This window comes from Sturnira hondurensis, unplaced genomic scaffold (genome assembly GCF_014824575.4).
Source record: "Sturnira hondurensis isolate 20B ecotype Veracruz unplaced genomic scaffold, ASM1482457v3 Scaffold0008640, whole genome shotgun sequence".
NCBI lineage: Eukaryota > Metazoa > Chordata > Mammalia > Chiroptera > Phyllostomidae > Sturnira > Sturnira hondurensis.
The window spans coordinates 16,315,071-16,387,159 of record NW_028081271.1 but is presented as its reverse complement, the minus strand read 5'-3'; positions in this window follow the sequence as shown (position 1 = coordinate 16,387,159).

The window sequence follows — 72,089 nt, the reverse complement described above, 5'->3', positions numbered from 1 at the left end:
GTTAGTGTCCCCATCACATCGACAAGAAAGCTAAGGCTTAGAGAAAAAATAAGGCTTAGTGTACTTTTGAAATACACTGCTAATTGCCAATAACAAAACTAGTGCTTTTGTTTGGTTTTCACAGTCTGTTTGTTTGAATCGGGATCTGAATGAGTCTCCTCCTTTCAAATTGGTTAATATGTCTCTTGGCGCTTCGGTCTTTTTGAGTTTATAAGTGCCCTTCTTTCTTTCTTCCTTTTTCCTGGTAACTTCTTTGTTTAGGGAACCAGATCATTTGTCTTTTACAACTTCCAATCATCTGAATTCCGCTAATTACGTCTCCACAGTGTTGTGGATGGCAGGTCTTCTTTAATTACATTACTTTAATTATATAAGTCAGTCCTCAGCGCCGAAACTTTCTAAGATTGGTGAAATTTCACCTGTTTAAAAAAAGATCAACCCGTGCAAAAATGCTGAGATCCGAAAAAGCTGTTGAGACTTCCCCCAGCAAAGAGTGAGCCTCCATTCTCTCTTCCTTCTCAGTGCAGTTTGACTTCTAAACGCATCTAATGGTTTCAAGGACCTCACACCTCCCCTTCCATCTCTTTGTTCTGTTAAGAGTAAAGCAGCATGTTTTTTAATTTATTAAGCAGTGTCTTGCTGTTTGGAACCGCTCGGCACTCCCGCAGAAGTGGGTGGGAGATCCTGCTGTTCAGCATTTCCACGGATGTTTGGTAGAGAGAGAGGGCCCCACTCTTGCCAACGTGGTAGATATGCAATGAAGTCTCATTGTGGTTTCAGTTTGCATTTCACTGAACGCTAATGAGGTTGAGCATCTTTTCTTGTGTTTATGGATTATATATAGGTTTCCTCTACTCGGATTTATATTCACGTCCTTTGCCCATTTTTAAATTGTCTGTTTTTCCTTTTGCTTAGTGATTCATAGAGGGTCTTTATGAGATCAGGATACTGAATCTTTGTCAGTTATATTTGTTGCAAATATCTAAACATCTCTTCTCAGTTTATGTTTTGTCTCTTTTGGGCATTGATGAACAGAATTCTTATTTTTAATGTAGTTAAATTTATCGATTTTTCTTTAGGTTTGTGCTTTTTAAAGTTTTTTTATTGATTTTTACAGGGGTAGGGAGAGAGAGAGAGAGAGACTTGTTGTCCTACTTACTTATGTATTCATTGCTTGATCCTCATATGTGCCCTCTCCTGAGATCGAACCTTGATGTATAGGGACAATGCTCTCTCCAGCCGAGATATATTTGTCTTTTTTATTAATCTTAAGAAAGAAATCATTCACAACCACAACTGACATATTCTTTTATTATTTCTTCTCAATGTTTTATAGTTTTGACTTTCTTAATTTTCATACTTGTGTTTAATTCAATAGGTATGTATTATAGTGCATAAGCTTGAAGTAGGGATCCAGTTCCATTTTTGTCCATACGGATGACGGTTTGCAACGTGGTTCGGTTTTCTTCCCCGTGGCCTGCAGTGCAGTTTCTGTCATGTACCCAGTTCCCACGTGACCACGGGTCTGTCTCCGGCCTGTCTGTCCTACCGGTCTACTTGTCAGTTTCTGCACCAGGGCCACATTGCCTGATCCGTCTAGCTTTATAACAAATGTTGATGCCTGTTATGGGACGGCTCCCATCGCCTACACACATCCTTTTTTCCACTTTTTCAGAAGTCTTGCCTATTTTGGGCCCTTTGCTATTCTGTGTAAATTTGAGAATCATATTTTCAAATTCCATGGAAATACTTACTGGGACTTTTATTCATTAAATCTATATAAATTTAGTACAATCTGCACATCAAATTTAATTCAACCTGGGAATAACTAATATCTTTATAATACTTGACATTCCCATTCAAGAACATTATTTTATACAATTCAGAAAACACTAAATAATACCTTGTTTACTACCTAGTCATAGATATGTACTAATTAAAAGTATAAAGAAAAGTCATTGAAAGTAGAAAGAATAGCCAGGGATGATTCAATCAATATCCAGCGTTACCTGTTGGGGGAAGAAGGGGTGTGGATGTGTCTACAGGGAAAGAACTAAGAGACCTCTGAGGCGACAGTTTATTTTGTAACCTTGATGATGGGTATATGGGTGTTTATTCTACTGTAACTTTTTTAACTGGGCATATATACTTTACAGATCATTTTGTACACATGGCATGTTTCACAATAAAGGAGATGTTTGCATGTTTGCCAAACCAACCAATTTAGGACAAAAGGATTAAATTTTTTATTTTTTTTCTTCACTTTATATTAACCTGCATGTAATGAATTGTAAGTTCAACATTTCTGGGGATAGCTATGCCCCTCTCTGTACCATAGGCATCGCTGTTTTTATAAAATTATTTTTGACATAATTTTTTTGTGTTTCTGACATGTGAATTTAACTACCAGAATTTTAGAGTGTACTATGTCCTTATGAATTTGACTCACTCCTCTTGTTATGCACGCAATCTAGTACAGTTCAAATTGAGTCGGTATTCATTTACGCATTCATTCATTCATTTGCAAAATTTATGCATAATTCATTGTGCTAGAGGGCTGGAAACACAAAAATATATATACTAATATTTCTGCACACAGAAAGAATAAATGAAGTAAAATGAAATAAGACAAGTGCTCGAATAACTGTAGCGTCTGATTGAAGAAGTGGAAGTGATAATAATAAGCACAAAATTGCAAGATTTCAAAGAAGGGCGAATTGACAGCTATCTGATTGAAGGCAATAAGGCCGGGAAATAGTCACAAATCATTAATTCTTGGTTTAAAAACAGGCAAAAGGGTGCATATGTTTCAGCTTTTTTACTCATATTCCAGTTTTATGTCTTGTTAAAAGAGGTCAACCAACATGCGGGTTTGTGATCACTGGGCCCATTCATTCTCTTCTGGCTCCAAATTGGTTGGGCTGGGGTTTTCAAATAAGAAGGAATTTCATCTCCATTCTAACCCTACCATACAGAAAACTACACATCCGTAGGAATTGCAAATGTAGCACAGTTTGAGAGGGCTAAGAGACTGGTTTTTTTGAGAAGGTGTTACCTGCCCAAAAGCCTGTAGCCAACCCTGCGTAATTTATATGTACCTCTGAGAAGCCTGAAACGAAGCCAGTGCCAATTGACTGAATTGACCATGTCAGCTGGCTGCGTTGGTTTCATAGAAACCTGCTCACACATTCAGTACATTCACTGGGGGAACAAATGAAAAAATTGATGATCTGATACTGTGTTGCCTATTCCCTGCTGCCCACTGCCTCCCCACCTCCCCTGCCTGGACTCTTCTAAATGGTTAGCTAAATTTTTCTGTTCTCAATCAGTTTCACTGGTTCTCTGTTTACAAAACCTGTTAATATCCGTAGTCAGTAGAGAGGGTGTTTAATTGCCAGAGGAGCTTAAAATATTTCTGACACAGACATGATGGCAGAAAAAACATGCACGCCACACAGGGGGGCCTACAAAATTAATGTCATTTTTCTCACTTCATACCCCAGAGCCAAAGCCTTCCATGGGACGCACGCAGCAACCACTGACATTTCCAAAGTGGCAACACTAGTGATATGAAGAGCCCTTCCCTTCTGAAAGTGCTGCCAATTTTTGAGCCTAGGCAGAGATTGAAGACTATTCTTGTCCTGGTGGAGCTTCATTTTCACTTATTAATACAAGAGTTTGTAGTAATTAAATTCATGATCAGTAGCAACTGCTGTCCTGAGAAACTTGTCTCCCAAATGTGTACAAAGGGAGAGTCAAATTGCCCATTGAAAGGATTAGTAGAGTCATATACTATCCTGGATCCTGGGCACTGTTTCAGCCTTCCCCGAGTTATGAGAATCTATAATAAGGAATGGTCTGAGATGCTGGCAGAGTAGGTATGAGCTGGGAAAGCCAGAGCAGATGGAAATTTATCCCGCCTCTTTGAAACAATGCTTTCTTTAGGATATTTTTAAGACCACAATTTACGGGATCACATCACCTCACTGTCCACCAAGGACAGCTTTGAGAAAATTATTATGTAGGGATTTAAATGTGGACTATCGAGTAGACACATGGAGCTATGCCTCTAGGAAGCCCTGGTGATGGTTAATTTCACGTGTCAACTTGACTGAGCCACAGAGTTCCCAGATATTTGGTGAAACATTATTCTGGGCATCTGTGAGGTTATTTCTGGATGAGCAATAGTGCATATTGCCCTCCATAATGTGAGTGGGTCTCATCCAATCTGCTAGTGGCCTGAATAGAACAAAGAAGCAGAGGAAGAGAGAAATCTCTTACCTTATCTATCTCCAAGCTGGGACAGTGGTCCTTCCGAACTTTGGCCTCAGAATCATAATGGAACTCACACCTCCATTCTCCTGGTTCTCAGGCCCTCAGACGTAGGCTGGAAAACTGTATTATCTGTTCTTTTGGGCTTCAGGCTTGCTGAATACAGATTTTAAGACTTCTCAGCCTTCATAATTACAGGAGCCACTTCCTTAACAACTCCCCTCTCCTTTCTCCAGCTCCCAAACCGGTTCTTTTTCTCTGAAGAGCCGCAGCCATACAATTTCTGAATGCTTCATCTCCAATAGCTGAGACCTCCACATGTTTGTTCCACAACTGGAGATCATAGCCACTCTATACAACCACTGATTTCTTTTACATTAAGAAGAAATAATATTTTTGCTTTAAAAACTATTGCTGAATAGCATATGTCACCCAAGTACAAAGGTCCTAAAATATAAGCATTCAATGGTTCTGCTTCACAGCATTGTTGGCACAAACAATGTACATAACCCTCAAATTTATGAAATCAAACCCCTCTGATGTTTATTTGATTCTTTCCATTTTTCACTTTTAACTTTCCTATTTAATTTGCACAAGGCTTGACCTTGCCTGGTTCAATACACATCCACAAATCATGAAGCAAATGAAACTTACAGTTGCCAAGAAACGGGGGCTAAGCCTTATCACTGAGCTTACACCAAGGATAGTTTGAACAGTGGTAAATCAACATCCTGATAGATAAGATTATTATGAAACTAAAAAAAAAGAGGATCTTTAAATTCTATACAGAGAAGTCCTGTTTAAATCAAAGTTGACTTGATAGAGTCTGACTTTAAATACATAAAGTGGTATTGCTAACACTTCCCTTTCTCCTCAAATGAAGATATAGGTGCAAACAAGATACGTGTATGAATTTAAAATATGTTTGACCATATAAGCCTTTTAAAAATAAAATCTTCTTACAGCATAGGGAATACAGTCAATAATACTGTAATAACCATGTGTAGTGTCAGGGGGTACAAGACTTGTCAGGGCATCACTTTGTAAGGTGTCTCACCACCATGCTACACACCTGAAACTCACCTGATATTGACCCTCAACTGTAATCTAAAGAACAAATTAAATTTTATGTAAACAAATAAAGAATATAAAACCTTTCTAAACTGATCTGCTTTGGGAAGTGGAGAAGTTTCATTCGTTCTCCACGTGGCCTTGCTCTTCATGCCTCCAGTGCTTCTTGTTGAACCTGAGAGCTGTTTGTCACACTCAGCTGTCATCTCTGGAAGGCACGACCAAAATCACAAGCAACAAAGGAGAAGTATAGATAAGTTAGACTCCAGCCACATAAAGAACTCTTGTGCTGCAAATGATACTATTTGAAATAAATCACACTTTATCATGGGAGAAAATATTTGCAAATGTTCTATGTATGGGGTTGGTATCCAGAATATACAAAGAACTCTTAGAACTCAAGTGTAAACCAAGAAATAACCCTGAAGATTAGTGACGTTGAGCATCTTTTCATATGTCTGTTGACCATCTGTATGCCCAGTGCAGAGAAGTTTCTGTTCAGGTTCTTTGGCCATTTTTTAATTGGATTGATTGTTATTTTGAAGTTGAGGTTTTAAATTCTTTATAAATTTTGGATATTAACCCACCCCTTTTCAGATTATCATCGGTGAATATGGTCTCCCATTCAGTGGGTTGTCGTTTCATTTTGCTGATAGTTTCCTTTTCTGTGCAAAAACTTTTTAGTTTGATGTAGTCACATTTGTTTATTTTTGTTTCCCTTGCCTGCGGAGATACATCAGAAAAAAAAATATTGCTATGAAAAATGTCCAAAATTTATTGCTTACATTTTCTTTTAGAATTTTATGGTTTTGAGTCTAACTTAAATCTTTAATTAGTTTTGGGATTATTCTCATGCACAATGTAAGTTGGTGGTCTAGTTTCATTTTTCTCACGTATTTTCCCAATCTTCCCAGCACCATGTGTTGAATAGACTATCTTTACCCCATTGTATGTTCATGCCTTCCTCTGTTAAATATTAATTGCTGTGAAGATCTGAGTTTATTTCAGGCTCTCTATTCTGTTCCATCGATCTCTATGTCTGTTTTTATGCTAGTACCAAGCTGTTTCAATTATTATGGGATAAGAATACTAATCAATATTGGTGCAGTTACTGTGGAAAGCAGTATGGAGTTTCTTCAAAAAATTAAAAATGGAACTGCCTATGACCCAGCAATTCCACTTCTGGGAATATATCCAAAGAAACCTGAAACACTGATTCCAAAGAATACATCCACCCCTATGTCCACGGTGGTGTTATTAACAACAGCCAAGACTTGGAGCAGCCCAAGCGCACACCAGTAGATGAGTGGGTAAAAAGAGCTGTGGTACATTCCACGGTGGAATACTACTTGGCCATAAAAAGGGAAATCTTACCCTTTCTGACAGCATACATGGACCTGGGGAGTATGATGCTAAGTGAAGTAAACCAGTCAAAGAAAGACAAATACCTTATGATTTCACTTACATGTGGAATCTAATGAACAATATAAACTAACAAACAAAATAGGAACAGAAACCGTGACCAGTATGGCTCAGCTGGGTGGGCATATCCCATAAAACAAAAGGTCACCAGTTAGATTCCTTGTCAGGGCAAATGCCTGGGTTGTGGGTTCAGTCCTCAATCAAGGCGCATATGAGAGGTAACCAATAGATGTTTCTCTCTCACACCAATGTTTCTCTCCTTCTCTTTCTCCCTCCCTGCTCTTCTTTCTAAAAATAAACAAATATTTTTAAAAAATAGAAACATACTCATAGATACGGAGAACAAACCAACAGCTGTCAGAGGGGAGAAGATGGGGGGCTGGCTAAAAAACAGGTAGAAGGATTAAGGGAAAAAAATAAGTCATAGACACAGACAACAGTATGGTGATTACCAGAGGGAAACAGGGGTGAGAGGGTAGGAGCGGGCAATGGGGGGCATAAACAGTGATGGAAAGAGACTTGACTTGGGGTGGTGAACACAACAATACAATGCACAAATAATGTATTCTAGAATTATACACTTGAAACTTATATAATGTTATTAACCAATGTCACCCCAATAAAGTCAATAAAAAATAAATGAAATAAAATATGAGTATAGTTTTTCAAAAAACAAGATAAATAACCCAATTTTACCATGGGGGAGGAAGCAGAACAGACATATGTCCAAAGAAGATATACACATAGCAAATAGCAATATGCGAAGATAGTCAACATCTTTAGTCACTAGAGAAATGTACATCAAAATCATATTAAATATCACCTCATGACTACTAGAATGGCTACACTGTAAAAGACAGATGATAACAAGCATTGGTGAGGATATGGAAAAACTGGAATGTTCATGCATTGCTGGCAAGAATATAAGGACTGCAGCCACTTCGGACAACTTTGGCAGTTCCTCAAACTGTCACGCACAGAGCTACCATGTGACCGACCCAGTAACTCTACTCCTAGGTGCGGACCCAAGGAAAGCAAAAATATACGCCCAGACAAAACAAGCGCACAAATGTTTGTAACAAAATTATCCATAATAGCCCAAAAGGAGAAACAACTCAAGTGTCTACCAACTGATGAGCAAATAAATAAAATGTGGTATGTCCTTAACATGGAACATTATGGCACAAAAAAGAATGAAGTACTGACCCCTTGCTACAGCATGGTGAAACCTAGAAGCCATTATGCAAATTGACGGAAGTCAGTCTCAAAAGACTGTATGCTATTTGATTCCATTTACACGAAATGTCCAGAACAGACAAATTCAGAGACACAAAGTAAATTACCAATTGGCAGGAACTAAGGAGGAACTGCTAATGGATATGGGGTTGGGTTTTTGTTTTTTTTTTTTGAGTGATGAAATGCTCTAAAAGTGATGTTGTAGTTGTTGCTCAACTCTGGGAACATATTCAAAACCACTGAATGTACACTTCACTAGGTGAACCGTATAGTATGTGAATTATATCTGGATAAAACTGTGTTGTTGTTTTTTTTAAGTCAGCTCAGCCGCAAAAGCTCCACCACTCTGCGGGTCCTCATTGGAAGGGTGTTTGGGGAAACGCTGCAAGGTAAGGCGGGAGTGTCTTGATTCAGCATTCGTGGAAATTTGGAAGAGAACGCTTCTAAAGTCTCTTCATAGCTCTGACCAACCTTGCTTCCTCACCGCTCAGAAAATGTTAGACTCACTTATACAATAGCGGACGGAGGAGGCTGCGCGGAAGTACCTGAAAGTTCTGTAATTGAAGATGGATCCAGACCTCGGAAGGAAGACCTCTGCACTAATGCCTGTGAATTCCCTGAGCGCCGCCTGGAATCCACCCACAGCTTTGGAGCGGCGAAGCCACCTGAGAGTCCCCTCTGCTCTCTCAGCATGAAGCTTCGTCCCTGGTGTCTGAAAAGCAACTGTTGATACACTTTCTCCTCCTCAAACCAGACATGTTCAGCGGCTAAGTCTCTGAGAAAATATTACAAGAATGGCTTTTCCAGTGATTTCTTACTTCCAGGTCTCACCCAAAAGTCAGAATTAAAATCTGTCCCCATCACTTGAAGCCAGTCTAAGTTGTACAGTGAGTATTTTAAAATGTGCATTAACCCCAGTGACCTTCCAATGTCAATGCACTTTCCCTGAGGATCAAGAATTACAGGTCTTTCCCAGTTGCCCCACAGACTCAATTTAGTTTTCAGTAGGCATTGCCCCAACCACTTTGTGCTTCAAAAGGATTCCTACTGAGAAAGTAAATTGGCTTATCATCTCAGTTTAGCATGTTGAACTCTCTTGCCATGTGAGTAAAATTATTGCAAGACAAGCCCCATTTAAAAATGTTTCAATGCGGGTGGGAGAGGATTTAATGTTCCTATCTAAGCAGCAACATTTGATTTTCAGAAAATATTTTCATGGTTCCCTCTCTGCTGAAACACAAAGGGGGACCCCCCAAAATGGAATTATCTTCTGGAGAGCAGGCCCCTTGTAGTACAGACTTCCCCCACTAAGTCCGTGTTCTAGGACTCCATCTGTATCAGTGTTCCAGCTGGCATTGCTGTGAGAGGCTGTGTTTGGCTTCAGTGACTTCTATTTTGAAGGGTCTTTCAACGCATTTGCCCATTTCTTGATGGGTGATTTACGAACACACCTGCCCACATCACGCTGAGTGTTCAGCAGGTTTTGACCAAAAATGGCCTGACCCCTGTGCCCCACCCTCCCTATTCATCTAATATCACCCCAAGTGACTCTTTTGGTTTCCCTGAATAAAAAAAGTTCTCAGGGGGAAAAGTTTTTCCAGTGTGGAAGAGGTGAAACAAAAAATGGCAGAAGCACTAAAAGGCATCAAAATTGAGGAGTTCAACAATTGTTTTGAGCAGTGGAAAAATGTCTCAATAGGTGTATTGAGTCAAATGGACAATATGTGGAAGGTAACTGGAATTTAAACATATAAGAATAAATAGACAACTTTTAATAAATAAATTCTGGTTTGGGAGGTCCCCCTCATATTTATACATGATAGATGATATATTCACAAGAAGGAAGCCCTGGCTGGTGTAGCTCAGTGGATTGAGCGCTGTTCTGCGAACCAGAGGATCGAGGTTCGATTCCCAGTCAGGGCACATGCCTGGGTTGCAAGCCGGTTCCCTGCAGGCTAACTCCCAGCAGGGGACGCACGAAAGGCAACCATACATTAATGTTTCTCTCCCTCTCTCCTTCCCCTCTAAAGATAAATAAATAAAATAAAATCTTAAAATAAATAAATAAATACTAAAAGAAGGTTTTTTCTGCACTGTCCCTGCTCCCAGATCTGGGTAAGGAAGGGTTGAAGTAAACCATGCCAGAAAGACTGCTATCTGATGCGGGGGTGCACGCATCCCTCTGAGAGCCAGAGGAAGGCACAGCGGTTTCTGCGGGGTAGACTTTGGGTAAAGCAACTTTCAGAAATGAGATGGTACAGGCAAAAAGAACCAAGGCCAAGGACTAAGGGTCTTGCTGCCTGGCAACAACGGGCTCAAATGAAGGTTAATAAAACAAAGAATATACATCTCCCATTTACATTTATTACACATTAAACTTCCTTGCAAACAGGAGATAACGACAGATGCGAAGCGAATGCTGAATACTGCACGTCTGTGGTGGGGCCTGTGTGAGGTGCCCCAGCCCAGATGAAACTGAGCAGGCACCTGCAGGCAGGGTCAGTGGGACTGGGGGGAGTTGATCCAGGACCTCGGGGGCTGCACTGGAATTGGCATGTTCCTGGACCAGGAAATTGAACCTACTACCACAAATCTGCGGCTGCAGCGGAGAGCGAGACAGCCCTCAGGGATGGAGTGCAAGCCCTTATTTCTAAAATAGGCTTGAGATCCTCCGTGTAGCTTAATTTGGCATTTTATAGACCATTTTCTGCAAAATCTAGGCCAGGTTGTCTTTCAGATGCAAAGTTACTTGAAACCCGAAAAGGGGAGAAGCAGGGCTGGTATTGAGGGGTATGGACCCGTGAGGGTCCACCAAAGGGTTTTCATTCCAAGCAGCCCAGCCTGCTCCCTGAGAGACTGCGTCTTGTCCTCATGACAACTCTCGGGTTCCCACCTGGGACATGCTGTTGCCTGAGTGACTTCTGACAGCTCAGAAGCCCTTCGGCAAACTTCCTCGATTTCTCTTACTGACGTCCCAGCGCCACCTGCTCTGAAGAAACACTGATTTCCACAAAAGGACAAATACAGTCCAGATGCACTTATGATGTTGGGCTAATGGGAGAGTAGAGGCTGTGGAGTTGCCCTGGGTTCTCCCCCTTTTCCCTCCAACTTGAAGCCCTTGTGGTGCTGTCCAAGGTGCCCACTCCCTCACTCAGCTGCCGGAGACAGGCCGGGGCCAGGCTCAGAGGAAAGAAATGTCAAGTCCTCGGGCCAACCTCTCAGCACTCTCTGCAGCTGCCCTGGAAAAGCGCATCTAGGCTGGGATTAGCTCTGGGGGGCCCTGTTAGCTCAGTTCGGCTCAGTCAGAGGCAGGGGTTCCGCTTTCCCGTCCAACTGCTGTCCCCGTGGTGCAGTGACTGCCAGAGTCATGTCGCTGTGGTGCCAGCCACTTCTCTTAGGAGCTTGCTAACGTCTGCACAGCAGGGAGCAGAGCTGTGGCTTCCTCAGCACTGCTGAGGAGAAGCGAAGCTTCCAGGGGCTGGAAGCTAATGAGCACTCCAGCCCTCCCACCCCCATCCTCACCAATCCCACCTCCTTTCCTCTGACGAGTGGAAAATCACCCAGATCCTTCTCTCCCCCCAGGGGCATTTAGGTATTTATTCCCTAATGGAGGTGATGGCATTGCTTCCCTTGATTTTCAGAAGCTCAAATGCACTGGCAGCCAAAAATGAAAGTGTTTGTCTTAATTCTGCCCTCTTGGCATGAACCCTTGCAGAAAATGGCTGGCTGGTTGCTGGTTGCCTCGGCTGCCTCTGCGAGGCTGTTGTGGTGGCAAAGATAAACAGCCCATCAGCGCGGAGCTGAAAAGAAATATAGAAAAGGGGATGGGAGTAGTTTAATTACTTTGAATGGCTTTTTGTGTTCTGTGTGATTGCTTCCTATGATACAGTAGTTTCTCATTCTCCATGCAAGCAACGTGTTTCTATTCATAAGAATAAGATTGAAGCAGGAAATTGGCTTTCAAGAGTAGGAGAGAGAGAAAGGGCTGAGAGGTTAGCTGTTTCCATCCGAGTGTTCTTACAATGGCTGAACTCCGCCAGGAGCTGGGCCAACTCAGAGACATTTGTGTCCGCTTCCTTGTCCTGCCCTGGAGAATGGGGACAAGTTGGTCCCAGGGAAAGCCGCCCACTGGGGCAAAGATAAAGTCTCACAGGGATCAGGAGAAGTCAGTGGAGGGTTGAGGAAAGTCCACAAGCAAACCCAGGATCATTCTGAGACTGCAGGTCAATGTCATGTCCTTTTTATACCTATAAAAGTGGGGATTCTGTGTCCGCATGTGTGTATGCCTGGGCCTCCAATTCCCTTTGAAGTTATCTACCACAGGAGAGATTATCAGCTCCAGACTGAAGCCACACTCCTCCCCACTATGCTGCCTGCCCTTACTTGCTTTCCATTTCCATACACTGAGGGCTTGTGGTTCATAATAATGACAAATTGAGTCACCTTCATGTATGGCATAACTCTACGATCAAAGAGATGCCATCAGGCCATTAGTCACTGACTAAGATCAAATGCTCCTACCTATGCAATCAATATGACCCTTGGTCAAATACGTCCATTTTTTTCTGTGTAAATTAAATTGCCTTATAAGAGCAGAACAACTTGAATACACTAAAGGAGTTTGCTATTTGAGGAAGTCCTATGATAAATCCTTTTGTAATACAAATGATATGTTTCTGTAGATTCTGGTTTTATGTATTGCATTTTCTTACATGATAGTAAATCTGTACTAGGGACATTTAAGGACTGAGATTTGTAAGCCCACCCAGAAACCTAACAGTCCATTGCGTGTAGAGCATTTTTCTACAAGGGGGTGTCCTCTGGAAAAGAGAAATCAATGGCACCTCCACTCATGAGTTTACAATCACAAGGATAAAACTGCCAGGTACTTGGAACTTGGACACAGGCAGGCAGGTCGAGCAGCTCCACGAGGCAAGCCCTGCAGACACACCTTGCGATCTTCAGAGCAACACAGAGGAAACCATCTACCATGGTTTTCACAGGGTACTCTTAATTGTGGAGATATGAACTTGGGGGAATAAATTTGTACAGGCTCAAATGCTCCTGATGGAAATAGTGGAAACACCAATACCATTGTAGCGTAGACGGCAAATGCAGGACTAAGTGTAGCCTTCAAATTCAGAATCCCAAACAGCACAGGCAAATACAAAGAACATCTAGAGCCAGCAGAAGCAAGTGGAGGACTGGGGAGAGCTCACCCGAGGAATCTTCTCTGGGACAACGTAACACAGGAAAATTTGCTCGGGTCAAGAAGAAATGTGCCTAAAAAGACATTGGTGCAAGTAGAAAGGAAGAAACATTAAAAAACTACAAAACAAAACAAAATGGGAAAGAATTGAACTGGAAACTGTGGGAGGAGCGATGTAATAAAAAATGAACAGTAGGCTACGCTGTGGTAACAGGAAAACCTGCCTCCAGTGGCCCTTTTCTCCTCTCAAGCCTCCGCACGCCCTTCCCTTGAGTGCCCTTGCCTTTAAATGCCCCTCCCGATGCCCTCCTGCTGTGCTTAGTTGAGTTCTTTGCCTAGTCACAACAGTCATTTTCAACCACCATGCATCCCTCTGGGAAGAAAGCACTTAAGGAAGGAAGGAGATCAAAATGACAGAGCTAATGACTCTGAAGCTGAGTTCAGAGTCATATGTGAAGGGTCAGCTGCAGCCCAGGCCAGTGCCTACAAGCAATAGATAGCAGAAGACCTCTCTGCCCCAGATCATCCTCCCCATCGGGTGGCCATGCTTGCTGAAGCTCCACAATATTCATTCTTTGTGTAACTGCAATAAAAGAAAGGGAGTGGTTAAAGAAACACAAATTCAGGGGCCCAAGGATCTCAGCTAGAAATGGTGTATCCAAGTACAATGCTATTCTCAGGTCCCAAGACCATACAATGGTACCAGATTGAGAAGTCTTGATGCAGGGCCCACATAGCAAACTGGGGAGAGGAGTAAGCGGCAGAAAAGGTCAGATGGGGGCCGTAAGCAGTGCATAAGGTCACGTGAGTGTGTGTGGTGGCCCAAGGTAGATAGGAAGTAGTATCGAGACACTGGACGTTTGTCAAATGTGACTAGGAACAACTTCATCACAATGGGAGACATGGTAGAGAATGAAGAAGCACTAAGGACAAAAATAGCCTACTTTATCATTTTATCCTTGATGCTTCTGACCATGAACTCTTGACCACATGTGGAGAATAGCAACAATCAAAAAACCCCAAAAGTACCCTGGCTGGTGTAGCTCAGTGGATTGAGCGCGGGCCTGTGAACCACACGATCGCGGTTCGATTCCCAGTCAGGGCACATGCCTGGGTTGCAGGCCAGTTCCCAGCAGGGGACTCACGAGAAGCAACCATACATTGATATTTCTCTCCTTCTCTCCTTCCCTTCCCCTCTGAAGATAAATAAATAAAATATTTTAAAAACTTAAAAAAAAAAAACCCAAAAGTTGTCCATTTGACCTTAAGCAAGACCCTGGAAAGAATATCAATCTGAGATCCTAATCCAGGCCCCTCTTTAACTAATAATGTGATCTTGGCCGAGTCACCTTACTTCTCTAGGCCAGACTTTCTTCATCGTACAGTGAGAGGAAACTCTAGCATTCTCTGATCCCACAATCATTTTCATCCTTCAGTTTGTTCTAGGTTAGCTGAGTCTAGTCTAGGTAGAGGAAACAAACTTACAGAGCAAAAACCTGATTGAACACATAATGAACCCAGACCAATATTGCTCTACTAACGGGCTGGCCCGAAGAGAAGGTTTCACCAACCAACTGAAGGGCCGAGGTCTTGGGGTATAATTTCCCTGGAAAGGTGAAGACTAGAAAGAGAGGGATGTCTTAAACTATGAAAACTTCAATAGCATAAATAATGTGAAAACAGATTTATTTGCCAAATCTCAAAATACCTCTCAAAGGGTGAGCGAGGGCAGCCTTTGAAACTCCGCAGAGGAAGTTGTTTACCCAAAGAGTTACAAAGTTACCAAACGCATCGCACCAGCAGGTGGCACAGGGAGGAAGTAAGCGCATAAATAAATGGCTTCAAACTGTGGTTTGGGGAAGTTTTATAAGTGACCGAGTCATTACAGACTAGAACATTACAGGGGACTGGCAACACTGAAGGTTGACATCTGGAACACCATAAAGCTGTCCCTGATCCCTCAGGGCCTTCTAAGTCATATCAGAAAAAATCAGTTCAGTGTTGCTCTGCTGAAAGTAACACAAATGAAAAAGAAAAAACCATCCTAACACGGGAGGGAAGAAAATGCTCTGGATTAAGGAAAAGCAAAGACAGGGCGGAGTCTTGGAACAGCACCAATGTTAGACACTTGGTCCAGCAATGTCATCATGCGCTCGGCTTATGTCTCTGGGGGGGGATCGACATGCTAAATTCCGACTTGGGCATGTCAGTCCAGGTCACCCTAGGTGTTGGCTCTAACGAAGAGATTCTCACAGAAAAATGCTTGTGTTAGTTAAATGATTACATATCTTAGTTATTGAGGTTCAGCCCTGTGAACAACCCCCTAGAGCAGGGGAGTCACAGTCGTTTTCACCGGGGGCCACATCAGCCTTGCGGTGGCCCTCAAAGCTGAATGTAATTTTAGGACTGTCTACATGTAACTACTCCTTAACTAGGGGCAAGGAGCTCCGCACTGCCACCGGGTAGAAACGAGGTGGAAAGCCGGATTCGGCCCGCAGGCCTTGTGTTTGCCACCTGTGCCCTAGAGTTGCTCTTCCTGAATTGGGGTCATCACATCCATGGGGCCACCGTGGCTGTCATCCTGCACCATCACTTAAACACAGGACCTGGATGCAATTCCACATGGTTGGAGAACAGAAAATTCCACCCTCGTTCTCTGAGACACGTGAGCCTCGTTCCAGGTCTGCACAAGGAGCTGTTCTTCTGCTGAAAACATGTTAATGGGTGTTCTGCCTAGGTAAAGATTGTTGGAACGAGCCCTGAGTGCGTTTATTTTTCTCCCTGCATTCGTAAGCAGCCTGTCATTTAGCTATCTGCATTCCGTGTTGGCTGTTTAGGATCATTAGGCAAAACCTCGATATTGCTACATATTAGTCAGTACGTTTGCTCTAATAAGCTTTCGTAAATAAACCCCGAAGAGATGAAAAAGGCCTGCGTCTGATTACGTGCAACCAATTTGATCTCATTAGGTTCGTGTAAGGAGAAAAAGTAAATATCATCTTTATAAATCATACAGCTATAACAAAGATGCTGGCGAAATTCATTAGTTAAGAGTGAAGACCGTTTGAATATGCATAACAGTTTGGTTTGTGAACCTGTTAAGTACTATTCCACCCATTATAAACTTTTACAAAACTCAAAGGTTTAATCAGGCAGAGGAAATTATACATTCCTATATGATTCCCTAAGGCTGAGGCATAATAAATTGCTATTAAAACAATAATAAAAACTGATGCTTGTCTTCAATCTTTCATTCAAAGACCCCTGAGTGACGCATAAAACATTCATTAATTTTCCTAGATACCCAAGGCCTGAATAAAGTTGATTCAACCTATTTTACCGACGGTACCATAGAGGCTCAAACAGATAAAATTTTTTAAAAAACTGCAGAAAAATTGAAAGTGAACAGAGAATACTCCCTAAGATTATTGCCTCCCAAGTCAGTGTAAAGACAGAATTTTGCCCTGAGCACACTGTCTTGATCTGGTTCTTGGCTGGCAAGGACGCCAGATGTCGATCAGTCAGACTCGAATATCGCTTCCCGGCTGAAGTCTGTTCAGGGCAGAACTTGGATTTGGAGTTAGACAACACGGTTTCAGGAACTGACTCTCTCTCTAACTCTGTGACCTTGAGCAAGGTACTGAATGGATTCCATTTCCTCCTAGTGAACTGGGGGAAACCATGCCATGAGGAGGAAGCAAGATTATTGATATCAGAGGAAAATGTTTTGCAAACTCTGCAGTGCTGCCCAAATGTGACCTATTGTTGATGCACCTTCTCCTCGTCTTCATGATAAGCTATGGTATTTTGAGATTGCGTGCACTCTTCCCAAAGTTCCTATCATTTTTTTAAATAAATACCTTTAAGATCACCCTCAAGGTTTTGCCTGGTCAACAGCGTGTCCCATCTCAGCACTGGAGAAATGAGGCAACCTTAACAAGTGAGCTCTTCTTCCCCCCACCTCAACCAAACCACCTTTAACTAGATGTCAGAATGTCATTCTCACACTCGGCCCAAACCTGCCAGCCAGGGAAGAAACAAGTATTGCAGGGGGCCGGAAAGAATAGCATGGGAGAAGCAGTCATCGGCTATTCTCCTCTCCCTTACCGTGCCATCTTCCCCATCGTGTAAGGGTTGTAACACACAGAGCTTCCGCTTTCAGCCCTGACTCCCGAGACTAGCCAGCACCTCTTCAGGGTCCAAGGGGCAGGTGCTACCCCAGCCCTTCCTCCCATAACACTCCCATCACTGCACACATGTCAGCAGCAGCCTGGGAGGAAAAATTGGGAAGCCTGGGGCAAAGGGAGTAGAAAGTGCAGAGGCAGGAACTATCCTGGGCAGTTAAGCTCTCAGAAGACTCACCCCCCACACTTGATAGGTAGGTGCATACGAGAAAGGGAACCAAGAGAATCACCAGTTTTAAATACATTATATGAGGTTAAGCAACATACAGCGTCCATTGGGCAGCATGGAGGAGCTGTACCTAGGTGGAGCAGGTTGTGATGTTAGAAGGTGGGGTGGACGGAAAGGGGGAGTTGTGTGCTTCGTTCTTTCTTCCCCCTCCATCTTAAGTAGCTGTGATGTAGCTAGTCAAAGCGCAGAGCCTCTCACAATAGATACAACAGTGCCACCTAGAGGCCAAAAAGCAATTGTCCTTCCAGCCCCTGAGAGACCAAGACTAAAACTGATTATCCTGTTCCCTGCCATCGTCTTAATGAAGCTTCCTAGGTCAGGCTTGAGGACTGCTTCAGCGGCAGTGCTGAACAAGACTTGGAGGAACTGTTTGCAAAGCCAGGGATACAGGGCTGTCTTTGCTGCCGTCAGGCAGCACCCTCTGTTCCTCTAGTCTGTACTTCCAAAACAGAGAAGGAAGAAGGACCTTTGGAATTACAGCCCCAGAGCCTTCCCTTCTCCCTCATTAAAACGCAATTTCCTTGAGTTTTTCTTTCCTTCGTCCTATTCTTTGAATGTTAAGATAATTCATGCAAATTACATGCATTTCCTTCAGAGACATCTAATTAGACAGATTAGCTTGTTGACTCTGTAACCTTCTATTTTATTCTTCCGAAAAGAAGGTTGTGTCAGTAAGGAACCTCTCCCTCTTCCGGGGCATCAAGAGCAGCAAGTTTCCGAATGGGCAAGAGCTCAGGTCTGTGTGTGTGCACAGTACATAAACAACTACCTTTTGTGTGTATGCCACTGTGTTTGCATTTGAGGCATTTGCACGCCTTTGCATCCGAGGTGCAGCAGAGGTTCATGGGCAGCAGGGCTATCAAAGTACACCTTTCCACACGAAAAGGGAAATAAAAAGTTAGCTCCTAAAGGGCCAAGAAGTATGAACATCTGATTGGCATAACAGATGAACAAAGGGAATGAAAGGGGAAAAACACACCCATTTCCTCCTTTGTTCTGAAAATGGATTTCAATGCTTGTTGGCATGCTGCCAGTCCACATTCCAAAAGAAAAGAAAACTCACTTATCAGGGAAAGAGAAACCAGAGAGGGGATGCTAACAAGCTCTCCAACTGACAAAAGCATTGCAGGTTGCTAGGGAAAGAGGTTTTTATCTCCCGCGTCTAAAAATCCACCAGGTGGGCCAGCCTAGGCTCTAATCAGACAAACACGGTTCCTCATGAGCGGCATCTGGGATGACTTCCTCATACTTTTCCTCCTTTGAAGACCCTGCCAGTTCCCAAGAGCCATCCAGGTGTTCGTTTAAGTCAACGACTATCTAACAAATGCTTGCTGAACCAGACACGGGCTGTCCCAGCATGCAGTAGTCTGTAAGCTTCTAGGGCAGAGGGTGCAAGTTCAAATACCTGCTCATGCCGTTTGACTGTGGCCAGTTAGCAGGGGACAGTGGCAAGCTGAAGAGCTCTATTTGCCTGTCCAAAAAAAAGCAACCAGTACTCAATTCCTGCCAGTTGTCTCCTTGAAGAAATGAAGGCATAGTATTGCTAGATTATTTTCAAAAGAAGCCGCAAACCTGAAATGTGTATGGGAAATCTCCTGATTTTTTAAATGTTGGAAGCAGCTCAAAAAATGTTAAAACCTTGTGCTGAGCCAAACGAAACTTGGCCAAAGGCCTGAATTGACCTGGAAAATGCCAGTGCAACCCCTGCTTTGGGCCATTCACAGCTCTTGAAAATCTGTATTCAAACCACACCCAACTATTCTGCCTCCGCAGCTCATTTAGGGCAGAAACATCCATACTTTCACGTTTACCCTGCTTCACCTGTCTGAGCTGGTCTTTCCTCCAGTCTCTGTTGTCAAAATCCAATATCAAGGGCCAACTCAAATTCAATTTGTTTGTGAAGTGCGCCAGAACTACTGCAGTCAAAATTAATCACTCCAGCAACACTTGCTTTCTGTCTCTGTTCTTGCACTTTGCAGAACCTGCCTCGTAGTGGCGTCAGCAGTGTCGGTGTGAGTCCCACGTGTGAGTCCTGGACACCTGGGAATGTATCCAATACCCATGGCCATCTCTCTGCTCAGTGGCCCGAACAGAGCCTGTGTTGACAGTTGGATTTATTTTGGGTAAGTTACTACATGAGAAGCAATGCATGCAGTTCATTGACTAAAAAGCTCAGGGCCTCTCATGACTGTTAGTTTAATTCCAGCCTTGCATTAAACACAGAATGGGATGGGATGACCATGCCCAGGTACTCCTGAAATCAGGGCCACGTATTGATGGCAGAATCAACAACTATTTGAATAAAGTGCATCTCCTGCCAGACTAACATAAGGATATGTTATTATTTTCAGGCCCTATTATGACTTTCTAGAGAGCAGAGTTCTTGTTTGTTTGTTTGTTTTGTTTTCAGTTTATATACCCACTACAATTTCTGGCACAGTGAAGACATTCAATAAAAGATGTGTGGAGTTGAATGATCTTCAGCAAAACAAGTCAATATTGAGCACCTACTGCATGCACAGAACAACACCCTCTGTGGTAGGATGTGGTGCTGTGCTCCCTGCCAGTTACAATCTGGTTGGGAAGCAAAAGATAGTTTTTTTAAAATGTTGCACCATCAGCACGTGGTAAGTGCCGGAAAGCATTTATCGAGTGCCGCACATGTGGCCTGCCTCTTTCAAAGTGCGGGGGAATCAAAGCGAATAAGAGGCAGTGCCCACCTTCAGGGAGACCTCCCCTGTGTTGGACAGGGGAGTTTGAAATGGAAAAATCATTGTGGGCCGAGCCGTCAGAAAAAAGCATGACTTGAAATCACAGGACGCAGGAACCTGATGAGTTCTAGATGGAAATTGATGGCCTGTTGTTTCAACATTAGGATGTTAATGGAGGGAGAGTGTCAAATAACCTGCGCTGTGGCTGAAGGGAAATTATGCTGAAATGATGCTACTCCCAGATCCCAGCGGCCCTTCCAGGATCGAGGGGGCTCACTGTATCTAGCTGTCAATCTCGGATCACACCATTAGAAGCTCTATAGAAGCTCCCGACAAGTAGTGAGCCAGAAGGGCCTGGGATGACAGAGAGCTCTGCCCACTGCCTGCAGCCGCCCCAGACTCTCAGCACTCTGGACCACAGGTGCCAAAGGGATGCAGCAGAGCTGACCCACCCTCTGTCCTACCCTACTGTCATCACACTCCCACCCATCATGTCACCAAAACACTGCTCCCTACACGTCTTAGTGTATTCAGGAGGCTGTACCAACAGTACCTTAAAACAGGCGGCTTATAAACAACACCAATTCATTTCTCACAGTCTAGACTCTGGGGAGTCCAAAATCAAGGCACCAGCAGATGGGGTGTCTTCCTCGTGGACAGCCATCTTCTCACCAGGCCCTCGTGTGGCAGAAGGCACGAGCTAGCTCTCTGGGGCCTCTGCTTACAAGGCCACTAATCCCGATCAAGAGAGTGCCGCCCTCATGACCTCATCTCTTCCCAAAGGCCTCAGCTCCTCATGCCGTCACGTTGAGGGTTAAGCTTTCAACACACAAATTTGGGAGGAACACAAACGTTCAGACCACAGCCACAGAGAAACTCCCAGTGTTTTCCTGGATCTCCTCTGTCCGAAAACTTCACGATCCTTGTCGTGGGTAGGGACAGGGTAACAGCCATGACCATTGTTCACTTTCACCTTTGCCCGAGGTTAATTGGGTCAAGAGGTCAGGGAAAGCAGTGACAAAAGGAGGAGGAATAGTTCCGGTTTCAGTACAAGTCTTTCTCTTCTAAGTGGGGACCTCAATGTCCTAATATCTAGGTGTGACCCCCTAGCCCCTCAAGCAGGGCAATTCATCCGTGATATGTGAGCGTGCATAGCTGAGAACTACCCTATGCAATGGGAAACCCTAGGGAAGCAATAATCAAAGAGGAAGGAAGGGAGAAAAAAGAGGGAGGGAGGAAGGACATTGGCATGACAGGTAAAAATTGAAGATTTATGGAGTGAATCTACGGTGGACTTGGGTCTCAAGATCAAGAGTCACTGGAAATAAACAGAAGAACACGAGGAAGAGAAAAACAAGAGTTAAACTCAAATCCCTGCTTTGAAAGCTCATGCTCTGCCAATAATTTATTCTTTAAAAAAAGGCAGAAGGAGATGAGATGATGAGAGAAAAATAATCAACACAGAAGTGGAGGTGTAAACCTGAACAGATTGCAAACTGAAACAAAGAATTTATATGATTAGCTGCAACTGCAATTACATGGAGACATACAAACACCTCGGGCAAGAGGTACCAAGCAGGACTCCAGTGCTTCACGGTGCCTTATGCGTAGTTTAGTCTTCTGATACTTATTTCACATTCCGCCAGCAAAATTTTCATCGTATCTGAGGTGTGTGTTGCCAAGGCCTTTATTTGGGATGCTTCCTAATGTAAATATTTTTAGCCGCCGTGTTTTTTTAACCTCAAGGGTATTGTTTCGAAAGCCGTTGTTGTATGCGCATCCAAAAGCAAAATCGAAGCCCAATCTAAATCCATCTGTGATCATTCCATTTGTGAGGGGCACTGCGGAGAAAGGCAGAAAACGAGTCTGGAGTTCTGTTTGATGGAGGGATTTGAGATTCTCTTATAAAACATGGTTAGTGGGTGACCTGTGCTTGACGTCTCCCAATGCGGTTGATTGAAAGGGGCAAATTGCACCTTCATCTCCGCTCATCAGAAACAAGGTCCACTGACGCTTCCCACCCCGAAATCAAGCCTCTTTGCAATCAGCCAGCCTTTTGAGTGGCCTGCAATTTGGACGAGAGGAGTGAGAAGGGGTGACTTTCTAGAAAGAAATGTGATGTTTTGACATATAATTATTTTTCTAAGGAAGCAGTACCATCTCCTGGTTTGGGGTTTGGAGGCTCAGAACTAGGCCCTGGAATAAAAAAGAACTGACCTATCCACACTGACAGAGCTGAGAGCCATCCACAGGTGGGCACCATCCCCCGAAGCCCCCCCACCCCGTGCAGGGGCAGGAGCACATCCACCTGTTTTCTGGAGGAGCAGCTGCTGGTTTCTGGGTGGCCACTCAGCCCCGCAGTCCTCTGCCATATGGAAAAAGACAGGGTCAAGTTCTTCCTGATACAGCAGATGAGACACAACTGTCAGGGAACAGAGAAACAACCCCTAAAGCTGTGGCTGCAGGGACATCGTGATTTTTCAAGCACACACATGGGCACGGGGTTGCTTCTGTCACAAAGTCCTTCATTCCTCAGATAGTTAAGCTGATCCAATAAATCACTGTTCAAAGAGGAAATGGGTGGGACAACCAACGCAGTCATTTCTCCAGCAAACGAATCATGGTCCCCAAGAACAATGCAGCGTCTCTTTCCCAATTGTTCGCAGGAGCGTGTTCATGCCAAGCCATTGCGGCCTGTGTCTGCCAGAGGCAATCTCTGCATCAGGCTGTAAGGAGGCACCTGAACTCTCTTTGCTCGGCCGTGTGCTCTGTGGCCTGGCTCTGTGACAGCTCCCAGACTGCACTTCACTTCCGATCCAGCTCTTTCCTTCTAGAAAGTCCATAGCCAGCGAGGCTACAGTTCTGCAGGCAGGTCTTCAAACCACAGGCAAGGAAAGAGAGGGGGAGTCAACCTAGAAATAAGCTTCTTCGGGGAAAGCCCCTATGCGGGGTAAACAGAAGCTCTGGGAGGGAGGTTCCTCCTGCGGAAACAGCAAGGGAGGGAGATGAACAGGAGAAGCCTGAGGTCCCACCCAGTCCATGCCCGGCCAGCAGGTGTCTGTCTTTCTGCCCCACAGTGTCCCTCAGGCACGGATGAGGGTTAGCTCTCTTAGCATCTCACCCTCTTGCTCAGAATCAGCTCCAATCTCTAGGCCTGGTTCTCAGGAACTGGCACCAGCCAGCCCTTCCCTGCCTTAGCACTTCAGAGTTCCCACGCTGTGTCACACACCTTCTGTCCGCCCCTCTAGATCCACACTTTGCCTGTCTGTCTCCACCAACTCTCATCCTGGGAGCCTGAGTGTGAAAGGTCATTCCGTTCCCAAGGATGGTGGCTTCCTGGTTGGGCTTGGCCAATAGGGAGAGAGAGGTGGAGCGGTCAGGGGGTCCGAGGAGTGGAGCAGAGAGAAGGTGTTAGTTGTCCTGGGTCCTTCCCTGTTGGGTTCCTCTAAGCTAGTTGCACCCCCCACCTGAAGGCGCTGCTCCCAGAGAGGGGCTTCCTGGTTCCAGTGTTCATCTTTTCCCCTCAGTCCTAAAGGTCTGAGGACAATGTTCCCTCCCCTCCCCTCTCCTCACCCCCACTGCTCCAGCTTGCTGCACTATTACTTTTAAATAAACCATCCTCCTCTTACCTACTTAGAGCACTTCACTTGTTTCCTCTCGGGACCCTGATGGAAACTATCTTTCCCTCCTTCTCCCTCCTTATAGACAAGAAAACTGAGCTGCAGCGAGGTTCAGTTGTTAAGTTTCTCAAGTCTTGATGCTAGGAAGTAGTAGAATCAAGACTTGGACCCAAACCCTCTAGCTCCAGAAACTTCTCTCTCGGCCCCTGAGCGACGCGCTGCCTCACTGACACACTAGGCTGGGAGTGCACTCTCACCACTGTGTTCCCTCAAAATGCTACAGATCCCAGAAGGAGGGGGTCGAGCTTCCCCGTCCCCGTGATGCTTCCGGACCCACCCAGCACCATCATTAGCTCAGTTTCCATTAGGGAGACAGTCTGTGTCATCCTCTTGCACAGATACCACATACTGCACTACCGTATCTTTTCAGGACTTACAGACATATTCTTGTTCCTCCAGTGAATGGAAAACCTCTGAGAGGGCAGACATTGTGGCTCCCCTATCGTTCCCATTATCCGCAGCAAATACAGTGGCCTGTATTAGTGAGCCGAATACTGCATGGAATGGGCTTTCTGTGGCTGTTTACATTGTCTGTCAAAATGAATAATTACCCCAGTGATTCATGGGCTCTTCTTAAATTTAAATTTTCTAAAAATGGAGCAGTAGCAGAGAAAGGTGGCAAACTCTTAAATAAGTAACTCTTACCCGGAAGCAATTACATTTCATTTACCAGCAAAGCTTGCTCAAGATTCCTGTAAAAGCCTAATAGTGTACCAAGTGCTGCCGAAGAGCCATGATAGCTCAGTGGCTACAAGAGAAGTTTCTGGGGCTAGACTGCTGGGGTTCGAATCTTAGTCCTGCTGCTTGTTAGGTGTAAGTCTTAGGAAACTTAGCAATTTAGCCTCAGTTATCTCATCTGTAAGATGGGGTTAACAGTAGTACTTACGTACCTCACATTGTAAAGAGTAAATGAATTAATACACATAAGCACCGAACAGAGGCCCTGGTGCATTGTGTTCAAGCTGTGTCTGTTATCATCACTCAATATGCAATAGTCCCGTGATCATCCTGTCCTGTCAGGACTCTTCCCAACCCCTGAAGTTTCCATCAAAGGCAAGGTAATACTCTAGTGTTTCTTTACAAAGATTCTACCTTTAAGCATAAGTAAGCTCTACAGAGTTAATCTCATTCTAGTGAATCACATATTGATGAAGTATTTTCATGGAGGAATTTTGGAGGAATATAGGGAGGGTAGTTAAAATAGTAACTTTTACTATTTTACAGCTGAGAAAACTGAGGCATCAAAGGCATGTACTTAATGTATAAGTACATCTTCACTTGACACCTACAATGTACCCAGTTGTGCTCTCAGTGTGAGAGAGGACACGCATACCCCGTACACCAGCTGTCTAAGGTGACCCAGTACAGCAACGCAGAACCCCAGATTCTGACCCAGTTCATGGCCACAGCACACAGCCCTCCAACACCAAGAAGCAGTTCTGCTTTTTGAGAACCAGGTATCAATCTCTTGTGAGGCAGACAGGTAGGTTTCCGTCCAAAAAAAATTACAACTACAGTGGGAACACGGCAAATTCACTTACTAAGCCATCTTCCCCCCATTTGCTCTTCTCTTCTATTTCTCCCATCCAGCCAGTCACCTCTTATGTGTTGAAATATCAGTGGAATGGGGAGAATACCATGACAGGAGAGCAAATAAAGAGCCTTCTTTCCTTAAGAGGCCTCTTTCTTCTTTATAAGGCTACCTTTTTATTACCTTTATTAAGTATGGCATGCACAGAGGGCCCCCCCCAAAAGAAACTATTTGAGTACTGGTTCAGCAGCAGCCCTCCTTCCCCTGAGAACCAAGCTCATACATATAGTTTATTGCCTTCTTATGCTCCTGAACACTGCTGAAAGCCGTGTAATATCTTCTGGTGGGCAAATGAGGCACAGCTCTCTCTAGTCTGTCAATCAATTCCATTTCCCCTGGACTAAAGGAAGTGAACATCTCACCCCTCTGACAGCTGAGGAAAGCGAGTTTCTTCTTGCTCTCTGTCAGGGGACATTGGGGCAAGAGGAGCGAGGAGATCACGTGTCGTAGCAGTGGCGGAGGTGCCTTGGAAGTTGGAGGAAGGACCTGGGTGCCCTCCCACAACAGCACGAGCTAGGCTTTGGCCGCTGAACAGCAAACTCACTGCAACTAGGGTATTTCATCCAGAGCCAGAGCTTGGCCAAGGCAAGCAATGGTGACGTTCCATGGGAGCCATCAAGACAGGACCCAGAATGCAATGGGCCGAAGAGTGAGGAGAGTGGGAAGATGGGGAGAAAGCAAATGGTGACCTATAGAGGATAAAATGAGTGACCTCCTTTTTTGGGAAAAACCACCCCCCACCCCATGCTGAAAACAATGTTTAGACACCTTTAATTTACATCAAGAAAGGTTGATGAAGCCACTACTATACATAAAGCGTGTGGCTAGACGGCTAGGAGGAAAGGTGCAGAGATGAACAAGAGCACTTGGCGCCTCTCCATGGCAACATCCGGGCCTTACCTCCCTCAGTTCCCTGCTCAGACCTCACCTTCGCCCTGAGGTCCACCCTGGCCACCTTTTTGATGCTGCAACTGCCCCCCCCCCCAGCACTCCTGACCCCTCTTATCCCTACTTCAGCCTTTTTCCAAAGCACATATTTCCTCTTGATAAACCTTATATTTACTGACTTTATCATGGTCATTAGTTATTGTCGGTTTCCGTGCACATCCCACTCCCAGGACAGGTTTCTTTATGAATCTCCATCCCCGATGCACTGTGAGTGCCTCGAACAGTGCCCGGCACACAGTAAACACTCAGTAACCAGTTGCTGAGTGGAAAAGTCGATGTTTTTCCCAGAGTCCACTTACATTCTTTACTAGGTTCTGAAGAAAAATCTTCTGGAATCACTGAGAACTTATTAAAATGGTGACTTCTGCAACGCATGCCCCAGGAGTGAGGGCTGTGAAAGGTTTTGGTGGATGCAGTCTCACCGCTCTTTGATCTCACCATGGGACCAGCTTTCTGCAAACCACTAGCCATGGTTTCTCCCTCACAGGCCACCCTTCAATCAACATGAGCAGGGACGTCCATTAACGGGGCTCAGATGCTTCAACGTTTCTCTGCGTAAGGCAGAGAGTCTCCGCTTTTAGGAAACGTGTTAAGGACGTTTGATCAAACACAGTCTCATATTTCAAAGGTATGTAATAGCCTTCGACATATTACACAGTTTAATCATTACAAGATGCCTGCTGTCTGGCCCCTCATGGTGCTACAAATATCCACCCTTTGTCCAGGACCACCAGCTGGTCCCAAACAAGAGATAGCTCGCACCCCAGCCAAACACACTCATGGACTAGTGCAGCCTCCAAATGGCTCCTATCCAACACTCCTCCCTCAGGCCATTCTATCAGCTGGCACACCTCAGGCCAAAGACAAGTTCTAAAGCATCCCTCCCGAATGTGGCAGGCAGCCAGATATTCAAGTTTTATGATAAATAGTCTGAAGTCCCCAGATATGAAACGATTCACTCAAGGTCACAAAATCGATTCATGGCAGTGAGATTAGATCATGTTTCCTATATTGCTGGATATCAAGTTACCCCACAGCTTGAGGCTGCACTAGCCTTCCATTTGGAATTTTCCCCCCGGGGGTCCTCATGCATTTGTATTGGAATTATCCCCGAGATGGTCAGCCCCAGGGAAGGAAAAAAGTGGCCCTGCTGGCTGATGTTCCTACTCTAACATCTCAAAAAATCAAACTCTATAATCTTTGCTCGCAAAAGAAATTAAACAGTCCCCTTGCTAATATGATCTGCCATGCGTAGGTCCTGAAGCCATAAAGAGATACCTGCTTTGCAGGGATGTGTTCCTATTTCCACCAGAGAAAGAGTACCGGGAGAATTAAAAAGCATTAATTCTCTGCATTGAAGAAGCCTCATCAAAGGCCAGGAATATCTGCTCTGTGGCCCAGCAGTGATAACCTTACCCCTTAGGCTTGACTTCGCTGTTGGAACTGTAATACTTTACACCAGCATCTGCTAAAGCCAACTGAAATCCCTTTCTTTCACTATTCAGCTCCTGCTTTCTCTTTCCTTATCCGTGTACCAGGTAGCTTTGGCCCTGAAACAGACCACTTCAAATCTGTGACTTAAAACAATAGCTGATTGGGTCAACATTCTGCAGATCAGCAATTCAGATCAGTTCTTTCGACCTCAGCTGGGGATACTCATGTGTCGGAAACTAGTGACTCAGCCTCCAAGTACTGGGCTCACTGGCAGCTGGGCAGTGGGGCACCTGGGCCACATCCCTCTTACTGCTGCACACTCACCATGTCTTGCTCACCTGAGGGTCCAGAAGGTTGAGAGCTGTAGAGCTCCATGGTGCAAGCATTTTTCAAGTCCGTGAGTGTTTCCCATCGGTTAGTTTCCAGGGGCCCAAGCAAGTCACAGATGTAGCCCAACAGATGAGAAAGACTCACTTTTTGAAAAAAGCTCCAAAGTCACATGGCAAGGCTATGAGTACAGGGAGGGAAAGAAACTGATTGGTTATTTTTGTGCAATTTTTCCATCGAGATATGCGTGGTGGGAGCTGTGCTACGGGGAGAAGACTGAGGATTTCGTGGTTTCTAAATGATCTAGTCGCCCCTGATCTCCTCAAGAGACTATTGGGTTACAGCATCTCATGCATTCATTCATTTATTTTACAAATATTTATTGAGCATATGCTAAGTGCCAATCCCTAGTCTAGGCCCCGGTGATAGGAACAGACAATGTCCCTGCTCTTCTTAAGCTTACCAGACAGTGTGAAACAGTCAGACAATAAATAAATAATTGCATAATGGATATGACTGTAAGTACCATAAAGAAAAGTAAAAATGATTTTAAAAGATGCCGAGAGTAGCAGGGGTGAGCTGTTATTTTACTTAGGGCTGTGGATGGTCTCACTGATAATATCTTGAAGGAATCCTTGAAGAAAGTGAGGGAGCAATCCATATGGTTGGCTGCAGAGCATTCCAGGCAGAGGAAAGAGTCAACGGGAAGCCCTGAGGCAGAATCATCACGGCTTCTTTGAGTAACACAAGAGGTTAATGTGCCCGTGCTGGAGCCAGCGAGACGGGGAGAGAGAGGGGAAAAGAAAGACGTGTTAGTGGGCCAAACTGTAAGGAGAAGGGTACGCCATGAGAAGAAGTTTAGATTGTATTCCGAGTGAACAGGGAACAGCGATGTGGAATGACCTGACCGCAGTTTTAAAAGAATCACTGTGTGCTTTGTGCCAAACACGCTCTGGGAGGAAACCAGCTGTGATGCTGCAGTTTGGGCTGCAGTAGCTTCCCAGGCTTCCCAGATCACAGCTAATAAATACATCACTCACCTCTGGTTATGATCCCCCGTGTTGGAGCACAGCTGAATTTGGCAAGCCTTCAAGGCCTTGCTTACAAAGGGAAACATGAGTTTCCTTCCGCCCACCTGCAGAACCCAGGGATGAGGAACAGAAGGGGCAGGCGGAACAAGTCCGTCTGGGAGTCCAGCTGGCCAGCCACTTAAGACTCTGCCTCCTTCCTTTCCTGAGTGGCCCGTGGGGAGGATGGTGGCTGATGAACTGGCGTTGGTGACAGGAAAAGGAGGGGCCTGGAAAGGAGTCGCCGCCACCCTGTGAACAATTGGCAAAGCAAGACAGGGAGCTGAACGTCACTGGCATTCATCGTAGAACAGAGGTGGATCCAATCTTCCGGGAACAGGGGCCCTGGAGAGTGAAAAAGGGAGACTCGGCCCCAGGAGAAGCGGCTGCTGAACCAGAGGAGGGACTCGGTAGCTCGATCTCTGTGTGGGAACTGAACCTCCCCAAAAGACATGGGTAAACACCAAAAATTAATGTCTAATTCTTCAAAATCCGAAACTCCCATCCTCTCATTTCCATCTTCCCTCACATTCCAGCACAGTCTGAGCCCCTTCACCTACTAGTGAAAGTCAAGTGAAACTCGGAGGGAAACCGAGGAATTTCCATTCTCCAGTCAGCTGGGTCCAAGAAAGTGGCTTTCTCCCTCCCTGCCTTCTAGACCTCTCACTCTCTACATGACCAACTGTGTTCCTTCCTCTCCTCTGTGGTCTCCATTTCTAACAAAGGGTCCCTGAAGCTGGCTGCAGTTTCCAAATACGCCTCCAACAAGGGCAACGGTGCTGGCCCAGCAACACCAGACCCATCCTTTCCGTTTCACGCCAGGTGAGACCTGCCTGTCCTAGGCAGGAGTGGGTCACTCTGGTTTCAAAGGGGAGACTGGGTTTTTGCAAGATGCAGTAGGACTTACTGGTGGAGAATATGGGCCTGGGAGTCACAGAGTCTAAGCGTGGGCCCTGTCTGGACCCCTTACTAGCAGCATGACCTTGGACAAATGATTTAATCTCACTAAGCCTCAGGATTAGTCATAAAATGGTTATAACACTGCTTATTCCATAGGGTTTACACATGGAGCAAATGGGAAATCATACAGAAAGTTCTTCGGGCAACAGTATCGGGCACATTGTAAGAAAAGGGAGATAATATTATGTTACCATTAATTTTATTTTATCAAGGAGGGAGGCTGGCATCCAGCTCTGTATGCACAGGATGCCAGTAAACAGGTGTTTGTACAGCCTGGGAATACGGGCAGGTGCAAGCAGCGTTCAGAGTGGGTTTGCGGGAAGAAGGTTAGGAAGGAAAGTTTATGTTCCCCACTGTTAAGTTCATGGAAGATTATGCAAAAGCACCTTTGGTGGTGTGGTGGTAAGTATGATCCCAATAACCAGAACCTTTCTCTGACTGTCCTGTAGACAACCGTGTACCCACCACGGGTGAGGGGAGCAGGTGGCAGAGGAAGCCCCCAGAGTACCATAGCGCGGTGATCACGGCCTTCCACCTTCTCTACTTCTCTCCATGTGGGCAGAAAGGTGACTACTCGTTAAAGCCAATGTTTCAAGATCTTCAAAAGAACTGGCTCACAAGGTGGTCCTCCAGGATTTACTTCTGATGATTGACTCAGTGAGTTGGAAGCTTAAACGAAACAGCTGAAAGGACTAAAGAGCAGGAAACTGGAGCAGTCCAGCAGCCACGACACCAAGTTGTGGGACACCTGCCTTCCAGAGGCCTCCCAGACAGTCAGAGAGGACCCTGTAGGAACCACTAGGCTCCCCAGCTCCCAGGGCCCCCACTGTCCCCAAGATGGGGGGTGGCTGTGCACCTCATGTTTTCTCATCTCTAAAAATGAAGACATTTTCTGAGTCAACATGTCTCGGGCTAGACATCTACTTCAGAGTCACCTGGGGAGCCTGTTTGAAAATGCAGGCTGGGGGGCCCCCTCGAGACCATGGAAGTCCAAGAAGATGGATACCAGGAATCTCTGTTTGCCACAGTGCCTTCACTGTCAAGTTCGAGAACCACCAACTACACGAGATCTCTGAGATACACAAGTGCTAGTTCGGACTAGCTCTCAGCTATTCACTCAAGGGAAGGCTCTACAAGATTCGTTTCCCCTCTCAGGCTGCTTGCAGTCTAAACAGGTAGATAGAATGGTGAGCAAAATAATGAACACAGCTGACGTCAGAGACGTCGTTGGCAAGCTGCAACTCTGTACCCCCTGCCGTGCCCTCCCAGCCAGGGCCACACGGGATCACAACGCTGGCTAGCTCTGGCAGCCCCTGTTCTACAGAACTCAAGTCCAGCTCTCAATAAGGGCAAACCATACATGCGTGTGCGTATGCACACACACCACCCACACAAAGCAAAGGCTTAAGCAGTGGTCATGTTGCATCATTCTCTCACACATATATTCCTTTCTTAACCATCAAATCAACCCTTCAAGGTAGGTTCTACTTTGTTCCCACGTTAACCATAGCAACACTGAAGCACCGAGTTTGTTACCATGCCCATCACCACGAGCTAAGACATAGAGAAGCCAGGATCTGGCCCAGGGAATAAGACGCCAGAGCAAATGTTTTTACATTCCCATATATAACTTGATCTCCGGTGGTAGGATTTGAGGCGTCCATACTAAGGGAAAATCTTAAAGGGTCACAAATCCCTACAGTCCGTCTGTGAAATAGGAAGAGTCAAAGTCACGGATCTCCACTATTCTTTCCAACCTGAAAACTCAATTAAGCAACAAAGTGTGGTAAGCCAACTCCGGTCCTTGCCTAGGCCACTGGGAGGACAGCATGCAGGGACATTTAAGGCTGTCACAGTGACTGGGGGCTAATGGCATACAGAACCTGCAGCCACCAAATGGTCTGCAGTTCTCAAGGCAAGTCCGCATGAAGGGGGACCTGCCTCCCCCCATACAATAATGGTAGCCATGGAGAAACTTCCAGAGGCAATGGAGACACTGTGCCCAGTGAACAAGCTCTAATAACGTTCCCCAAGCCAAGGAGGAATACTGAGCAGTCAGTATCCTGGGCCCTCTCTAACCCAGTTTCCACAGTCTGACCATCCTTGTTAAGAAATTCTGTTTTGGAAAACTTTGGCAATTTCAGAGGTTATTTCCATCAGAAGAGGGGTGTCATCCCACCATCCACCTGAACTGGATTGATTGGTTTCCATCCACTGTAGAGCAAATTCAGGCCATCGCAAAGTTTATCCACAACTGTGCGCGCTCTGCGTCAGCAACTGGAGCATGAACGATGGCCGCCGCACAAGCAAAGGCAGGATAAAAATATGCTCCTTCTATGAGTCTGCACCCAGTAATGGCTGTATTAATCACCATTATCATTATAGTTACCCTCCCTGGCATCATCAGAATCAATTCAGCAACTGTTTCTCTTGGTGACATCTCTTTATTACCGCATGGTATTAATTGTATCCAAGTTGATTTTCTGCTCCTACTGCTTAGCAGCTGTGTGGGAGTAAATATCCCTCAGTGAAACGCCAGCTCAGGCTGCCAGGACCCAGGAAATCGATCCAGATGTTGAGCAGCAGGCTCGGCGGGCAGCTGCAGAACAGAGCACGCCAGTGTCTGTGCCAAACTGAGTGATCAGTGGCCAGTGAAAGGGCCTCTGGGGCTTCCTTTTAAATACAGTGAGCCCTCAAAGGGTTAACAGCTTGAGTTTTGCTCTCTGTTGGTTTAATCTAGGTCGGAAACATTCATTCTAAGGAATCTGTGTCTGGCTCCTTCTTTTAAAAGCCAAAACTATGCAGCCACCATCAAGAGAATAGCCACATGGATTCCCTAAACATCTGATTAAAAACGGTAACTACCCCAAAGTTCTATTGTGGATACTGGACGACAAAGCTGTCTCAGCACTTTCTTTTTTTTTTTTTAAGTGCATTTCCAATCACCTCAGTTTGTGTTTACACAAATTGGAGCTCTCACACTTTTGTCCCTAGACGGACTGAGGCAATTAGGTTCCGAAGCAACAGCAGATTCCGCTCCTCCCTGCAGAGCCTCCAACTGGCTGGCAAACTTTTTTGTTGTTGTTTATCAGTCCCATTGCCGCTGGGCATCACAAACTGTGTTTGCTTTATTTTGTTTTGTTTTAGGAATCTAGCCCTGAGTTAAGATTCCAGTCACTTAGCTACACCTCTTAACTGCCGGTTTGTCCATGCAAATCGGTGAGGTTACCTGGGCCACCATCTCTTCATCTATTAAGAAGAGGGAATGGGAGCTGGCCTTCCCACAGCTCACCAGATGAGCAGCAGTGAGTCATAGAAGAGAGACGGTGGGGCCAAAAGCAGCGTCACAAGCCCCGTCAAGTCCTCTTAAGGAGGTGCTTAATGGGGGACAGCTTCCGGGAAGTCATCTGCAGTGCGTGCCAGAGGCCTGGGAATACTCCCTCCAGCCTGGCTCTACTCCTTCCTAAGCAGCTGCCCTAAGTGGAGCCTCAGTGGTGAGAGCACGGGAGTTTGCATATAATTGCAGTTAGCCTTAATACTTACAATAGCGAAGGGTTGCAATCAAAGTATCAAAAATATAAGGTGACGTATATTACCATACATTCATGCAATTAAAGTTAATGTAGCCATTAAATGAAGGCTTTCAAAGATTTAGTAATGCCACTGAAAAAAAATTAAAAATCATTCCATGAAATTTTTTTCATAATTTGAAAAAATTATGGTTACCACACACACAGGTAACCGTTGCGTGTGCATGTGTGTGTATAATATGTGCATGTCTGTCAAAGGAGGAGGGGAAGAAGATTAAATGAAAAAAATACACAAAAATATCAGTATTTATCACTTGATGGTCTTTCATGTGACTTACATATTCTTTGTTTTGAATTTTCCAAATTTTCTAATAGGAATATTTGATACTTTTATAATCAAGAAAAAATGAATATCATTTAAAAAACTACTTCGTGTGTGAAAATACTAAAATTATATTTTAAAACAGATTTACGATGTGGGAAAACACCTGTAATTAAAAAATTAGGATGAATTCTAACTCCACATACTAGTATGCATTTAACTTTCCTTCTCGTATCCAGGGAAGATAAAAGTTTCAGATTACAAATCTCGCCAAAATTATGAATAAAGAGTAAATACATTAAAATACAAATATTTATTATATCTGAATGACAGGATTGGGATGATCCTAACATTTTTCTTAAATTTTGCTGAATTAGAACACAACAAACAAAAAAAATGAGGTTTTTACACCCTCGGCAACCACTGCTGTCCTTCGGGCCCCCTCACCCCCACCCCCTCCAAGCCAAAGTGTGGCCATGCTTTCATCTGCCCACTTAGTTTCCCTCCTTTCCCCTCCCTTTTTGTGCTTCATTTATTAAAATAGTTACCATATAATTGACTTTCATCAACTATAAAAAATCACTAAGTGGTTAAATAGACTGGCAGGCCAATCTTAAATGGGGTGCGAGGGCCTGCGGGTGGGGTGGGGAAAGATGTTTTGTTATAAACAAAATAAATTCATTTCGAATGTGTTTTGGTCTTTTTCGGGGCCTCAAGGGGTGGGCGTTGGGATGTCCCTGCAGATTAGTTCCCGAATGGGGTGTCTGCATGTGTGATATTAATAGGCATGTTTGACTCATGCAAAAAGGCACTCGCAGCTGCCGCAGGTCCTGTTTGGAAACCCACTCACAGTTCCCGGTTGTTGTAAGTGTCTGGGTGGGAGACCTCGGACCCTTATATCTGTGTGTCCTTTTTATGTTCGCCGTGCTGCCTCATGTCTTTTTGGGAAGGGTGAAAAGAGATTCGAAACTAAAATGTTTAAAAATTAAAAAAGAAAAGATGGGGTTTTTTTGAGACTTAAAAAAATACAGAAGTGTCAATATTGGCAAACATGGGTACTATTTTAATTTTTTTAATTTAAAATTTAAAATATTTTTCAAAGCTTTTGTATATCCAGTTCATAAATTCACTGCTTGTAGATATAATACATACATTTTAATACGTGGAGGGGCCAAGCAAAACATGTCTAGAACCCCAGAGGATAACCGGGCCAAGCAGCACCCAACACTCACCAGCCGCCCACAGGTGGGCGCTGCATTCCCACCTGTGCCAGCGCAGCTGAGAGGCAGGTCGAGGTTGACCCGGAAGAAATGGGGTGTTCAGAAGTTTCATCTCAGGACCCAGCATCAATTATTCCAAACCCCGTTTTTAGTGGCCTCCTAGCATTTCCTTGTGCTAATGGTGTGATTCATTAAACCTACGGTTTTGAATGAGACAAACACTTCTTGGCTTTGAGAAGTGTTGCAGAGTGGAAACGCCATTTAAAAAAATACATTTTTTAAAAGATAATTGAGTCTTGAAGACACGTGGGTCATTTCATTTGCCCACACACTATAAAATGTACTAGTCCTTTTAACCCATCACCCACGACACATACACACATTTGTACCTAAATTGCAAGTTTAGATAAATGGGCATAGCTTATTCATCTCTGTCAAATATATATATACAGGAGAAGGAAATCACAAATCTCTATTAATATTATTAAAATTGAATTTTAACTTTAATAGCATTTTTAGCTTTTCCCCCCCTGTACAGATACTATTTTTTAAGTCTTTGTGTTTTTGCTGCTGTCTCGCCTGCAACAAAGGACTCACACTCCCTCACTTCCTGTCTCCTGGCCTCAGCTCAGCCTCTGCCTGGCTCTTGTGGTCTTGGGTCTCCCTCTTCCTGAGCAGGAAGAAAACTGATCACTCCATATGTGACTGGAGTTGCCGTCTACCCAAAGCATATGTGTTTAATCAACTTTAATACCCCTGCAGTCTGGAGGAAGTGAAACGCTCAGGACTGGGAATAATTATCATTTCCATTACATTAGCAAGGTTTGCTGCTGCGCCTAGGGGGAGGGGAGGGGGTGCAGCACTCTCTCCATCACTCCACGAACACTGGCTGGCAGCCTGGGGAAGAGCAGTCGTCGCTGTCCAGTCTGTAACTGAGTGCACACCCACCAGCCCTCCTCCTCCTCGTGCTCAGTCGCCCTCCTTCAGTTTTCCCCCTTCCCTAGAGGTCTCAGAGGTCAGTGTGATTACTGAGTGATGCAGCTGACCTTTATCATTTTCCTCCATGTGTCCTTGATACTACCCTTCATTAGCAGAAGGAAATCAAAATCTGTGGCCTTTCCAAGGCAGTGAAATATTAGGGGGCTACCAGGCAGTCCTAACAAGGTACATCTACAGAGCATCGGGAATCCAGCCCATCAGATGGGCCAGCAGCCGCCAAGCAGACAGGGATCCCCCACACCTCACCGCACCTGCTCTCAGAGCAGGCGAGCTGCAGGCCAGGCTCCCACACAGTCCTCGCAGAGGGAAATACTTGGAGGGTGCCCAAGAGCACTGCAGAAGGCCCAGAGGACTTGTGTCCTTCCCTGAGCTCTCTTGCTAACTATGCAGACTATATGAGCTATTTGACTTTTTTTTTTGAGTTTTGATCTTCTCTTTCATAAAATGAGAAGAAAAATATCTGCCCTTCCTACTCTTGACATTGTTGTGAAGATCAAATATGATATTTGTGAAGGCTCTTTATAAACCATAAAGCAGCAAGGTAATATGTAGGAAGTGGTTGAAGTGGTTAAAGTCTGTAATTTACCCATACATATCAAAAAGTATTCAAAATATGCATACTCTTGGACCTAAGAAGTCCACCACATTGCTCTTATTTAATTTGCAGTCATAGCATGTCGGGGCGACATGTCAATGCGTGGCCTAGGAACTACTGTGGCTAAAACCTCCCTCTGTCCTCCAAACTTAGAAATATTAAACAACCCAAACGCTTGTTAGAGTAATTCTAGTAAATGATGTCTGTATTCCAGTAACTTCACATAAATTATATCACATCATTTTTAATTACTTATGAGTTGTCTTTCACTTGTGATCAATAAAATAATCACATGTAAAGGCAGGCATATGTGTGTATAAAAAGGTCAGAAAGTGTAATAACAAGAGATTAGAGGCTGGATGTGGAAAGTAAAATGGAGGATTAATTTTATAATTTGAACAGCTGTAGCTTCGAATTAGTTGTACAATGAATGCATTTGCCTTTGCATATAAAAAGCCACTTTTGATTTAGAATACCACGTAAATCAGTATGTGATTAATAATCCACATAACACTACCAGTAATTGCCACAAGCAGGTAGGGAAGGGAAACCGACAAGAGAGGGAGCTGGAAGGGCAGGTGTCGGTTAGCAGTCGAAGAGGAAGGGCGGGCTGGCGCAAAGGAGCAGCTGGGGTTCAAATCCAGAGTTAACAAAGAAAATACCGCGTACAGAATACAACCCAAGAAGAATTCTGATGTGGAAGTAACAAATAGTAACATCTGATAGGGAAGATAGAGACAGAACAGAAAATGTTAAATTTTTATCCCTGGCTGGTGTAGCTCAGGGGACTGAGCACAGGCCTGTGAACCAAAGGGTCACAGGTTCGATTCCCAGTCAAAGCTCATGCCTGGGTTGAGAGCCAGGTCCCCAGTTGGGGAGCAACTGAGAGGCAACCACACATTGATGTTTATCTCCCTCTCTTTCCCTTCCCCTCTCTCTAAAAATAAATAAATAAAATCTTTAAAAATAAAAGAGAAAACATTAAATTTTATTCTATCAGCAATGGGAGCCATTGCCCCATGTTGAGTCTGAATGTTCAATTTTGGAATATATATATTTAAGAGAGAGACACATCTATTTGGATATTAAGGTAAGATTTTGAGCAACAAACCTGGGGACTTCTAATTTGGCCGCTTTCTGCCCAGCCACTAGGTCTGTATGGCAAGAGTCCCTCCCCAGTGGCACTGTCACTGGTCACAGCTGCAGCCCCTCCTCTGTGGCTCCAGATGCCACAGGCACGGGCTGTATTACTGTAGGTATTGGTGAAATGAGGAAAAATAGTCATCACAGAATCTCAGCTCTTCAATAAACAAAACAACTGCCATGATCGTTGGCTCTTGGTGGTGTAGAAGGGAAGAGAAAAAGATAACCAGCCCCACCGGGTGCCAGGAGACTTCAAGGAAGTCAGCAGTCTAAAATGTGAGAAATGGTAGCCCATCCCTGAGGCACTTTGCAGTTTCTGTGGGGTCCCCCTCCGAAACTCCAGTTGCCCACAGGTCTGCTTTCGAGCACAATGATCACACAGGTGAAAGCACAAAGACTAACTACTTGCCTTAGACTGGAGTTCAATACCATCATCTGTCAAACAAATATTTTTACTTGCCATCTTTTGAGCAAACATACATTTTTAAGTGAAACAAGAAAGGCTTTTCAAAATATTTACAGCTCACATTTCTGTCATGCCGTGAAGAAACAACGGTCTAATGCAAAGATTGCAAACTGATCTCCTGAAGGCTGGAGTCCTTAGACATGCTTTGTGGGGCCATCACGGGCTTTTTTTTTTTAGATTTTATTTATTTATCTTTAGAAGGGAAGGGAAGGAGAGAAGGAGAGAAATGTCAATGTATGGTTGCTTCTCATGCATCCCCTGCTGGGAACTGGCCTGCAACCCAGGCATGTTCCCTGACTGGGAATCGAACCATGATCGTGTGGTTCACAGGCCCGTGCTCAATCCACTGAGCTACACCAACCAGGGCCCATCACAGGCTTTTTAAAAATTGCACTGATGTCTTTAGAAATCAATCCACAAGATGATCGGGTGCATATTCTGAGAGAACCAAATGTGAGAGTGTCAAGACTAAGGGAGGTTTTACAGCAAAGGAGAAGCTGAGGTCAGCAAAAAGGCAGCAGGGACTAACAGTCAGCAGCCCGGAAGTTAAAAGTCTAGGTTCTAATCTCAGCTCTGCAACTCAGCTAAGAGAGACTCCAGCCAAGTCACTGACTGTGTGCTTTCGAGTCCTCATCTGTGACCCAAAGGAAGGAAGCAAACTGATGCTTTAACGTCTTCTAGATCTAAGATCGGGGTCAGCAAACTACAGCCCTCACATCAAATCCAGCCAGTTGCCACGAAGAAAGGTGTTTATGTTCTTCAATGTTGGGGGGAAAATCAAGTGCAGAATAATATTCATGTTACAGGAAAAGTATATGAAATCCTAATTTCATCAGCCATATATAAAGTTGTATTGGAACACTACCATGCTTATTCATTTATATATTGCCTATCACTGGTTTCATAATATGACAGTAGATTTGAATATTCGTAGCAAAAACTATGACCCATGAAATCCTGAAATATTTACTACCTTTCTTGTAAAGATACAAGAAAATGTGGTGACCCCGGGCTGTGATGTCATTCTAAGCTATTCCATTAAAATCTAAAAACTGTACCAGAACATTTCTCATTTGTCTTTATTTGAAAGTTCCAGGTGATTATTTCAGTAGCATATCTTTTATGTATGACCAAGAGCCAATTCACATAGGTCTTCTTTACATTGAAATAATAATAAAAGCAGCTATCCCTTATTAAACACACACTGTGTCCCAGGAATTTCATACCTGTCAGCTTGTTAGAATGATCTGAAGTCCCTCAGGTAGATTTCATGATACCTCTGCCCCCCATTTTAAGGTAAGAAAACCAAACTTAGGAAATGTAAATAATATTCTCAGGGTAGACAGCTAATAAACAGCCAAGTGAAAATTCAAACTTCAGTCTTTCTGACTCCCAAACTCAACTTCCATAAATATGTTCATTATAAATGCATTCATGAGTTGAACGGCTACCCCCAGGAAGGCTAAGTCTGTAGATAAAACCGGAGTAACATCATTTTTAACATCAGAAAACACATTTTTCTCATCAACCCCACTTCACCCCCAGTTCTGAAACCCTACACAAAATAGATTCCCCTGAGCTGCTTTCCCCCTAATCTCATCTTTCTCTATCAGAAATATTGCCGTGGGAAATGAGGATACCCCGTGTTTCCTGATTTGATGATGGGAGGCTGACCTGTGTTACACTGCCATGACCTTTGAAGTCAGTCATCCCTTTTCATCCCGTGGCTGAAGTCAGCCATTCTCAATGGTGTTCATCTTTACCCTTCGAACTCTCGTTTTCATACTGGCAGCATTTTCTTCACTTTTTTAATTTAAATCAAATGTTCAGCAATGGAAAGAAACTTGTCAAGCAGTACATTTGTGCCTTCAAGCAATAGATAAGCTATAAATAATAGAACAGGGAACTAGAAAGAAGAAGTTGAGGAAGAGCTGTGGTGGAGAGAGCTCGGCTGGCAGGAGTAACAAGTGATGAGAAACGGAGGTCCCAGGGGATGGGAGACAGAGAGATGGATGGAGGGAAGGAAGAAAGGATGAAGGATGGCCAATGCATGAGACATTGAGGCAACTAACCAATGTCACCAAAGAAGAGAGGAATGAAAAAAGAGAGAAGAAATAAAAGAGAGATCATTGTTTTTCCCAGAAGAGAAATAAAATAATCCAACCATCTATTTTCCTAATCCTTTCCCCCCAAGGACCACCTGCAATTGTTCCAATTTGAATCCAAATAATGTCTGAGATTTGGGATTCACTAGTAAACTAGCTCTGATTCCCTAACCCCAGCACCGGATGTTTGGGGGTGTTGGGATTTGGAGTTAATTAATTCAGCCACCTGTAACGGTCCTTCATATGTTCCTACCTTTTCATCTAGTGCAAAGTTATTTGCAAATGCTCAGCAAATTGCTTTCCCTACCCCATACTTCCATGGCTCTGAAAAGCTGTCAGCCTTCCCAGGTAACCTCCTTAGCCCCATGCTCCTTTGTTTCCAAACTAAGACCTTGAACTCTGTAGGGATCCTGGAAAGAATGTATAGTTTTTGTAATCTTTAAACTTGCTATTTGTGACCTCTTTATTGGGCTGGCTACATGTGCATCTTGCTGTGGAAAAAAAGAAAAAAGCCTGTATTGGGTAAAGAGTGCTTGGTTTTAGTTTCTCACGAGTAAATGCTCATAACTTTGTGAGATAAAGCAGATTCCAAATAATTTTGCAAAGGGGATTTGGGGCCAGCCACACTCACTTCCTCGGCTTGCTTTCACGCAGACTTGGGAGCCTGCTGTGCAACAAGGTGAGCTCACTGGATATCTCCTTGGGTTTTGTTGTCATATTTAGGTAGATTGTTTGTAGGTTCTCACCCTGCAAACAGTGATGGTATCGTTAGGGATTTTTAAAATACTAAACTCCTAGCCTCCCAGTATTAACTGAAAGTTTTGAGAGGTACAATGTATAGGGGGCTTGTTTAAAGGAATCAGTTAAAATCATTCCTCAGAATATTGCTTGGCAAATGCCAGGATCTGCTTTGCCCCAGCTAACACATAGGCGTCTTTGAGAGGCAGACCAAGTGTTCTGCCATTCTGATCCCATGTAGTAGCCCCCAAACCCATGGAGTCCCATGTCCTTTACTTGGTTTACAATTAAGAGAACTGAGACTAAAGTCACATGTGTAGAAGGCTCAGAATCAAAACCCATGTCTCTCTGACTTCAAGCCCACGGTTCTTCCCACTATTTCACACTCCTCCTATCTTTAGAAATAAAATAATTTCTTCCAAGAACACCGATGGCCTCTAGTTTGTAAACGTGTTTGTCTGACCAATGAACACTTTAAAAATCTCAAAATATCCCCACCCATCAATGAAAACCAAGGTCGGAAGGCGAGCAATCTGGTCAAACAGCATTGGTCACACCCCCTTCGAAGTTGAAAGATGTTACTAATCGCGGCTGCTAATAAGCATCCCGGGATTGTTAGCTGCATTTTAAAGGATCTCTGGAGAGAAGGGGAAAAGTTGGTCTAGCACAATTATCTTGTATAGCAGCTGAAATTTTTAACTACTCCAATATGTTGATGGTAAGATTTAATCTCAGTGTAAGGAAACCTCTAGCGACCCTGGGATTTACTGTGCACACAAAGCAATTTAGACGCGCGTGGTTCCTGCCTTTAAGGATCTTTCTGAAATGGAATTCCTCTCCATGACTATTCATACGTATGGGTGGAATTTTCTTGCCAAGAAAACAAAGTGTCTTTCCAAGTCCCAGGTTGTTACCAGCTTGTCATATTGGAAAGAGAATACAATTTCAGCTGAATATTCCCTCTCCAGTCAAAAGTTAATGAGATAATGAGCTCAGTTTAATTTCCTGGTAAGGACACTGTTTTGAAATCACAAAGGCCCCTGACAATTCTGGTATTTCTCACTGTCTCCCGCCTTGGTGCCTTCGTTTCTGGTGCCCTTTATTTTCCGAGAACAACATAAAAGGCTCAAGTTCTAGTTTTAGCACAATCCTTGCCCAATTTGAACTTCATCTTAACGTGTATTTTATTCACATATCTGGTCCCATTGTCTATACTGTCCACCCCCTTTATTTACACACACACACACACACACACACATACACACACACAGAGATATCCTACCACAAAAAAGTCGCTGTGCTAGGAACTGAGACTGCATAACTGAATAAGAATAAGAGCCTGTTCTTAGGGCATTCAGCCCAGTGTAGAAAACTGACTGAATACCCGAAATATTCTGTGCTGGGAAAGGGTACAGTGCTGTGGGAATACTGGGGAGGCATTTAATCTCGCTTGGAGAAATCAGAAAAGGCTTCTTAGCAGAGACATACCTGAGCTGAGTTTTCAAGGATAAATAATACCCAAGGTGAAGGCAGGAAGACACAAGTGATCCCTAAATCTTTTATGTTTCAGGGACTTAGGACGTATGACGGGAAAATGAAAGCAGATGAGTGTGTTGTGGCCTGAGGAGGAACTTGAGTCCTATGTAAAGGCTTGGTCCTTTATCCCGATGGTCCCAAACAGTTACCACGAGTGTTTCCGCAAGGGAGCAACAGCTTCAGATCTGTATTGGGGGAAGGAAAGTGGCAGTAGTGGTTAAGGTGGAGTAACAAAAAGGGAAGGCAGAGAAACTTGGCCAGGGAAGATCAAGGACAGGACAGGAGATGAGAACCAAAGCCAGGACGCTGGGAATGGGAAAAATAAAAGGGCAGGCGTATAAAGCACCTTTTTTCTGCCTCACAGTGTAAGCAGAGTCCCTGTGAGCTCTTCCGTTCTCTAACCCTCTTCCCTTGAAACCCCACCGTTTCCCGACTGTCACTCACACTTTGGCTGGGAGCTAAAAACAAGGATCACTGCTTTCATTTGAAGCTCTTTTGATTTTTGAAAATGAAGACTGGCAGATAATAATATCTCATCAGCTCAATCTCCGAAACACCAGCTGGTGGCCCCTTCATGGTGACCTGGAACGAGGAAAGGAGAGCATGGGTGACGGTGTTTGCTGCTGACTCAGTCTCACTCCAGACTCTGCAGGGCCGCCACCGCCAGCTGGAATGCTATTACCTTCCAGCAGAGCCCCCACGTCTGTCTTCATTTGCACTGAAAGACAGAGGCCCCTGCCTTTCATCAGAATAGTGGGCAAAGACGCCCATGGTGATGAAATCTGCAAGCCTTTCTGTGAGAGTATCTCTCCCCAGTCATTGCATCTGGATCAGTTATCCATTGTCTCTCTATCGTGCCAGAGCGGGCTCAGGGACTTGATTCCCTTCCCTCCTGAGGGTTTCTCCCAGTTCAGGGTTTGAATGAAGTTTCTGGGTTTAGTACAGCAAGATGTGCAGGATAGTTTAGGGCAGGGGTCTGCAGGCAAAATGAGGAGAGCTCGTGACCTAGCTGCTTTTCCCACGTACCCCATTTACTTGGTCTCTGCGGAATTTCTCTGGGAAGGAGAGCACAGCCTGATAAATAAACACCTGTTTTGCCCTCTCACACACCACAAACTTACCAATCTCTTTTTGGTCACGGGCTCGTTGAGATGTGATTCACATACCATAAAATTCACCTTTAAACATGTACAATTCAGTGGTCTTTAGTATTTTCACAGAGTCACATAGCTGTCCTCACTATGTCATTTTAGAACATTTCATCACGCCAAAAGGAAAGGCCAGACTCACAGCCGTTACTCCCTAGTACCCGCTTCCTCCAGCCCCTGGTAACCATCAATCTATTTTCTGTTACTTTGGACTTACCCACTCGGAGCATTTGACGTCAATGGAATCATACAATATGTGGCCTTTGGTATCAGGTTTCTTTCACTTTCTTAACATAATGTCCTTGTGGCTCATTCATGTTATAATATATACCAGTATTTCAGTCCTTTATAGTGACAAAAATATTCCATTGCATGGATATATCATATATTATTTATTCATTCATTTGGTGGACTTTGGGGTTATTTTCACTTTTGGGCTATTATGAATAATGGTGTCATGAACAGCTATGTAAATTTTTTTATGAACATACAAGAGGGCACCCAAAAAACAGAATTATCTTCTGGAGGGTGGGCCCCTTTGTAGTAGAGGCTTCCCCAACTAGGTGAGTTTTCTCGGAACCCATCTGTATCAGTATACCAGCTGGCATTATTGTGAGAAGCTGTGTTTGGCTTCAGTGAATTTGTTTTGAAGACTCTTTCAACATGTTTGCCTGTTACATGATGGGTGATTTACAAGCGCACCTGCCCACACAGCACTGAGTGGTCAGCAGTTTTGGACCAATGACAGCATGAGCCCCAAGCCCCCCTCTCCCTGCTCACCCAGTCTCACTCTGAATAATTTCTTTTTGGTTCCCCCGGATGAAAAGAGTCCTCAGAGGGAAATGTTTTTCTGTTGAGGAGGAGCTGAAACAAAAGATGGCAGAAGCACTAAAGGGCATCAAAATCGAGGAGTTCAAAAATTGTGTTGAGCCGTGGAAGAAATCTCTCACTAAGTGTATTACATCAAATGAAGAGTACATTGAAGATGACCAGAGTTTAAACACGTAAGAATAAATACACAGTTTTACTTTAAATAAATTCTGGGTTTTTTGGGGTTCCCCCTCATGTTTTCATTTCTCTTGGATGCATGCTGGGAATACAATTATTGGGTCCTATGGTAACTCTAGATTTAACATTTTGAGGAACTGACAAATTGCTTTCCAAGGTGGCTACACCATTTTACTGTCTCACCTGCGGTGTATGAAGCTTCCAAGTTTCTGTACATCTTCAGCAACACGTTAGGATCTGTCATCTATATTTTAGCAGTCCTGCTGGGTGTGAAGTGGTATTTCATAAGTTTAATTTGCATTTCCCTAATGACTAACAATGCCGAGCATCGTTTCAATTGCTTATGGGTAATTTTTATAACTTCTTTGGAGAAATCTCTATTAAAACACTTTGCCCATTTCTTAATTGGGTTTTTTTTTTATTGTTGAGCAGTAAGAATTACTCATAAATTCTAGATACGAGTTCCTTACCAGATATATGATTTGCAAACATTTTCTCTGGTTCTGTGGGCTAATGTTTTCATTTCCTGATAGTATCATTTGAAGCACAAAAGCTTTCAATTTTAATGAAGTCCAACTTATCTGTTTTCTCTTTTTTTAATTTGTGCTTTTGGTATCATAACTAAGGAACCATGGCTTAATCACAAGGACACAATGAGTCACTCCTACATTTTCTTTGAAGAGCTTTATATAGTTTTAGATTCATTTTGAGCTTTCTTTTGTGTGTGAGATAGAGAACAGCACTATTAATGGGAAAATCTCTTCCCCATCCCCACAGTGCCACTATACACACACATGCACACTCATATTCCATCCATCTATCTAATCTATCTAATTCATCTATCTATATCTCCATCCTTATCTTTATCTGGCCCCTCCACCTTCCCTGAAGTTAGTAGCCTTCCATTGAAATACCAGCCCTCATTTTTTTTAAATTGAGCAAAATACTAGACAATTCTGAGCCTCAGTTTCCTCAGCTATCAAAAGAGAATAAACATACCTGTCTCATAGACTTGCCAGAAGATTAAATGCCAAGGCTCTTTCTATTTTCCACCAAAAATTTCACTGTAGTCCTTCGTCATAGAAACTCTGAGAGCCTGCTCTTCCACAGCAGTGCGTATCAAACTTGACCGTACATCACAACGAGCTGGTGAACTTCTTACGACACAGATTTCAAATCTTCACCCACATCATTTTGCCCCCACCACAGGATCGAGGGTGGGCCTGAACAAGGTGCATTTGTAACAAATGCCTCAGTGATGTTCATGCTGATGATCCAGGGACCACACTGTGAAAATCGTTAGGAATATAAAAGGAGTGTGCATGGTGAAGAGGAAACCACTCCAGAAGTAGGCGAACAGCAAAAGCCCACAACTTTGAGGAATCTTTTTGATGAACCAGAAGGCTGACAGGAGAATTAATAAGAAATCACCTTGTAAATTTGAATTGTATGTTTTATGTCTACCCTGATGGAAGGCACTGGGAGATGGACTATGAAAATCATACTGCACAAATCACTAGATAATATACGTGACTTAATGAATCTATATCTAGTCATTGTAACTAGATGTATGGTGTTCTGGTCATATTATTCTTTAAATACCCAAGACAGAATTACACCTGACCCAGACCAAACCAATGTCATCCCTGTCTCTGCCCACATGATATCCTGGATGGGTGAGGGTCAGCACAGCACTGGGCCCAGTACTGATTAACCCATACCCTAAGGCATCTATCCAACCCAGGGCCTCCCCTCCTTCTTACTTGGTCTATCCTACACTTGCCACAATCTCATCTTTAAATTCTTACCTCGTCTCTAAGATTCTATCACTTTTCCAGCTTCTGACTCTGCAGACTTAAGATTTGTTCCTATCTCCTCGATGTCTGAAACATTTCCATTTCCTGTGGACTTGGACTTGCCTCATCCCTCCAGCACCAAGGATCCCATGCCTCCTCAGTATGGAACACTGAGTGTCATAGTAAGATGTGCATGATAGGCTACAAAGCAGACGGTATAACAATATGTGTAATACAATGCTGTGTTATAAAAATAAGTGTATATATACAAAGAAGTAGGTCTAAAAAGTATATAACATATATGAGGTATTGTCAGAGTAATTTTTTTGGATTTTGGCTGTTTTATTTTTTAAGTATAGTTTATTGATTATGCTATTACAGTTGTCCTATTTTTTCTCCCCTTTATTCTCCTCTGCCCTGCAACCCCCTCCCACCAGCATTTCCCCCATTAGTTCATGTCCATGGGTCATGCATATAAGTTCTTTGGCTTCTCCATTTCCCTATACTATTCTTAACCTCCGCCTGTCTGTTTTCTACCTACCATTTATGCTTCTTATTCCCTGTACCTTTTCCCCCATTCTCCCTCCCCACTGATAACCATCCATGTGATCTCCATTTCTGTGATTCCCTTCTTGTTCTAGTTGTTTGCTTAGTTTGTTTTTGTTTTTGTTTTTATTAGGTTAAGTTGTTGATAGTTGTGAGTTTGTTGTCATTTTGTTGTTCATAGTTTTGGTTTTCTTCTCTTTCTTAGGTAAGTCTCTTTAACATTTCATATAATAAGGGCTTGGTGATGATGAACTCCTTTAACTTGACCTTATCTGAGAAACACTTTATCTTTTCTTCCATTGCAAATGAAAGCTTCACTGGATAGAGTCATCTTGGATGTGGGTCCTTGCTTTTCATGACTTTAAATGCTTCTTTCCAGCCCCTTCTTGGCTGTAAGGTTTCCTCTGAGAAATCAGCTGACAATTTTATGGGCACTCCTTTGTAGGTAACTGTCTCCATTTTTCTTGCTGCTTTTAAGATTCCCTCCTTATCTTTAATCCTGAGTAATGTAATTATGGTGTGCCTGGGTGTGTGCTTCCTTGGGTCCAACTTCTTTGGAACTCTCTGAGGTTCCTGGACTCCCCGGAACTCTATTTCTTTTGCCAAATTGGGAAGTTCTCCTTCATTATGTTTTCAAATATATTTTCAATTCCTTGCTCTTCCTCTTCTCTCTTTGGCAGCCTATGATCCAGATGTTGGAATATTTAAAGCTGTCCTGGAGGTTCCTAAGCCTCTCCTCATTTTTTTGAATTCTTCTTTCTTCATTCTGTTCTGGTTGAATGTTTATTTCTTCTTCCTTCTGCTCCACATCATTGATTTGAGTCCCAGTTTCATTCCCTTCACTGTTGGTTTCCTGTATATTTTGCTGTATTTTGCTTTGCATAGGCTTCACTTTTTCCTCTATTTTGCAACCATATTCAACCATTTCTGTGAGCGTCCTGATTAACAGTGTTTTGAACACTGCATCTGATAGGTTGGCTATCTCCTTGTCTCTTAGCTCTTTTTTTTTTTTGAAGTTTTAATCTGTTCTTTCATTGGGGTCATATTTCTTTGTCTTGGTGCATCTGTAGGGACAGAGCCTTGTGTGGCACTGTATGTGAAGGAGGAGTCAGAGAGGGCGGGAACAATGCCACTTACTCAGCTGTAGGCAGGCTTTCAGTCATTTCCCCCACTACCCACAAGCAAATTGGGTCTTCCTAGTGCTGATTCTTGGGTTGGTGGTTTTGTGTACATTCTAGGACCCTGTGGGTCTCTCCCATGAACTCTCCTGTGAGACTGGGAGTTTCTCCCACTGCCTCAAGCCCCACAGGTTTTTTCAGTCGGGGACTTTGAGACTTTATTTCCCTGGGTTGGAACCCTGGGTTGCACAGTCTGTCTTGCTCCCCAGTTGTTCCTCCTGGTTTATCTGCATCCAAATGTGGGACCACCTTGTCTGCCAGCCACTGCCTCACCTACCCAGTCCTCTGATTGCCACCTTACTGAGCACCGTCTCTGCCCCTCCTACCACTCTGGATGAATGTTTCTTCTTTAACTTCTTGGTTGTTGGACTTCCATACAATTCAACTTTCTGGCAGTTCTGGTTGTTTTCCATTTTTAAATTTGTTGTTGTCCTCCTTTTGGTTGTACGAGGAGGTAAAGTGTATCTACCTACACCTCCATCTTGGCCAGGAGTCCTGTCAGGGTAATTTTTTATTTGGGGCTTTTTTTTTACATTGAATGTGTGTTAGTTGTATAATTAAGATAATTAAAACCATAATAAGTACCTAAATATCAAAGCAACTTTGCCAGCTGAAAATGGCAAAGAACTTTAATAATTCACAGGAAAGAAATACAAATGGACCTGAACATATGGAAATATGCTCACTTTATTCAGCATAAGAAAATTGAAAAATATGCAAAATTTTAACAGTATACTCTATTAGCAGAAGTTCTGAGGAAACACACTTTTATACCATGCTAGAGGAACTATAGATTTTTTCAACCACTGTTAGGGGCAATTAGCAAGAACTATCAAAATAATATATGTGCCCATTCTTTGACCTAGCAACTTCATTATTTCTGGAAAATGGTTCTGGAGATATTTGCATATGCACTAAATGGTGTGTGCACAAGTTTGTTTCCAGCATCGTCTCTAATAATAAGTTGGAAGAACCCAGAGGTCCCTCTACAGAGAACTCTTTAAGTAATTTATGCTACATTTGTCTAATAGAATACTATGTAGCATAACATAGAATGAAGAAGTTCTGTCTACACTGCTGTGAAAAGACTTCCAAAGCACATTGTTGAATTTAAAAGGTACACTACCTTTTGTGAAATGTGGAGTGGGGGCAGATAAAAATGTATGTTTCTATTTGGAGAGGATGGAGACCAGGTAATGGAGGCCTAAGTAAAATCAAGATTTTCAATGTGCACTTTTACTGTTGTTTTAATTTATGCTCCATCTGCATGTATTACTATTAATATTTTTAAATAGGCAGTCAGATAAGGATCATCAACCTTCTCGAGGTAACAAAGAGCCTTAGTCTCCCTTTCCTTTAAGAGAACCCTCTCTTCACAAGATCCTCTTTTTGTCTGCGTAGATTAATGTGTGCATGGAATTCCCTGTACATGGAGAGAAAGCCTTGAAGGAAAAAGCACGAGCTTTCTGTTAAATCTGCTGATGGGATGGAAAACCCCAATGCCATGTGGAATCTCTTGGGCACTTGAAAGAGCTGGGGAGAATATCTGTCAGCCATTCCCAAGGACTGATAGTTTTTTTTATTCTATTGCTTCCCAGTGACTCTTCCAAGTTGATGTGGCTTAAGGAAATGCCTGCTATACCTACTAAACATAATATAGGGAGCCACAGAAAAGAGAGAGATTTGACTTCCTGAGTGCCGTGGGTGGTATGAAAAAGTGATCTGATGTCAGGAAGCCATGACTCACTAGCTCTGTAACCTGCTTACATTTTTGCTTCCAGTTTTTTAAAACAGGAGACACGATAATACTGGCTCCATCCATCTCAGCAGAGCGTTGTCAGGATCAAAGCAATATTGTGTGGCAGCCTCTTATAAACTGTAAAAGGCTACACTAATGATAGGCATGGTGGTTATTTTTTTAAACTACCTCTGATAACTAGACCTTACATGGGTCATAATTTCTCAGAAAACTAAATATCATATCATTTCCTTTGCCCTTTTCCTTGCTGTCATCAAGAAACTGTAGGCTTGGAAAAAGAAAGAAAAGCATAGTATTGGCTGTGTGACATTTGCCACTATTTTATAAACCTTTACATCAAAGGCAGTGCTTTAGAAGCCATTGCAATGAGTTGAATTGTGTCCTACGTAAAAAGATACGTTGACATTCTAACCCCCAGTACCTCAGAACGGGACCTGTTTGGGAATCGTCATTGCAGATGTAATTAAGTAAGACGACATTACACTGGAATAGTGTGGGCCCTTATCCCAGCATGACAGGTGTCCTTAGAAGAAGATGCTGTAAAGATGTAAAGGAAAAGCGCCACAGGGAGATGGAGGCAGAGACTGGAGCTATGCAGCCACAAGCCAGTGAACATCAGGATTGACAAACACCAAAAGCACTCGGATGAGACAATGAAGGACTATTCAGAGCACGGCACAGCTGACACCTTGATTTCCGACTTCTAGCCTCCAGAACTGTGAGAGGATAAATTTACAGGACTTGGTCCTGGCAGTCTGAGTCCAAAGGCCTGAGCACCAGGAGCACCAGGCAGAAAGTGGACGTCTCAGGTCGTGCAGTCAGGTGAAGAGAGAGTTTTCCCTTCCTCTCCTTTTTGCGCTGTCTGGGCCCCAAATGGTATGGATGGTGCCCACACTGAGGAGGCGGTCTACTTTACTGACTCAAATGCTAACGTCACCCGGAACACCCTCGCTGACACACCCTGGGATAGTGTCATATCTGGGCTTCCATGTCCCAGCCAAGCTGACGTGGAAAATTAACCATCACAATTGCCACTTCGGCACATGTCATTATCAGCCTCAACTCCTGTGTTCTGACACAAAGAACAAACACGAACAGGTTACTGATGTCTCCTCCCCTCGCTCCATGCTTCTGAGGGGACTGTGTGTGTGTGTATGAATGTGTGTGTGTCTGTGTTTAATAAACTTAATGATGTCAAATCCTTGGGCCTATTTAAAATAAAAGTATTCTATTACTTGATGATAATATTTTCTCAGATCATCCTGATTCTGCTATTTTCTGATTTGGTTTCAAAGGGCTACAGTTATTTTAAATAATAAATAAAAAATACAATTAAAATATTTCCTGGTAATGTTGAGATTAAAAATCAGGTTAACAATACTAATCAACAATAGTATAAATAATAGTATAAATAATACTATAATCATATCTCTATGTTTAATGATAAGTAGGTTTTTTTCTATGAATAGAGAGATTATAAGAATGCAAAATGATCTAATTACTAAGATTTTAACAATTCTTATCTCTGGAAAAGAATTAATGTTTTATTTTTGTTTGTCCATATTTTCTAAATTATATATAACGAACGTGTTTTATTTTCAAGAATATAAAAGATTTTCTTAAATATAGGAATGTCTTGACTCCTCAAACAATGGAGCCAGAGTATTTTTAATCAGTACCTGCATCTGTTATGAATCTTCAAATTCTACCAAATAACCCACAAATATTTTTAAATATTCTACTCTTAAAAAAATCAGTTATTGTCAGGAAGTTATTTGAGTAAATCTTCCCTGAAATACATGAAAGAAACCAAGAAAGAAGTTGTCTTTTAGTCCGAACAACCCAAAACTTAACCCAGGAGTACAAAAAAGGCAACAGACTGGCCTGAGTTGGCTCCAGAAGACTGACATACGAAATGAGGTGGGGAATGTCACTGAGAAGTGTGTTACAATCTTCAGTTTGAAAACTTTTAAAACGAGGTCTCAAACTGTGAAAGGTGTGGTTACAGAAAAGAATATAAATGTTATAAACACTGACACAGTAAAAATAGTCATTGGGGGGTTGAAAGGAGGGGCCAATGACTTCTGTCGAAAATGGAAGTGGAGAACTATAAAAAACACATGAGGGTTTCAGTTTCTTAATTTTGTCCTAGTCTTTTCTCATAACCTTAAACAGATCTTTTAAAACTGAAACCTCTTGAGGTGAAGAAATATTCATGTAAGTTCAGCAATTCTTTTAAATTCACTTCTTTCTTGCTTTTTTCTATTGACTTCAGATAAAGTTCAAGTTAACATGCTGTGCTGAGAGCAACACAATGGTTTGCTTTCATTTTATGAAGCTATTCCTTTCTACATGCACAGTGTAGATGAATAGACTGATGAACCCTTAATAAAAGCAAGAAAACATCTGGGTGGTAGAATTGAGATGCAAGAATTCTTGTTACGCTTCTATAATTGTATAAAAATCTTCATCCAAAATAAGAAGTACGGATAGATGCAATCAATTTGATTCTTTCAGTCAAGGTTGACTTAAGTAAGAGCATTTGCTGTATAGTCATCACCTCAATAGGAGGGAAGATTTGAGTGGTGTCATCCCCCTCGTTACGGAATCATTCTTTGTACTGAAATAAATTTGCAGTATTGGGCCTTCTTCCTAATATGTTGCATGTCGGTCAGTGGATGCAGAGTAATCAGCCTGCCTGAAGGTGCGGCAGAGGGTCCTTCATCCAACCTAGTTTCAAGTTGCAAAACTGCCAGTTGGTAGGGGCAGCCCCATGGAAATTGATGACTGATTATGTTATGAACTGGAGATTGGCTTAAAAGATGGGAAGAAGAAAAAAGGAGCACTCACAGATACACAAAGGGCAAAGCTTATTAAAGTAATAGAACATTTGAAAATATCTTAAATGTCAGTATAAGTGAGTCTATCATATCCATCAGTATCATGGCACAAAAATGCGTTGTGTTACTGGAACCCAGTGTGACTACTACTGTTTTACCCTTTTACTTTCGGGATGTTCTGTTCTTAAGCTAACAAAAGAGATGCCTATCCTCTTTCTAAAATATTCAGAAGAGGAAATTTTTCTATAAATACCTGACCTTTCCAAATTCTGATGGTCAGGGACTTCCATTAGACAATCAAAATCTAGGTTTTGAATTTCAAGAAAGCCATTTCTGTCTTTCTTCACCCACTTAGAACATTATAAAATGAGTTCTCAGAATTTCCTCCTCTATACCAGCAATTCCTTTCAAGCGCAGGTGGCAAGCACAAGGCCCAGGGGCCAAATCCAGCCCTCCGCCGTGTTTCATCTGGCCTAGCACCTTGTTTCTACTCAGCAGCAGCTCCAAGCTCTCACTCAACAGTTAGGGAGTAATTGCATGTATACAGTCCTAAAATTACATTCGGCCCTTTGAAGACAACCTCGAAGCTGAGGTGGCCCCCGGTGAAACTGAGTTTGACACCCCTGCCTTAAATCCTATTTGTAAAGGTTTTATTTTCCATGTATTTAAACATCCAAGACAGTGAAGAAGCATCAGCCTATAAATGGATATTTAGCAAGCTCACTTTCTAATCTGTCAACTGAATTAAAGCTGGTAGGTGGCTACAGAGCAAATCTGGTATTTGACTACCATCCCCAAATCTACCCCTATGCATAACAAGTGTTAGAATTTCAAAATAGGGACCAAGAGGAGGGCATCGTCCCAAAATGTTTGTTTGAATGCCACCCTTCCAAGTCATGGACTTAAGCATTGCTACTTAAATTCGTTAGTGCTTAATATTCCCATGTGAAATCAAGAGAGTTTCTGTCCCTGGCCTCCCAGAAGAGGATACAGAAGAATGTTAAAAATTCTATGAATGGTTTGTAGGTATTTGGTAAATCAAGGGTCTAAACAGTTAATTATTAAATACCACAGAATCATCACCAAAGGGAAACAGCCTTTGATTCAGACGTCACACAGCCTGGGGTCCTAACTCCCCTTCCGCCAGCATCTGTGCTCTGCTAGCCAAATCGCCTGGTTTCTGAGTCTGCATTTTCAGTGCGCCTTCCAACCCTGATAATAAATTTGATCCAACTAACCCAGGCCAGGAAAGTATATGAAGATATTTCTGATAGAGAGGCAGCCAGAGACAGTGAGAACCCTGGGACAGTGGGTCCAGAGAGAGAACAAATCAGTGACTGCCACTGCTGAGTGTCCCTGTCGGGAAGGAGCTACAGGACACAGTGGGTTCACCAGTCACCGAAGCCACGGCAGGAAACTATATGGGACGTGAAGCCTCTGAATGAAATGAGGGGCCCAGATTAATATTTTTGGTTCAAATTAGCACCCGAAAAAATATTTTCCCACTGGCTTTATCGATAAAACAGTCACCTCAGGGTAAGAGGACGGCTCTGACCTATTGGAAAAGGACTCTGACTTCTTGAGGATAAGTAATGGAATCCTTTCCCAGCTAGAGTCCAGCCCTCAGCTCTCTCTGTTAGAGTTATAGCGAGATGCAGAGAGAAGCATGGACTGCGTCCAAGTTTCAGCAAAACGCAAGACCATAAAAATAATTTTTAATTGTCCTTGCTTGTTTGCAAAAAATGCAATCATTTACTAAAGTGGGCATTTTTTCACCCTGTATCCACCATAACCACGTATTCCTCACCTCTATCCAAAAGCCATTCCCGCTTGTGCAGACACACACACACTCACACGCACACACATACCGCCCCTCTCCTGTCTTGAAGATGGGTATCCACCTTCCCAGAAACCTGTGCCTCAGACCCCACTGTGCACCCCAGAGAAACCCATGTGACTTCCACACAACCACTGCCCTCTCTGCTCTTGGCCTCAGGTCAGTCTGAAGAATGAACAGTGGACACGGAAGTATTGGAATAAAATGGCCTAGCCTAGCCAGTTAACCATGGTTACTCTGCTCACTGACATCTCCAATGAGAGGACACAGGTTGGAACTGGTTAGTTCAAGACGACAAACACCCATGTGCCCCAGCTGTGATACGATCAACAGAACTCTGGCACTCACCTCCCAAGTGTGTACCTGGATGAAGTAGCAAATGAGATAACTAGTGGAAATTTTCCAGAAAAGAAAACTGAAGCCCTCTGCCTTCCTTAGGACTCCAAAGTATTCAGAGTTTACATTAGATCTGTCTTTTAAGACTTCAAAGATAAAATAGCTCAGAATGAAGGAAGTGGAGATGATTCTATTAAACTTCGTGTTAGCCTGAAGCACTCCTTCTGTCTTTATTTTTTATTTATTTATATCTGGCCTCATTCCCCCCCAAAAAAGGATTTGCTGCTGAATGAGGAAATGTACACGGAACCCGTCAATTTCAGATTACATGAGGCTCATGAGGAAACCATCCCGTGCCCCTGGTTCTCTGAGCTGACCTTCGTGTATGAACACTGTGCATACCCTCAGCAGACAGTGAGCCACACACACCAAGGAATCTCTCTTTTTTGGCTCCGAACTCTTTTTTGGCTCCAAACTCCTTTTTAAACTCTTGGATCTACAAATCCAATACACTCCCTCCACTCCTAGGATTTGGTTGTTCCTTATCTCTACAGGGCTGAGATGCTGGCTTTTCTTTCCCTTTCCAATTCTCAGTAGCTAATAATTCTTTAGTTTAAAAGTTCCACCTAACTCTAATTCCACAGAAAACTACACTTAACAGAGTCGTTTGGCTTCTGCCCTCTTTGAGCCCATTCTATTCACATAAAGAAGAGAATATTGAGGCCCAAACTGGGGATGTTGACATCAAAGAGAGATGACATCAAAGAGAGATATTTCTAGTCTCAGCAGGACCCACCTCCAAAATTCACATCTTTCCTCTCTCTCTCTCTCTCTCTCTCTCTCTCTCTCTGTGTGTCTCTGTCTCTCTCTCTCTCTCGTCTAACCTTAGCCCAGGCTTCAGTTTCCTTATCGGAAAAATGAAAATTACAATATTTACTCTTGCCTACATCCAAGCATGTTGTATTTGTCAAATCTCATGAAATGATGAGTATGAATATAAAACCTTAAAAGATAAAACAAGATAAAAGGTACATGAACATAATAAAAATCATCAAACTGGGATTTTATTCTGGTTAATTTTAAATGTGCAACGTTGCATGATAGAAAAAAAACCTTCTCTGTCAAAAAAAAACAAACAAACAAAAACAAAAACCCTGGCTGAATCTCTGTTCTGTCACTGATTTGCTCTGTGGCTTTGGATAAGTTCCTTGACCTCTCTGAACCTCGTTTTCATCACTCATGCTCACTGCTCTTTTCTTCACAAGTAACAGTAGCCATCTTTGATTTGAGCGAAAGCAGGTGTGAAATAAGAGAACACCTGGCTGTCTTCCAGAACCTAAGACAGGAAATGCAGTCAGGCCTCACAAGCCCAGAGGACCAGAAGATACAAAGTCCTCGGGGAACCCCCCCCCCCCCCGCGGNCCCCCCCCCCCCCCCCGGCGGTCTGTCACTCCACCTCTGTTGGACCTCCCGAGGCGTCAGTTACCACGTCTGTATCACCACCAGCTGTCTTTCTGTGGTCAAGATCCCTAGTGGTGAACGTTCTTATTCTGACTTTATAAAGTTAGAATCCGGTACAAAATTGCTGTCCAGAGTCTTGTAATCATTTTACCCCCTCACTCACTGTTTCTGAGCACCATTACCAATCCCAATACTGTTATTCTTTTAAATACTCACTTTGACAAATTAGAGACATGGTATTTCAATCTAATTTACGTTTCTCTTATTACTGATAAGGCTGAGGATTTTTATCCCTTTGTCTTTATTTCCTTTTGTTTACTTTATTTTTATTGAGATATAATTGACATATAATGTATTAGCTTCAGGTGTAGAAAATAATGATTTGATATTTGTATGTATTGCAAAATGATCACCACAATTAATTGAGTTACCATCCATCACCACACATAGTTACATGTATTTTTTTCTTGCAAAGAAAATTTATAAGATCAAATTTCTTAGCAAATTGTAGATACACAAGCAGTGGTATTAGCCACAGCCACCATGCTGTGCAGATTGGCTTTCTCAAGATCTCTGTGCAATTTGCAGAGTCAAAGGACATGGTTTTAATGGGCATCAGAGTGTGCTGTGGTGGATTCTGTGCTCCACCACTCACATCCTCCCAGAACTGACTGACTCACTTCCTCGAGGTCTGTGGGTGCTGCTTGCGCCCCTCTTCAGAAATCGCCCTTGAAGAAAGAGAGCCCCGTGACTTTACCCAAGGCGACCTCCCTTCCCAGAGGCCTCGCACATCCTGCTTGATGGGTCACAGAGGCCCGGGCACCTCTCCCAAGATGGGATCCCTCTGAAAGGCCAACCCAGCTCTGGAACGTCCCATGGGGTTGCAAAGCCTTTGTTGTGACTGCAGACTGCCCAGCTTCTCTCTCTACCCAATGCCTGCTTGCTTCTTTGTTCCAGGGGCATTAAAAACAGGAACTGCCCCAGGTACGTTTTTCACACACTGATCCCCACCTCAGAGCCCCCTTCCTGGAGAAGCCAACCTGCTATGTCATTGCTCCGTGTGTAACACAGAGATGTACATTTTAGGATGGTAAGGACTGCCACGTGGTGTGTGCAGAAAGCACTCAATAAATGTTTGCTTCTTTTACTTCTCTCCACTTTCCAGAGGCGAGTTCACAGCAAACCTGTATTAAACTCTCCAGGATTAGGCACTTTTTCTGGGTGACTCTGATTTGAAGCCAGAATCAGGATCAAGCCCAGGAGCAGCTCATCTTGATTGGTGGCAAGAGCCAAGCAGAGCACCAGCAACTGGGCCAAAAATAGGAGCCAGGAGGTGTTGCCGGTCAGCGACCTTGGGGCTCATTCCTCCCTCAGCTCCCTCTACACTACCCCACCGGGCCTCTGGAGCACAGAAATCCTTATGCACATTGTTTTTGGAAGATTGCATGAGGTTTGCATTTATAAAAATATAAAAGCAACACAAAACACTGTAATGATGGATGAGTGGCCAAGATTGGAACAGGCCATAAATATGGGCATTTAGACAAGGGCAATTTCACTTCTTACTGGGGAGACAAGGGAGTTGTATGGGAAGATACCATCTGGGACTTGAGGAACAAAATGCATCAGTGGATTTAGAGCTATTGATCGCCAGAGAAGATGGAGAGGCGCCCCTGAAGCAAACAGCTATGTTCCCGAAAGGACAAAATCCAGGATGCCTGGTTATTCAGCCCCACATGTCTTAAAACTCCTGGAGCACAATATAGAATGAGACCCCAACATCGTTCAGGCTGCAGCCCAGGACAAAGCATATTCGAGGAAAGGTGAATGGTGGGTGGTGCTAAAGATTTAAATAATCCAATGGCTCCCAGACTCGGACAGGAGGGTGCTGACAAGAAGAGATGCACTTGGCCCTTAGACCGCACTTGAGTCTTCTTCAGGGAGGACCGTGTAGCCCAACACCAGAATTTGAGTTCTGACACTAGAACTATACTAAACCACATCATTTTCCTCCTGCATCTTAGAAAGGAAAGGAACCAAGAAAGCGTAATTGCCCCCTAAACCCTAAAGAACTCACTCAAAAATTGAAACCAGAGAAGACATGTTCAGAAGACCAGATATAATACGTGGTTTGAGCAAGACAGTGGGCTGAGCACCGAGCTATGTGCTTCATAGACCAGGCAGAACAGGGTTCATGTCCATAACAATCTGATGAAATGAACACAGAATCACTCCTTTTCACAGGTGGGGAAATCAAGGCCAAATTCCATGATGTAACTCTCCCATGATCAAGGAGCTAAGTATTGGAGCTCGAGCTCAAAATTGGACAGTCCACCCCCAGGGCCTGTGCTTATAACCTCTTCGTTTTACAGCACCCTTGTTCCTCCTTCAAGAAGAGAGCAGTACCGCCTGAAGCCTAAAAAAGAAGCCTGACACTGTGTGATGCCTTCACATCTGGTGACACTCTTGGATGACCTGACACAAGTTCTACTCCCCACTACATTCCATGGATACAGCCCCTAGTTAAATAACTGTCCCTATCATGGGGACTGGGCACAGTTCCTGCTTTCTCCCAGAGTATCCGGTTTCAGTTCTCCACCAGCCCACAGAATTATTTTAAGAAGCCAATCACTTCCTTCTAGGTCACCGCAACCTCCTGATACTACAAAGTCTGCCTCCACAGCCCCCAGCTGTGTGTACAGCCCCAAGTACAACGGCTCTGTGTCCCTGCGTGTCCCTATTGTTCTCCTCCTCAGAGCAGTGAGTACATATGACAGATACATTGCTGTCAACAGCATCTTTCCAGGGTCAGGTGTCATGTATTTGGCCATCCCCACATCCCTAAGACAGAAATCCCTCCCTCACCAACAGGATCAACGGGAGGCAATTACAACATGCCAGGCCAGAAACGAGAGGCCAGTGGGCAGCGGCCAGTGAAATCCCATAATGAAATGTGGGACAGGAACAAAGGTGAGAGCAAACAGAGGAGACCAAAATGATAACCATGCATCAAGATTTAGAACCGGGGAGAGGGGGGTGGTGTAGAAGCAGGCACATTAGCTCCATAACTTTGTGAAGCTGGAATAAAGAAAAACATTCAAATGAAGCAGGAACAAGTAATTGACGATCATAACTGTGATTATGAGGCATAATTACAATTAGCTGCACAAGAGTGTTAATCATGAAAATAATTACATGTCAGCTTTCCTCCTAAAGAAGAGAGAATGTAATTAAGTGGCCCAAAGGGGGCAAAGAAAATACGTCTCTGGGTGACAGAGGTGTGGGGTGAAGGGCTGGTGTTGAAAGAGTAAAGCTTTCTCAGTTTTTGAAATGAACCAATCAGTTCTTTCCACCAAAATATAGGGAAGTAGGTAAAAACAGAGTGTGGCTTCAGAACTTTCTTCCCAAGAAAACAAACCCAAACTTAAGGTATGAGGCGGAACAATGCCACAACTAAAGCCAGACAGACTTGAACTCAACTCTTTTTTACACGTTGGTTACCTTCTCTGTGACATTAGACAAGTTATTTAACCTTTCTCCAAGCCTCAGTTTCCTCCACAGTAAAATGATCACTATACACGCCTCTCTGAGTTGTGAGTACACAAAGCCCGCGAAACTCTTATGTCAGTGTCCATCTGCTACTATTATAGAACATGAAAATTAAAAGCAAGAAAGATAGGAGTGAGGAAATTCTAACCCTGCCTGGCTGAGTTTTCAACATTGGTGCCTTTCTAAATTCAGTGAGAACCTGGCTCACATCTCTTGTCTTGTACTTCAGGAGTTTCTTATATTTTCTGGCAGATACCCTACTTTTGATTTTCCTGAAGTCCTATGATTTTAAGGAGTGAGACTGAGTGAAGGCTTTTGCCCTGTGTTTTGGGGGCATAGGAGTGACAAGTGACTTAGAGAGGCCACATCAGCCTAAAGCCAGAAGATGTTGCCTCCTGAGATGGTGGCTGTCGGGCTGCCCCATCTTGTTCATTTACTCATCCATTCATGTATTTTCTTCATTCCTTTTGCAACAAAGGCAATGGCATGAGTTGTATGCCGACTCTGTGGATAATCATGTATAAAATATACGTATATATATATATATGGTTATTGTATGTGAATATGAGAATTTTTCCTTTTATGTTTCAGCTGAACCTTGAAGCTGAAATGCCACATTCTTATGTGAATACCTTGCAGAAATTTCAAAGAAAGTGGGATAGATCTCTTTCATCAAGGACCCCAGATTTTCACCTCTTCTCTTACCCAGCCCTGCGCCATGCAGTGCCACCCACTCTGACTCAACGCTTCTGGACCTGGCTATGCAGCTTGCTTCGGTGACTGGAATATTAGCAAACACAACACAATCCTGTCACAGGTGGAGGCTGAAAAGAGCACCTACATGGTTGGACTTGCTCACACTCTTCCTCCCTCTTCTCCCGTCTCCATGAGAACGTGCCTGGGCAAGTCTTCTGAAGGAGGAGGGCTCAGAATAAGCATCCCAGCCAAGCCCATCTCAGATCAAGAAAGGGCCCACGGACCCCCAGACTTGTGGGTAAACTCAGGTCAGTGGAACCCAAGCCGACCACCCCAAGTGCACACGCAATAAAGATGCACATTGTTGTACACCATGGAGGTTTTGTGGTGATTTGTTACACAGAATTATTGTGCCAATGATTTGCTGATAAATTTTGTATTAGTCAGATAACTCTGAAGCCCATCACCCATAACACCAGAATACCAGTGGAGGAAGAATAAAGACTTATGAGGAAGATTTCTCTGAAAAGAGTTGCCCTACCCCCAAGCCAGAAGAAAAAGATCACAACAGGGCCACATGGAGAACTGCAGTCTGAGGCATGCGGGCAAGAGATGCACTGCTGGGTGTTGACAGGTACGCTGAAGGCGACACACCGCAACAACGCCCATCTGCAAACCCAGAACTTCGACCAGAGGATGTACAAAAGTTTCCCTGGTCCTAAAGTTGGGCTGTTTCACCTCAGCACTACTGGCACTTTAGGATAGATTCTTTGCTGCGTGGGGCTGTTCTGTGCATTGTAGGGTACGTAGTAGCATCCCTCACTACTGCCAACTAGATGCCAATAGCACTTCCCAGTTGTGAAAACAAGAACATCTCCAGGTATTGCCAAATTACCCTGAGAGACAAAACCACCCCCACTGAAAACCTCTGAGCCAGAGGGAGGCTAGTTGAAGACACTGTCATATTCCCAAGGGCTGTGAAAGGTGCCAGAGGCTGCTCAGACTACAGACACCTCTGGCTGTAGTAAGGGAACAGCTGGTGAGAGACCCCTGGCACCTGGGAAGTGAGAAGCCCCTGAAGACCCAACACAGTGTGGCGTAAGAGAGAAAGATGCTATTTCAGATATCTGTCAAGCTTAGAGAGCTTGAAGCTAGCCACCAACAGTGTCCCTTAAGTAATATTCTGCTCCCTGGGTCTCTCCTCCTGTCCTCTCACCGCTAACCTGGAGGGGTCAGAAATAACAGGCAGTCAGATGGAAGCGGGGAGTGGGGGAGAAGCTGACCACACCCTTATTTCTTTGCTGCAGGCTTCCAGTATCTGACTTGAACTGGCATCAGTGGGGAAAGCTTTTGCTGTAGATTAGAATTGATTTATTGCTTACAATAAGATGGTAGATATCCTATTTTCTGAAACTAGACTGTGTTTGTTACTTAAAGTAATTGTGAGATTTTATACCACCTAAGAGTGACCAGAAAAGCCACAGAAATGCCTGCATGGTAATCTAATGACAGGGAAACCAGCTGCTGTGAATAGAGATAAGGAGGCAAGGGAACAATACTTTATGGTTAATTCCCATTCATCTCCACTGTTCTAATGGCCAGACGCACACGGCACCTCATAGAATCCCTCCTCCCTACAAGACCATGAACTAGGCTCCATTTTTGGCAAACCCCATTATTTCTAGCTTACACTCAGCATTCTCTTCTCCTTTACACAACACCCCACAAACTCAAGACATAAAAACAGCCAACAAACAAAACCACCAACAATCACAATGGCTAAACACAACAAAACTTAGACGTTGACTATTTGGGACACTTGCTTCAATCACACCGCACCCCTCAGAGTGGCACAAGTAGTGATATTCTGGGTTTCCCCTGGCGGTGGTCATGAAGACCACCTCCCCCGACAGGGGCATGCTCCCAGCCTGTCCTGTGGACAGTGGTTTCATCGGAATTCCTCCCTGGCCCGGTTCCTTGAGCAGCAGCCTTGTGGCGAGGTCAGCAGGCCGAAAGTCATCAGTCATCAAGGCAAGCCCTCTACCCGCCTCAGGCTCCCAGGGGCAGGAGCCATGAATCACACCAGTGTCCTCTCGGAGCCAGGGTGACAAGGTCCTGCAATTTATCTCACATGAAATGAGCTGCATGATTTGAATAGGCTGGAGGAAAGGAGCCCATTAATTCTCAGAGGGAGCTCTTGGCTCTTGGGGGTTTTATCCTGCTCCCACATGACTGACACCCAGCCTCTGTCTCCTTTCCTGCAGTTTAATGACATGCCGATGGCTCAGCTTGCCCTCCCCCAACAGCTTGATGCCACACCAAGGCAGAAGACCATCTTTCACACACGGACAATGGAAGGGCCACCCGGCCTCTCAGTATTTTGTGGCTGACCCCATGTTTTTTCCACACCGCTGCTCTCTGCCAGCTCCACCCTCCTGGAAAGGCACCAAATGCACTATCCATAAAAGGAAATTTTGATCAATTGAACCTCATAAAATTTTTTAAAACTATTACTGCCCTGGCCANCCTGCTCCCAGATGACTGACACCCAGCCTCTGTCTCCTTTCCTGCAGTTTAATGACATGCCGATGGCTCAGCTTGCCCTCCCCCAACAGCTTGATGCCAAACCAAGGCAGAAGACCATCTTTCACACACGGACAATGGAAGGGCCACCCGGCCTCTCAGTATTTTGTGGCTGACCCCATGTTTTTTCCACACCGCTGCTCTCTGCCAGCTCCACCCTCCTGGAAAGGCACCAAATGCACTATCCATAAAAGGAAATTTTGATCAATTGAACCTCATAAAATTTTTTAAAACTATTACTGCCCTGGCCAGGTAGCTCAGTTGGTTAGAGCATCGATCTGATACACCCAGGTTGTGGGTTCAATCCCTGGTCAGGGCACATACAAGAAGCAGCCAAGGAATGCATCAGTAAGTGGAACAACAAATTGATGTTTCTCTCTCTCTCTCTCTCTCTCTCTCTCTAAGTAAACAAAACACATTTTTAAAAACTATTATTCTGGGGGGAAAAAGCCTGTGAAGAGGATGACAAAGCAAACTACAGAGTGGGAGGAAATGTTTGCAAACTATGTATTCAACAAAGGCCTCATAGGGAGATAAAGAACTCTAAAAACTCAATAACAAAAACTGAACGTTTCAATCAGATAATGGACATAATATATGAATAAACATTTCACTGTAAAGGAAATACAGACGGCATATAAGCGCAGGAAGGCATGTTCAACATCATTATCTATTAGGGAAAAGCAGATTAAAACCACAGTGATTTATCACTATATACCTACCACAATTGTTAAAATGACAAACAGTGATAATACCAACGATGGTGAAAATGAAGAGAAACGGGATCACTCATACATGGCTTGTGGGACTGTAGCAATAGTTCAGCCACTCTGAAAATTATTCTGGCGGGCCAAATGTGGCTCATAAGCTATCATTTGTGGTCACCTGCTCTATAATAACATCTAATGTTATTCTCCCCCCCCCCAAAAAAACACCTATGGAGGAGGTACCTTTATTATCCCACGTGACAGGTGAAAAATCTGAGGACAGAACTATGAACTACTTGCCCAGGTCACACAGGCGGTGAGTGCCAGTGCTGGGACTCAGCTGGGAGGTCTACTGCCTAAATCCACAACCACGTCCCGTGACCATCTCCCAGGACAATGCCTCCTGCCTGCCCGCAAGTCTGCCCTGAGGGATCTCCGACCTCTTCCAGGGAGCTGCACCCCGCCCCCCAGTGGGATGGCCATGGTGCTGCTGCTGTGCAAAACCGCGCCTAACCTGCCCCAGCCAGAGGGGGACGAGCTACGCACAATGCACACCGAGTCATCTCAAGGGGAGGCTCCGTTGGCCAGAAGATTTCACCTCTGCAGTAGGAGCTTCGCGGCTAATGTCTGCCCCTTAAGGGACTCAGGTTAGCAGATAACCCAGGAACAAGAAATCAGAACCTGGCATGACATGTGGATGTTGTACCTGCCCATCCAAGACTGAAGTCATCTCTCCTCCATCTCCAGAATCGACCTAATTCATTTGACAGTAAGCACTTTCTCCATCACTGAGATAACCGCTGCTTAAAAATCTTTTATACTGATTAATCTTGAAGGGATCAGATTCTTGTTCATGCTTAAAAGTACCATTCTGTGTAACATTCCACTTTGTGGCTAATTATATCTAATGCTATGGTTTCTTCCGGATATCAGCAGCTATCAGCGGCCCAACAGACCGCTGTTTGAAAAATCTCCCTCCCACGCTGTCGTTTGAAGGTCCCTATCTTGGGGCTGGTTCACAGGGGTTTCCTTCAGCTGCGGCAGTCACCTCTGTGAATCTTTTCAGTACACCGGTCTGTCTTCTGGCATCGCTCTGATGCGTTTCCCTGTGGCCCCAGCTCTCTTGTCCCCTGGCACCATCTGTACATCAACACTATAATTTTTTAATTAGCTCTGTGAAACATCAACTTAAGATCAACTCCCCAAAAGAAACTGGGACTCCTGGAACAAAGTACATCTGATGTCTATCTGGAGGGATGGACCGCATCCTGATGTCCAACACGATCACAGTCAGACGGCCCAGAACACCTTGCGCTACCAGCATCTGCCTAAATTTCCACAGCCCTGCCAGTTTGCTGCTTTCCTCTTGAGTTAAGAGAAACACAAAGTGGGCTGTGTGGGCCTTGACCAAGTCTGGATGACCAGACCTCTGGGGGTAAGTGTGCCCGTGATGAGAGCTCTAAAAATCCCACTCGGGATTTCCAGGGCCCTCTCAAGAGTCATAACCAGCATCTCTCAGGAGTCCTGAGTGCCTGCACCAGAGCTAAATGTGTCTGTTCACGTTCAGCCCAAGGCCACAGAGAGCCTCTGCAGTAACCCACTCTTCAAGGAAGACTCGCTTCAAGTTCTGATTCTGCTTTCTACTCCGCACCTAGTCAGTCCCCTCTTAGGAAAACTCCACAGAAGTCCTCTCTGACAAAGACCAGAAAATAACCTCCTGCCCCACATCCCTGAAGCAGCAAAATAATGCAAAAATGTCAGAAAAACCCCAATGGAGGCCTTTCAAGAGCAACCTTTATCCCACAGACACTTCCCAGTTTCTGAAGAGGAATCTATCGTGGGAGACACAGCTGTGCTCTTGGGCTAGATCAAGAGAGGGGATCTCTATAAACCACCTGAAAGAAATGTGCAAATGTTTTAAGCTCAAATAGAAAGGTAGAAAAAACATGGTATGAACTCCTAGTTGCCATGGGGATGGAGAAAAAGCTCAACAGTCCCTTGTCTGTGTCTTAGTGCACAATGACAACAAACCCAACACACCTGCATCAACTAAGCTCCTTCCATGTACCCGGCACCATGCTAAGGTGTGAATGAGCATAGTGCCTGCCTTAAACCATTCCCAATCTAGCAGAGAAGAAAGATAGACTAATGAATAACCGTAATATAAGGCAGATTATAATAAGTGCTATAATAAAGATACAAAAGCGTAGCAAATAATAGGGTTGTTTGCTTTGTTTTTTCAAGGGCCACACATTTTTTACATTTACCGAAGCATCCAGTGAGGGCAAGGGCTAATCGGCAATCTTCAGAGCTTAGCAACAGCACATGAAATGAGAACAAGATTTCTCATTCTCCCAAATCAGACTCACTGAATTATGGCCAGGTACCTTCTCAGTACTCCTAGAAATGAGCTCACATCTCTTCTTCATCTATTACCTGAAAAATGCCGTCGTAATAGGTCAAAGTCTAGAGAAGAGACCAAAAGAAAAGATCACCCTCCTTTTCACTCATTCTTTTTTCTCTACCTCAGCAGGCCGGGTTATTAAAAGCTGCGTTTCTTGGTTTCTACAACAGAAAAGCTTTTGTCTACGGGCTAACCTGAAATGACTCAGGACAATATCCTCCTGAAAAGACTCAAAGGGGTTTACTTCTGACATCTATTCACTCCACAAACATGTATTAAGTGCTTGCCATGCGCCTTACACTGTGTCAGACTCTGTGATTGGGAGAAAAACAAGGCAGGGCTATGACCCTCGATGGGCCCAGAGTCTAGCAATGCAGGGAAGGAAATAGGGGAAAGAGGGGTTAACAAACAAGGACGTTTGAAAGTGATAAATGTTTGAATGGGTTTATGTCCAAAATATTATATAAGCATCCAAATACTATTTCTTATGCACAGTGCTAAAGAAAAAAGCAAGATCACTAAATATTCTGGAAAGAGTCAAGGAGTCTAGTACTTAAAGTTTGGTTTCCTAACCTGCCTCTTACCTCTTATCTTTTTTCTAATTCATCTTTCATCCTGCCAATAGTTCATATCCTAAAGTTTCATTCTAATTGTGTTAATCCCATGACCAAAGGCTGCCAATGTCTCTCCCCTGGGTTATCAAGTGAAGTTCACACTCCTTAACATCACACCTAAGCACTCCAAAAGTTAGCCTCAATGTGCTGTCCCAGCCTTGCTTATTTATTCAATATCTACCAAGTGTCAGGCATGGTTCTGGGCAGAGTGAACACTGGGGACAACAAGACAGTCAAGATTACTGACTTCATAACAGACTAGAAAAGGGAGAAAACTTTAGCAAGCAAAAAACATCAAATGTTGATAAGTGCTATGAAGAAAAAGGAAACAGAGTGATAGGACAAGGCAGAGGAGCTACTTAGAATGGGTGATTAGGAAGGGCGTCCGAGCGAGTAACATTTAGGCTGAGACCTGATTAAAAAGGCAAGTCACACGACCCTCTAGGGGTGTAGTGTCAAACAAAAGTACCAGCCAAGACACAGGAGCAGTGGAATCAGGGAGACTACCAGGAAGGGAAGACCATCAGGTACATGGGAAATAGGATGTGAGATGAAGGTAGGGAAGGGGCAGGCCCTGGACCACGCAGGCCCTGTAGACAAGGTGAGAAATTTGGACTTTTACTCCATGTCTGAACAAAAGCCATCAGGAGATTTTAAGCAAGGAAGCAAATCAACATAACACTCTGCTTAAAGGGGCCAGTTTGACGACTCTGAAGACAAGGGATTGGACTGGGACAAGAGATGATGCAGGGGGCCCAGTTGAAAGCATGTGCAGAGTTCAAGTTTGAGATGACAGTGACTTGGACCAGAGTGGAAGCAAGCAACATGGAGGGAGATGAACTGAGTCATGACACATGCGATACAGATTGACATGTGCCCTCGAAGCATATGTTGGGGGCAGAGCAAGGAGAAGGAAACACATCACAGATGTCTTCAAAGTGCTTGGCACCAGCCAGTGGGCAGGGCGGTGCCCTTTATTTAGGGCCCATCCTATCCCTTTTCTTGCCCTTTAGATTCCCAAACACTCTAAAGTCAAACTACATAAAATGTCACCTCTTGAGCACAACATACTCTTCTCTAACACGTGTCATTGTCCATTTCCTTCATAACTGCCTCTTTTAAAACCCTGGACGTAATTCAAGATGCAAAACCAATATTATAGTTCCTAAACTTGTGTGCTGAAATTCTCTCTTCTACCCGCAATGCTTTTTTATACCTCAGTTACTACATGTATCCCATTCTACCTTGTACTAATATGGCTAATATTATTATTGTACTAATAGTATATACTAATATTATTTCAATCAATATTATTGTGTCTATGTGAGGCAGGATTAAAAGAAATTAGGAAAAGCTCCCAACAAGCGGAATGAGGAAGAAGGAGCAGACATCACAGGCTGCTGACCTGCCCTCTCTCCACAGCCCCCACCTCCACGCGGGCAAGATCAAAGGGAAACAGTTAATGGCAGGAAACTTCTGTGGTGGTCACGGAAGTCAACAACAACAACTAAAACCAGATCCTTCCAAGATGGAAGAAAACCTAACCAGCTCATTATTCCATCATTGTAATGAGAACTGACACTGCAAGCAGAAGGGGACCCAAGGGGACAAAGCCCGTGACCTTTCCAGAACAGACCACGCCAGGAGCAAGGTCCCCTCACAACCAGAAGGCAGAGACAGAATTTGACACCGTAGAGTTAACAAACAACCCACCCGTGGAAACACTAAAATCCCCAAAACGACTGACAACAGTGTGCAACTCATTTGCAAGTTCGCCTGCGTTCCCTCAGATGTGTACTTTCTCTTCTTTCACAGCGGTGCCCTGTGAGACTGGCCAGCAGGGGTCGCGGGTCGTTCAGCCCCTGACCCTGTGTCCAGGAACTCACGTCCTAGTCTCTTCTCTACCTAAATAAAACTTGCTTTTGCTTTCACTCGGACCTGTTCTTAAGTTCTTTTCGGTGGGAGTCAAGAGCCTGGAGGTCCCAGATCACACCAGGACAGTGCCATCCCCCTACACAGAACTGGTCCAGTGACACATGTATACCACTTTTACCCATAAACCAGAAGCCCCCGTGTGGGACCAGCTTTTCTTCATCTTTGCATCCTCTATGAATCTTTGCATGCACAACGATTTGTTGAAGAAGGTAGAGATGATGCAGATTATGTTTCATCTAATCCTTATTTAGTCCCTCAGCCTGAGACAGCCTTATGACCATTCTGAAGGAGATTTGGGGAGATTGTTCTGCTTTCCAGATGCATTATTACCATTTTAGTAACTTGTCTCAGTGACATGAGGGAGCCAGCATTAGAATTCGCGTCCTCAGAGTCTAACAATATTGTAGAGAGCTGCTTAGATTACATGTATTTCCGCTTCGGGTCCCTAAAACAAGCCTGCATGGTACCCTATTTTATTAAGCCTAAAATGCCCATTTTGAAATGCAATATTATTTTAGGAAACACTTAAAAAGCAAAAGTGAGCTCAGTGAAACCCTGACCCATGCTCAGATACCATCCATTATAAGAGCATCCTGATTTCAGAGGTGTTAAAATGCAAGGGGGAAAAATAGTATGTCTTAAAATCTGCATTTTGTGGGTGGGAAACTAAAGCTTAGAGTAAGCACTGGCCCAATACCAGACACCAGGTAGCAGAGTTAGGAGGCAAACTCAGATCTCCTGGAGCCAAGAACCATTGTCTTTCCACATTAGTAGTGTGTTTCTTGGACTTTTCCAAAGAGTCAAAACCACAACAGGTGAACATAAAAAAATAAAGATCTTAACAATCAAATGAGCTCAGGTTGAGTCTGTGTTCTACACTAATGCACTCACCGAAAGCCCAAAACTTACTGGCCTTTATTGAAATTAGGGGGGAAATGTCTGGCTAAGCGCCCACTCTGTGGGTGGCACCGTCCAGAATTGTCCGGGATAATGGTAATTTATGTTTTCTTCCACACCTGCTCTCTTCCCTGCTTTAGTCAACTGCTAACACGGCTTCCCTCCAGGGGAGGACGAGGGGCTGAAATGAGGAAAAGGAAGCAGCTCTTGTTTACCACAGCTCAGCTAAATTGCATTTGCCCTCTTTTGCATAGAGCAATAAAGTGTTATAGAAAGTGCAGCATGGATTTTTAATTTTCTCCTTGTCACTGGGTGCTGTAATCACATAATTAACCTAGTGGTAGAGATAGTCATTTATAGCAAATGCGCAAAACAGTCACAGAGGTTAGCCACCCCGGGACCAAAAAGGTTACATTTGCCTCTCGGAAAGGCATGGGTGGACAGACAGCTTCACCATCCCTTGGCTGTCTGAGACCCGACACCTAGAGAACGAAGCATTAGAGAAAAGGAAGGGCATTGAGTTTGTCCTTCAAGACAAGTGAGTTGCTATTGGCTCAACGGTTTGGAAGGCCCTGGAATGTATGGGGCGGGGATGGGAACGGAAGGCCAGCAGCTCTGTGCATGCTCCAGCACTGCCCTCCATCACACAGGTGGCATGCTGTCTTGGAAGTGCCTGTGCATGACTCGTCCCTCCACCCGAAATGCCCATCCTGCCTGCTGGACTCCAATCCTTCCTTCAAGTGTATACACCCAAGGTGTTTTCTTTGGAGAGCCTGTTGTTCCTTCCACTGCCAACCACCTCACCTAAGACCCATAGCTCCTTATTTCTACCACTAGTGTAGCATTTCTCACAGCTCATCTTCAAAAGAAACAACAACACAGTAAAAAAAAAAATATATATATATATATATATATTTATATGACATCAGTCTGGAACAAGTCCAGCCATTCTTAATATAACAAGAACAGTTTTCACAACNTATATATATATATATATATATATATACATATTAATATGACATCAGTCTGGAACAAGTCCAGCCATTCTTAATATAACAAGAACAGTTTTCACAACATTGGTGTAACCTGGCAGCCAAGGAGAATGGGCTGGAATGCACATGTGTGAACAATAATGACTTCACTGTACTAGTCAGTGGGGGCAGATGCTGTTGAGTGAGCATGTGTACTATGCGGCCACCACATTCAAAATGACATAGCAAGTAAAGCAATGAATCTACATCAAATTTTGCATTGAAATTGAACATTCCTCCATGGAAACTATTCAGATGATTCAGAAGGCTACAGCTATGGGCAACTGATGATTGCCAGCTTCATCACAACAAGCCCACTCACGCATCACAACTCACGCAGAGATTTCCGGCAAAATATTGAATCACCCAGGTGACTCAGCCCCCCTACAGCCCAGATTTGGCACCCTGCAACTGCTGGCTTTTCCCAAAACCTAAGATCACCTTTGAAAAGGAAGAGATTTCAGATTTTGAGATTCAAAAAAATATAATAAGGCAGCTGATGGCAATTGGGAGAACTGTGTGAGGTCCCAAAGGCACCTATTTTGAAGAAGACTGAGGAATCATTGTCCTACGTACAGTGTTTCTTGTATCTTAAATCTTCTTCAACAAGTGTCTATATTTTTCCTATTGCATGCTGGATACCTCCTGGACCATATGTGTGAAATATATATATTTCATATACATGTATTTCATATATATTTCATATTTCAATAGAAATATAAAAACATATTTCTATTACATATAGTGGTATTATATGTACATATACAAA